The 64,881-nt window shown below is 37.6% G+C and overlaps 4 protein-coding genes and 1 long non-coding RNA gene across 7 annotated transcripts in view; 2 read left to right on the top strand and 3 right to left on the bottom strand.

Annotated features, from left to right (window-relative positions):
- Positions 1 to 6,181: 6,181 nt before the first annotated feature.
- On the bottom strand, positions 6,182 to 19,895 carry LOC106960098 (5-hydroxytryptamine receptor 5A). The gene is made up of 3 exons (XM_015053022.1): positions 19,440 to 19,895; positions 14,200 to 14,980; positions 6,182 to 8,256 (listed from the first exon to the last, which is right to left on the bottom strand). The coding sequence occupies exons 2-3, from the start codon at positions 14,905 to 14,907 to the stop codon at positions 7,924 to 7,926; spliced, it is 1,041 nt and encodes a 346-aa protein (XP_014908508.1). The 5' UTR covers positions 14,908 to 14,980; positions 19,440 to 19,895; the 3' UTR covers positions 6,182 to 7,923.
- Positions 19,896 to 40,252: 20,357 nt separating this feature from the next.
- LOC106960094 (uncharacterized) lies at positions 40,253 to 42,892 on the top strand. The gene is made up of 3 exons (XR_001427497.1): positions 40,253 to 40,342; positions 40,413 to 40,572; positions 42,711 to 42,892. It is a non-coding gene; the product is annotated as an uncharacterized LOC106960094 (long non-coding RNA).
- Positions 40,478 to 42,833, bottom strand: LOC106960093 (uncharacterized). Its single transcript, XM_015053017.1, has 6 exons — positions 42,683 to 42,833; positions 42,366 to 42,510; positions 42,178 to 42,291; positions 41,940 to 42,084; positions 40,657 to 40,805; positions 40,478 to 40,547 (listed from the first exon to the last, which is right to left on the bottom strand). Coding segments are annotated over exons 1-6 (684 nt in total). The 5' UTR covers positions 42,813 to 42,833; the 3' UTR covers positions 40,478 to 40,546.
- Positions 42,893 to 43,481: 589 nt separating the features above from the next.
- On the bottom strand, positions 43,482 to 45,697 carry LOC106960092 (uncharacterized). The gene is made up of 5 exons (XM_015053015.1): positions 45,506 to 45,697; positions 45,273 to 45,417; positions 44,566 to 44,714; positions 44,325 to 44,458; positions 43,482 to 43,866 (listed from the first exon to the last, which is right to left on the bottom strand). The coding sequence occupies exons 1-5, from the start codon at positions 45,658 to 45,660 to the stop codon at positions 43,712 to 43,714; spliced, it is 738 nt and encodes a 245-aa protein (XP_014908501.1). The 5' UTR covers positions 45,661 to 45,697; the 3' UTR covers positions 43,482 to 43,711.
- An 18,217-nt stretch (positions 45,698 to 63,914) lies between these two features.
- LOC106960096 (disks large-associated protein 1) overlaps positions 63,915 to 64,881 on the top strand; it is a 104,766-nt gene continuing 103,799 nt past the window's right edge. For 2 of the 3 annotated variants that reach the window (XM_015053018.1, XM_015053020.1), the window contains exon 1: positions 63,916 to 64,129. The gene's annotated coding sequence lies outside the window, so the exon portion shown is untranslated. Of the gene's footprint in view, positions 64,130 to 64,881 lie in introns of all 3 variants that reach the window. The other variant, XM_015053019.1, reaches the window with a different exon arrangement.

Genomic DNA, 64,881 nt, shown 5'->3' with positions numbered 1-64,881 from the left:
AAAAAAAAAAAAAAAAAAAAAAAAAAAAAAAAATCAGTTTAATCTCAGCAGGAGGTTGTCTTGTATTAAAAGTATATATAAATTAACTTCTATGAAAAGTTTCTTTGCTGCTTGTCTCAGTGAACATCTGTTCATAAGGTATTACTGTGATACCTTCATTTAACCAACACTGACTACAAGTTAATGTCATTATTCAAAACTGTTCAGGTTATAAAAAAGCAATATTTCATAGATTTTGGCAGGATTTGACTTTAAAAACGACACTCTTTTTTAGGAGCTGAAAGTAAACTCTTCCTAAAAAAAAAAAAAAAAAAAAAAAAGAATTTTTTTTTTTTTTTTTTTAAACTTTTAAATCCTTTGAACCTGAAAACATCTCTGACTTGATGTTTTATGCTTAATAAATGTACTGCAGAAACACTGAATATGTGTCGTTTTTATTTATGTCATCTTGTTCTTTAACATTTTATTAGCATTTCCGCTAAGAAAAGACACAACAACTTTGACGCCACTTGTTTGAAGTTATCGACTTGCTAGGTACTTCAATCATTTCCGTCTTCCTATCATAAAAATTGAATACAGTGAGTGTTCATGTTTTGAAGGAAGTGCTCGGGAAAAGCAACGCATTCATTTCAATGACACAAAAATCCCAATCATGATGTGTCACTATTTTTGACAGGTTTTGAAGCATAACAGGCACCTTAGAGTTCTTCCACTTGTCAGAGGCTAATCGTGATTCAACACCGGCACTTCAGAACAGCAGCATCTGCTGAATCTGATTAAGATGCTTACCACATATTCCGTGCATAGCATGAATTACCAATTCATGCTATGGAGGGACAGTTATTAGAGTTGATGAGTCCTGAGAGCAAAAATGGAAAAAAAAAAAAAAAAAAAAAAAAAAAACAAAGCATAATCAGTGTATCCATTTGTAGAGAAATGACAGAGGTGATTTTTGTTTTGTTTACAGTTTAGAAAAAAAAAAGACTGATGATTTGGTACAGAAGAAATATGATGAAATAGCAAACATTTCTTAAGTCAAATTTAAACTTTAGCAATGAGGCATTTCTTGGTATATGTTGATTAAAACATAGATTTTATGTTAGCTCATGATTAATTAATTTTTTCTCTTTTCCTCTTTTATTGAAATTCTTCATAGCCAATCCCCCTGGACTAATTCCATGTGTCTTTCCTGAGTTGCAATCTTTTGCTTTATTCATATCACCATGGTATAATGAAAACATTGAAGAGTTCATTAATATTCATTGAAGTCATTATATTACATAGCATATTTCATTTCTGTGTTGCATTCTATTTCATGTACCCTGAAGTGATGAGATTCTTGGGACTAGTGTGATAAAATATTAGAACCATCTTCATGTTATAAGATCAGCAAATAGTTTGGTGTGGTATTGCAGATCCAAATTACTCAATTAAACTCATATTTTTAGCCATGCTATTCTGTGCTGTTTGCCATACAGTACTAGGCCATTTAACAGGCAAAAAAAAAAAAAAAAAAATATTACTATTTGCTGAGACGTATTTGTGAACAAACTGAGCTCAGGTACAAAGAGTAAGCTCATGGCATTCGATTGTTGCTATGGCAACAGTAATCAATCTTTTAATTTATCTCTGCTAAAACAGTTAAGTTAGCATTCTATTAAATGAATGGAAGAAGATTAATGAGTACATTGCACAGATCTTGTAATGAATATCCTAATTACTCTGCTTTGTTTGTTTGTGTGCTTTATAGGAACCATTCACAAAGGAATTGTAATCTGAGCAAAACTTATTAAACTACAAAAGCCAAGTGAAGTCTATGACAGGATGCCTGCAGCTTTCCACTAAGTATAACCAAGTCTTTAGTTCATTTTGTTCTTTATTTATTTATTTATTTATTTATTTATTTATTTATTTATTTATTTATTTATTTTTTAAATCACCTTGGTTTTGCCCCAAGAACCTGGATGGAAAGAAGCCAGCAAGATGAGAGCACAAGCTTGATAGATGCATTCACACCACACAAACATACACATTCTCAGCGGGATCTCCTTTTCTCCCCAGTTCCAATGGGCTGTTTCTATCTGGATCTGTTTTGATAAAAAAAAAAAAAAAAAAATCAACAACAACAACAACAACAACAACAACAACAACAAAAAAAACAAGCCATCACAGAAGAATAGCAAGTGGCACAGCAACAGATTCGGAGAGTCGATGTCACCTCTAACTGTAAGAGACTGAGCCCTCTTTCTTGTAGAGATACTGTAACAGAGATGAGTCACTGCAAGATACAACAACAAACAGTCTTTACTACACGGATTCAACATATCCAGTTTCTTATTTTTATTTTATTTTTTTTTATATGCGATCAGATCGGATGCAGTTTTAGGAAAGAGGAAAATCAAAATTCAAAAACATCACACTCCTCCCAGTGTTTTTTCTAGTGAAGTCAAGGTTTTTCCACACTTTTCTTTCTCTGCGTTGAGGGAATTTTACTGCATATCTCTGCATTTGTCATGTGAAGGCTGCTTGAATCTGTTTTTTCTGAAATATTCAGCAACTGAAGCACAGGTTTGTGTGCCAGAGGCGCCTGGTTCTAATCCTCAGTCATTTTAGCCAAGCCACGTCCTCATGCATGCTGTCTTCCCCTGAGGACATGAATGGATGTGATCCTTTGAACAGTAGCACACTCACTCCTGGCCCTGAAATGTACCACAGGCACCACAGAGAGATTTAGGAGGCGCCTCCATCGGCTGACTAATCATCATAAAAGTACTCAGAAGAAAAAAAAAAAAATTCTATAAACTTCTGGTTATTTATTTTAAAAAGCTAAACTCATATAGATTCTTTTCATACACGGAAATGGATTTCAAGTGTTTACTTGGTTGGAGATCCTGTTACATCAATGTAGCATGACATGCAGATGATCAACCTGTAGTAAAGCTGAGGAAATATCCAGTTTGTCTACATCATTGAGTCTGGTGTCTTTCATCTGAGGGCATAATTTTTTTTAATTTATTTTTTTTTGGTCTGGATAGTTTTATGGCAAATCCAGTACATCAATATCAGTTATTGATTTTTGTTTTTGAAAAGTGGGCAGGTTATCAAGTCCTGCTGGAAAATGAAATCAGCAGCTCTATGAAGCTCGTATCACTCAACTTTTGATTCATGTACTTGGCTACCATATTCCATAAACAGGAAGTGTTTTCACAAAAGAGCTTTTGTGGACAAATCCCATTGTGGAGACGTCAATGACTGTTTGCTGAATAACTTTTGAGTCAACAGTTTGGCACATAGAGACGCACCACAATAATAGCTGTTCAGCACATTCACCTGCTAGTTAAATGCCATTTCACAGTTCACATCCCGTCACCTAATCCTTCAGCATGAACGACATATTTATTAGAAACTAACCTACTGTTAGTTATCTCTAACAGTAGGCTTACCTACCAGTGTGGTTACAGCACCAATACAATCCCTGTTGAAAATATTTGGCAAGAAATCATCACACTTGGGGTGATGTTTGTCCATCCATTTTTATTTTGTATTATAAACTGAAAAAGTGTGGATTTTACCCAAAAGTAGTTAATTTGGTATGTGGTTTCTTACTAAACACAAAAACAAGATTTAAAATGTTGCAATGCTTAACTGTTTTTGCGGTCGAGCAGCAGGGGAAATATGTGATGATTAAAATGTAAGTGTGATTGGAAAGAAAACTAAACACAAAAGGGCTTAAAATCTGCAAATGCATCAAAAGATGTAAAAAAGAAGAAAAAGATAAGGGAGAAAGAATGTTTTAAAGATATGGACCATAAGAAGCCCCCATTCTCTGAAGTTAATCTGCTAAATTTCTTTTTAAAAAACCCTCCATTTGATCAAGAGTTCTGTCTTTTAATATTTTTTTTATATGAGATGTTAACAAATCCAAAAGAAGTACAACAAAGCTTTAATGTGCTTGACTTTGGTTCATTATTAATAATTCTATTCATTAACTCTTAGCACCTGCATAATTTTTCCTCTGCTCATTCAAAAACAGCCTACAGCTATATTTCAAAAGTTCATCCAACCCATGCAGACTTTCTCCCAAAGAAACATAAAATATTTACAAACAAACAAACAAACAAAATAAAAAAATGTAGCAGTACACAACTGGCAAAGAAATTCATTGTGATATATTCTTTGGGTTGTTTTGTCCTGATCTGACAAAATTAGTTTATGGATTCATGTACAGTATTATATTTTCCTGACCCCGTAAAGCTTTGCTATGCTTGAAACGTTGACTGCATCAGGAACCTTTAAGCCAGTTGCAAATCAGCGAAGCAAATGTTCAAAGTTTGAACATTTGCTTCCAACTTCTCATCCATCAAACTGTGAAGGCACATTGAAAACTTCCAAATGTTTGCACGAAATGTCAAACCTAAAAGTATAGCAAGAGTTTTGGGGTTTTGTAATTAGTATATATGATTTCTGACACAAGACTCTCTTGCTACTGACATGAAAGCACTGTATTAGTATTTACATGTCAGTGTGCTACACATTGCCCTGAAAATGTGACAGATGAAGTACGATGTGATGTAAAATTCAAATTTTCAATGTCATATTTCCATTACTTGTAAGGGGAAAGCCATCATAAATAGCAGAAATAAGGCTTTCAAATATACATCTCTGTGTAATTAATCTATTTAATGCGTTTCACTTTGTGATAAAGTTCCTTAATAAATGGGCTTTTTAGTAATATTCTACTTTATTCAGTGTAGAACACTGAGCCCCAACAATCCCAGAATGATGATCTTTGCACACAGTTTCTGTCAGCAAGACCTCTATTACTTACGATTTGACCCCCCCCCCACCACCACCCACAAACACTCCCAACAAATAAAAGGACAATTTCACAAAAAAAAAGTATTTTATTTATTTATTTATTTATTGAACAAATGAATTTATTTACATCCTGGCAAAAACTGATGCAAGGAGCTTTAATGTTTCTCTCACAACTACAAGTGGTACAACTTTGTCGAGAGTCGTTGAGTCATGCTTAATTCTTCACAGTACATTTCACTACACAAGTGAATAAAGGTCCACTCATTGATTCTACAGTAGTGAATGCTTTCAGTAGAAAGCGGCAATTTGTGCAAGAAAACAGTCATTTTGTACAACATTTGGAAATGAAAAGATTAGATGAAAGAGGAGTATTGTTTTCGGTGAACATCTGAGAGCACATTAGGATGCTATCTGGTGGTGTCCTTTCTTCACATAACTACAAAACTGAATTGCGGCACTTCCTCTTCTCGATACAACGAGAACTCATCGTTACATTGATTTGTTTTCGGTTCAATTCCTTCTGACTTCTTGTCCCTCCGTTATTCTTTTGCCAAGGCTTCTCTGCTTTTCCCGCAAATTAATGTTGCAAGGTTGGAGTCTGAATGCACCGCTGTTTATTTTGTTTTCTAAGAGTGATAAATCCTTGGCATCAATTCATGAAACTAATAAAAGTTAAGCAAAATAGAAACTCATAAAATGCCATTGCAGATATATATATATATATTTTTTTTTTTTATTGCAAGAGTATTAGGATTGGTGGCCATCTTTCAAGTTTTAACATCATCTTGATTTAACAACATGCCTCCTGTGATTTTCTCTGCTCGTAGGAACCAACATTAAATCCAATCATTTCCTCGTTGCAGCAATTTATTTAAAGATGGTGTAAGTAATGACTTGCACTGCTATTTTGTTGCTCTCCTTAAAAGAATGTGGGTGTGTGGATGTACATTGTGTGTGGGAGGTAAAGCGTATAGCTAATGAGCGTCAGAGAATAGAGTGTACCTCCATCTACACACGTTTTAATAAATCGAAAATGAACACAGCTTATCAACACACAGATAAGAGTGCAGCTGAAAAAAAAAATCCATCTTTTTGTCATTTGTTTTTAATTCATTTGAACGTCATCTATGATGGTAAGTTCTGCGTCTATTTCTGCACAAAATGCACAGTTGTTGCTTGGTTTATCATTTATGAGACTAATTTTGTTTACTTCTGACAGATTTTTTTTTCTTTGAGGCATACTCCCTTCTCTGCTTTTAAGCAGACATGATGATGAAACGGTTTAAATGAGTTACCATGCTTTTATTTGTCATTAGCATGAACCAGAAAAAAAAATACTTGAAAAATAAACAGGTATAAAAAATAATATTCACTCTAACAGATTCTTTTTTGTTTTTGTTTTACTTTCTTCACAAAAAGGAAAAAAAATCAAACACAGACAAAAGTAACCTTAATAGAGCCATAATGCAGTTTTCAAATGAGGATTTAAATTATTAAGAGAAAAAAGGCTGTCCAAACAAACCTGGTTCTTTGTGAAAAAGCAATTACCCCTTAGCCAATTTCTTTACCCAGCCTGTTTGAGCCACCTTTGATGGTAAGAACTGCCATCAAGCATTTACTATAAATAACAATGGGTCTTTAAATTGTTCCAGTGACATTGGAAAATTTATGAGCATTAACCACCTGTGGAGGGTCCTCTGTGATCTAGGTTAGAATTTTCTTAGCAATTAATTCAGAGGCATATTTATGCTCTGGATTATTGCGATGTTATCTTGCTGCAAAACCTAAATGTGATTGAGTCTAACTTTTACAAACTGATAATCGGAAATTCTCTTTCAGGATTTTTGAGAGAGCACAATACATGGTTGCAGCAAGTTATTCTGATCTTGAGGCAGCAGTTAACTCTGTAGCTTAAATATTTTTCAGTCAGATCATCCCGTTATTCACACCAGCCTGTTTCTTAGTGTTCCTCTTGTGATGTATTATTTTAGGTCCCCCTGGACTTTTTACATTTCTGTTTTTAAGTAAAACAGTTTATTCACACTTGACTTGATCTTGTCTGCATTTAGATCTCCACACAGTTAGCTGACAAAGCTACGACACCCTCCCCCCCCCCCCCCCAAAAAAATAAAAAATATATATATATATATCTACTTATTCTGATCAAATATTGGAAAAAAAATCATTTAGCTAGAATAACGGATGAGCCTTTGGCAACATGTCGTCAACTAATTCAAACTACAAACTTTTCAGATATTGAACCGTGTGTGGAAAAGTATCCTGGTTTACCGATTATCTTGGAGAGAATCAAACTATGGTTAGAAACTCCAATGCGGTCAGTAATCTACACAATCCCATCTGTGTGGCAGAAGACAATCTTGTTCATCCTGTTCCTGTAACTACCATCTCGCTCAAGGCTGCAAAAAATTGGCACAATATTCTTTGGGTTGGCCAAGAGGTTCGCATCACAAAGTGCCAGCTACAGCTTCCTCTGTCTGACAGGTGTTCCTGGCTGCAGGCTGCATTGGGCTGATGCTATCTGTGAAAAGGAAAACACATTTTCCTCCTTGATGAAAAAAATAAATAAAAATACAGTTTTTTCATCCATTGTGGAATTTCTTTAGACTGATACATTAGTTACTTTTGAGATATTCTAATCTGCTACATGTCAGGTTATGCTGAAGTGATATCTTGGTTCCACAGGTCTGGCAGAATCCAGGCCTGGGCAAAGTTCAGCTCCAATTGATCAGAGTTAATTTATGATTTAACAAGCCGAGTGATCACTTTTCTTCATAGGGCCAGATTAATTCGGATAGCTTCTGTAAATATAAAGAGAGATGATGACTGTAGAGGGGCAGATTCCTTTTCAGAGCATTGCTGAACTAGATGCCAAATCATTTTCCCGCTTTAAAAATGCAGGCAGATGCTTGTCTCAGTCTTAAAACAAAACACATTGACAATGACAAAACCGATGCACACGAAAGTTTTTTTTGTTCTGCTTTTTTTAGACGATTTCTGGTTATCACCTATTTGACGAGATGGTAAAGTGACAGACGGATAAGTCAGGCTGAGTGGGGTAACACTGCGAGTGGCGCACAGATTTACTCAGCGCTGTCGGGAGAAGAGGTTCCTTAGGGCGTTGTTGTAGTTCTTATTAAAGGCGGTGTATATGAGGGGGTTAAAAAAGGAATTCGAGTAACCCAGCCACAAAAAGATACTCTTCCAAATTGGCGGGATGTCACAGGAGCACAGCGGCACGATGAGCTCGGTGATGAAGAACGGGATCCAGCAAAGCACAAACACGCCGATCAAAATGCCAACCATAAGGGCTGCTTTTTTCTCCTTCTGCTCCCGCCATGTGTCCCCGTCTGTCTGGAAGGTCACGGTTGCGTGGCGCACGGTGAACACCATCTGTGGCTGTTGGGCTTCCTCCTTTACCTAGGAGCACAGGATAAGCCAGACACTTCACCACTTTATCATTCAGAGCAATCCTGGTTTGCTTTCAATAATTGAAAATCTTTAACAGCAAAAGGACAAACAGCCAATTACTGCGCTGAGTGCTGTGTGAACAAAAAGATGGATTACAGACTTCTAAGTAGAGTATGAATCAAACCAAAGATTTTCATTCAATACATGGAAGCACACAACATGCAAGGAAATTAAGCTAGAGGGTTTTTTTAAGTTAAATTTGAACTTAGAGTACTACATTTTATGACATTTTATTTTCCTTTTGAGGTAGAGAAAGATAAACAAAACTCAACCTTCATTTGATTTCCTTCTGACTAATTTGTTGCCATGTGTAGCTCGAGACTAATGGATATCCTGTTATTTGGTAAAGTCACCAAGGTCAAAGCTTTTTTGAGAGAAAAACAATTTTCTTAAAAATACCATAATTGGGAGCAATGCGGTCCCGAGTTAGAGGGCCTCTCAACAAAGCTATGACTCTTTGCAATATTGGCTACAATTCAAAAAGAAGAAAAAACAAAAACAAATTAACATCGGATAATAAAATGTAGCCTCTTGAACAGCTGTATTATTAGCTGCTATTATTTGCTTTTGAAACTCCTCCAAATTAATGGAACTCCTGCCACCTTTCCAGCATTCTCATAGAGCATGTTTGGGTACACAGAAGTGAAATCCAAAGGAGGCAGCCTCCTGTGACTGATTACCCTCCCCTCCCACATGGGTAATGCTGTCAAGTGGTGTTTGCATTGAGGCTGCAACACTGCCAACAAGATAACCAACTTATGTGGCAGTTAAGTCTCCCCTGCTTGCCTCCACTTTTACTAGCACACAACATAAAAAAACCACAAACAAACAAAAAGAAAAAACAACATAGGAAAGAGGAAAGAGGTGCGCATGTTTTGATTTGACATTTCTTCATGAGTTACTGTAAGGAAATTCTCCAGTCGTACGCCATCAATATAATCTGTTATATGTACAATAATCCTGAAATTAAACCTCATTTCTGATACTAAATAGCAGCATAAAGAGCACATTAAACATGTAACATTATGCTGATATTTTGTGTGGCAAAAGGATTACATAAGGTTATAGATAGGCAACTATTACAGTGCAGTATAAGAGTGTGAAGGTGCATGCATGATCAGTGTATGGTTCGCTAATATAAAGTATTATTGTTGGCTGGAAAATGGGAATTTGAACACAGACAGAATTTCCAACACGTTCAGCCACAAGCCGTCTTTACCCGCAGTGGTACCCGACAGGAACAACAGGGCTCACTACGGAGAACTTATAAATCTCTCTGCAGGGTGCCAGGTTTTTCTATGTCTCCAGTGTACTGCAGTCAGACAACAGTTCTCCTGACTTCCTCCTCCTAACTGCATAAATCACATTCAACTTTGTGAACTGAAAAACAGGTCAGAAGCCCTGCTTCAGACACTTCTATGTTGGACAGACACTAAACTCTTCTGTACTCCAAGCACAACATCATGACTCTTTAGACTGTACCTTTATCTGCAAGTTTGAGGATCTGAATATGATTTGAAAGTATACCAAGTATTGCACAGTACAACTTGGGCTATGAGAATATATACATTTTGATGAATCACCAACTATAAATATGACTAAATGAAAAAAAAAATAAAATCTTGGAAAACTGATTTGATGGAGACGATTCATAATATTCTGAATAAGAAACGAAGGGGCAAAATGAAACCATTTTCATGAGTAAATATCTTTTGATGGATGAAGTTTAAAATGCCAATTTTGTTTTTGTGAGAGGGCATTTCAAAAACTTTGTGATTTCAATAATATTTTACTTACTATGCCAACATTTCTGTTGAGTTCCTGCCGAGAAGAAAAGGTTTGTGTTTTATGATTAGCATCTGTTGAGAAAACTCAACATGTCGCATTAAGTGAGAGTATTCAAAATTGCAGAGGAAAAACCTGAGCAAATATTAATCAGGGTTTGCTTGAGATGTAGATAGGGTATCAAACAATGTGTTGTATACCTATAGTGGATAGAACATTTAGCTTGCTTGGTATAGCGTTTTAAATTTATGTGGCATTGAGGTGAAAAGCTTCAAAAGTGTCCCTCCTTCCCAGTCACAAAAACCTGCTCCAATCACGAGTAGAAAGAATATCATGATGTGTGGGATCAAAAAAGCCTCTTAAGCCTCCTCCAATGTCCTTACACTATCAAACCAAAATGTAAAAATAGGCCTATCTTCAATATGAAACCCATTGCTGCAAATATATCAAAAAGCAGTTTCACGCCTCTTCATGTAACATTGCATTCACAAACAATAAGAATCAACCCATTCAATAAAATGATCCAACTAAAGTTTTAATTCTGGGTTGTTTCGTTTAGAATTCAAGGAAATGGCTGTAGCTTATTAAACTTCAAAGTCTTCAACTCAGCATGCACTAAAATATAACAAAAACGTTCTCTCGCTGGAAAACTGCTGATAACATTCTGCTCATGATGTAGGGGGGAAAAAAATCAAACACCATAAAGGACACATCTTCATGGGTTGTGTATATGACCGAGTTAATAAAAAAAATGGTTTTCCATATAAAATCTAAAGCCGTTATAACGTCTATTGAAGAGTTTCACAGATTCGTGATCTTTACGCATTTTATGTTGACGAAAAAAAACCCTGCAAAGTGTTTCTTAGCACATTCAGGGTATTTTAAACATAAAACCGTTCAACTGAATAAAAGCAGTTTTATGTTCAGAGTTTTGACAAAGTGAACTTTAAGTACTGAACTTTTCGATGATTTCTTAACTAAAAGGGGGAAGAAAAAAAAGAGTAGTAAATAAGTTGGATGACCTTCAATGTTGCTTCGTTTTACCTTAAAACACAGAGTCCAGCGCAGCTACACATAGTTTTAATATAAATACAAAATTATAGAACCATTTGGAGCCCAGAAAAATTGTTTTCATAGACCAGCTTATTATTTTGACCATTTGGGCAAAACAGCAAACAGTCTCTGGAGATGAGTCAAAATATACAGTGCAGGCAACAACACATAAGTTTAACACTTCCTTGCTTGCATAATATTATACGTTGAAATATACATAAGGGATAGAATTGTCTTAATCCCTAGAGAATAATTAATTTGTGTGCATTTCTTTTGCAAGAAAAATAAGTTTATAAGTTGCGAAGGTTTGGTAAATGTGTGATAAGCTGTAAGGAATGGAAAACAACTGCTGCGGTTTCTGCTTTAAGTCATGCCAAGTCATGCTTCTTAGTTCATTCTATGTGATTATATGAAAGGAACAGCTGTTGAGTTTTGAAGCGCATATGCTACATTGGCAAAGCAACAGCCAGAAACAGTGGGATCTGTGCCATAACCAAGCAATTAGCAGAAAGCGCAATTCACATCAAGTTAATGGAAAAGTATCATCAGAGAAATAGAAAATATTTCAACTTAAATCCTGGAGCTTTATGGAACTGCACCAGGGATGAGAGACAGAGAGAGAAAAGTAGGATTTAAGATTCTTGTGAGGTTCTCAATCTGTTTGGTGTAAGTGAACAAAACAAATCAGCAGCAAAAGGTTGGTTATGATGAATATTATGAGTTCAGAGCTCAATTTTTCCTGCATATTTGCACACTGAAGTATTATTTTAAGAAGCAATCAATTTTATGGCCTCCTTGAGTGTTATTTGTGCATCTAGGTCAGAAATACGTGCATCACACCTATTAATAATCCCATGTTTCTGCTGCAGTGTCTATAAGTGTGGGTACGTCTTAATGTTTGAGTGGGCGTATTGATGTGTGAGCAGGAGGGTTATTTTCTTGGATTCCACTGCTCATGTCGCAGCTCAAATTGTCAGTTTGCAGGTTATGGCTGGAAATGAAGGGAGAAGAATTTTACTGAGATGCCGCTAATCCAACAACCGTCTGTGGGGGAAAAAAAAACAATAAAATCTATTACCTGTTGCCAGGAGATTGATTGCCTGATTGATGAAACCTGACAATCGGAGGGTAGTGAAATATCAGAGTAGGTAATTTATTTAGTGATGAAGCTAATTTATTTAGTTCTCAACCAATAGCTTTCATTTTGGGGTGAACTGATGCCAGAGTTGCACAACAAAAGGGGGGAAATACATTCTGAATAAAAATGGTTGTCAGGGAACATTTAATAATAATAATAAAGAAAATCTCTATAGAAAGATTCAGATTAAAAAAAAAAAAAGAAAATGTAACATTTAGGTTCAAAGACAAAAAAAAAAAAAATGCAATGAATAACTAGCCAATGCCAATGTTAATTTCAGATGGATTTACAAATCCAAAAAAGAAAAATAATAAGTAAGGGGTTGCTCAATTTCCTCAGCTAAAACTTCCCTGATTAAACAGTTGCTAATGTAAAGTGGAACAGATCCAGACTTTTATGTGCGCTAATTAGCTAAACGGCAAAGCTTGGAAGGTGCAGGCCCCTATTAATGATGCTGAGACAGTATTTATAGCCTTCAACTCCCGGCCTACGCACACATCAACAGTCTACGGGTGATGAGCGGAATGACTTCAATTATTTTTCCGTACGCTCACACATCAGATACTTGTGCACTTCTTTGATTACTGCTGAGCTGCTCATCAGAGACGGTAATAAACAATAGGTCTGAAAAGAAGATGTGCATTCTTGATGCAGCTTAAATATGGGAGGCTAAATGTAAACACATGGCACAATACATAAAGTATTTCTTGAACCTGTAGGTTTGTTCGTTTTGCAACTACAAATTTCAATATATTATATGTATTAGTAACTCAAAGTAGTACATAACTGAGTTGTAGAAGGAAATTATTAGATGACCTGGTTTTTTTAAAAGTCTAGTAATAACAGAAGAATAGCAAAATTATATGTTGTAGAAAGCTAACATCACACGTCACCCAAAACACACCTTCCCTGTTGTGGAAGACATGTGGTGATGGTAGCATCATGCTGTGGGGATGATTTTGTGAGCAGGGACAGGAAGGTTGCAATAGGTGGTAGAGTTAAATATAGGATGAGCTTGGAAATGAACCTACTGAGGGTCCAAATGATGTGAGAGTGGGAGACAGGAACTTTCAGCAGGAAAACACTATGCAGCTAGAAATACCATGAAATGCCTCAGATTAAAATAGTTTCGTGAATACCAATACGTATTCAGAAAAGTCAAAATTCACACTTTACTCAGAATAGAAAACTGTGGGAAGACTTGAAAAGCAATGTTCTCACGCTCTGTCCAAATTCAGTTCCTACCTGTACTGATAGAAATAAACCCCCAAAAGTCGAGCAGTTATAATTACAGTAAAATGCGATTTGACTCAGTAGTAGAGATACACCCGTGGAGGCTAAACACAGACATGCCACTTCTCAGATTTGCATTTGTGAAAATGTGCAAGCAATCGTGAATTATTAACTTTTCACTTTGCAAATATGTGCTACTTCAAGGCATTTTCCAGGTTCTCTAGGCCCATTATTATCTTCCAGCTTTTCTTCTGCAATTCCGACGGCGTCTCCTCTCCGTTTTCCCCTGCCGATGCAAGAGACGTCGGACCGCTTCGTCTGGGGAAATCCCTTCAAAATCTTTTACATTTTCACCTTTCGATGGACTTTATTGTGAAGCTATACAAGTTGAAACGTGTAGTGGCTGCGAATGAATAGTCAGTTATACTTCTTAGCTGAAAATGGAAATTCTGGAGGCCCTCGCCCACTCTGTTGCTGATTCTTTGATTGACACTATTGCAGTAGGATGCATGCCTTTTGTGTTGCTCTGTCACATAAAATTTCAATGCAATACAGTGACGTTGGTAACTGTAGTGAGACATGATACAGAAAATGTCCATGTTTGCAAATATTTCTGTAAGGCATTATGTAAGGATGACAAGCTGCTTTAAGAAGATTGTAATAAAATATGAATTTTTAATTACCTCAGGCATAGGGGTGATTGTGTTTGTCTTGCGGGAGCCGATGCGAAACTTAGCAGCTTTGTAGATCTTCCAGTAGACAAACAAAACCACACAAAGTGGGAGATAAAATGCCCCAAAGGTGGAGAAGATGGTGTAAGATGGCTCCTGGCTCACTTGGCACTTCATCCCTTCTGAGTAGGTCTCTCCCCAGCCGAAGAGCGGCGACAAGGAGATTATGGATGATAGCAGCCATGTCAGCGCAATCATCACGTTGGAGATCTTTTTTCGAGTCTTGAGCGTGTACTCCAGGTGCCTGGTGATGGACCAGTAGCGGTCCAGGGCGATGGCCGTCACGTTCCAGATGCTAGCCGTGCAACAGAGCACGTCAAACGAGATCCACACCTGGCAGAGCACGCGTCCGAGCTTCCACAGTCTTCCGTTCAGCTCGTGAACCAGGCTGAGCGGCATAACCAGTGCGGCTACCATCACGTCTGAGATGGCCATGGAGGCCACCAAGTTGTGGGGCACCCGATGGAATGTTCTCACCCTCAGGATGGTCACCAGCACCAGGAGGTTCCACACGAAGGTGGCCGCCACAAGCATTGCCAATAAGGTGAGAGTGAGCACGCTGAAAACGGAAAATGGACGGTAAAGGTTTCCCCCGGAGTCGTAGCCGTCCAGAGCCCCACTGAAGTTGGCTGTCAGCGAGCTGGAGTTGCTGTACGTCATGGTAGCTGCTCACGACCCCACAGCCAAGGGCCGAGAGGATTCAGAGAAAACGTCTGCAGGAAGCCGATGCATTCTGCAGAGAGGAGACAGAAACGGGGACTGTGACTCAATCTGGAACGAGTCTCGCTGACGCAAATGAAGGTTAAAGATGGGAATATCTATTTAATGTGTTGCATTTAGTATCATTTTTACACTCTTAAAATGCGCTGCAGTGCATCATTGTGCTTCTAGAAGAGAGGTAGTTTAGTGATTTGCCTACAATGGTAAAAACACACTCGAGTCTCTCATTTCAGCAGTCAAGCAACCTGCCTACAACTTTTCAAGTGCAATTTCATCTGCTATTAAAAAGGCTCAGAGGCACTCAGGGTAACATCTCTAGCTCAGAAAAAGACCATAAATATTCAGTTTCATCATCGCACTGCTGCGCTTTCATTTGCATTAGAAGCAGACCTGTGTTGCACAATGAAACAAACAGTCTTTGTTGCAGTTTTATTTTTTCTAACAGCGAAATGTCATACACATATATATACACACGCACACAAAAAATTCTCATAAGCTTTAGGAATGCATATGTTTGCTGTGAAGAGGAATTGTTGCTTTTTGAGAAGATTCTATTGCGACATACCATTACTCCAATTTCAAGCCAAGAAAAAAAAAAATTGCCAACTATGTCAACACATTCACAGGAGGACGCACGCCTAGCTCTAAAGTCTGCACAGCGTGATATTCAGCATTGCAGAAACGGTAAATTTCAACCCACCAAGTGCTGCTGTTACTATGTGACATATTATTTTACCCCCTTACTCTGGCATTGATCTTTATTTCTGTGTTTCTTTCCTAAACTACCAGTGTAAAAAAAAAAAAGAAGAAGAAAAAAAAGAAAGAAATCTGAATGGATTGTTAGAATTACTAAAACCTACACACACATTTCAAGAAGCAAAAATAATTTCATGCACTGTGTTTTGGAAAACATATCCATGCATGTTTTAACAATCCCTTAAGATGCTAATTTTAAAGTTAATCAACTTGTTATTTCTACACGTAACGTTAGAATGGTTTCGCATGCTTTAATAATTCTAACGTCTCCCAGGAACTCTGTGAAAACTGAGAACACTTTTGCTTGACCTTTACGCCTACGAGTTATTTAAAAGTTTAACAGAAGCACACATTTTGCATGCTTTGCAAGATGATAACTGGTTTCTCATCTGCTCTGAATCCCAATTGTTCATAACAAGGTAAATTCATTTGTGTAATAAGATTCCATCAGTATAATAAACGTCTAACTAGATTTTCTGATTAAGATCAACTGGATAAAAACAGATCTGTGTAGGAGATGGCAAAGGAATCTTTTGGTCAAAATCTTTATGCATCATAGCTTTATTGGCCCAAAAGGTTTAATCAGATGGATTTTCTCTTTGCGCCTCACAAAAAGACACAGTTCCCCACCAGTTGTTGTAAGAATAATGCCTTGTAAAAGTTTAAGTCTCTTCCTGTACCAAAACTGTTCCACATTCAGTCATGTTACTACCATAAGCACGCGTTGTGCTTGTTCTTGGGGTTCTTTGGGGGGCGGCGGGGCACATTTCAAACCAACAAAGTATTATGAAACTATGAAAATACTAAAAAAAAAAAAAAAAAAAGAATCTGAAAAAGATGGCCTGCATACAGTTAAGACCATTCTGAAGTAGCAACTGTTTCTAAGCAGATCAACTCACGTTAAGCATTGATTTTTTCTTTTCCTTGTGCCATTTACTTTCATTAGGTTTCCAGCCCCATTGGCTAAAAATACATCCAAAGCATTATATTCTTTGTCCGGATGAGCTTTTGCAAAGGCGATGCTCACTTCTGTGGGACTTACTTTGAGAAATGGCTTCTTTCCCCCAGCTTTGTCTTCCTTGTGATGTTGCCACCTGCATGGCTGACGTTGTTCAGAATGGCGATTATCCTTGTATACCTTTTCACCTTGCACACACCATCAGCCTTGCCTGTGCAGGTGTCACTTTTGATTTCCGACCACATCCTCTAAGATTTTCCCGAGTGGAAGGTCTAATGCTGCAGCCTCTGGAACTTAAAGATGCATACAATTTACATAAGGCCTGGCAGGCTGGTTAGCTGAGTTTTGAGCAGCCACATGTTCTCACTGAGCTCTTTAAGCTTTAGCCATGACTTGTCAGCAAATAAATGCAGATGTTCTTCACCTGCTAGGTTGATGCAAAGTGCAAAGCACTTTTCAGAAATAAAATGGGCAATTGGGATGCTTTAAAACAGCCTGTTTGTAATGCCGTGCAGAACCTTTACCTTCCCAATTTGAAATGGGTATGAACACTTCTGGGCATGCTCTTTCACATAAAATTAAAGTCAAACATAGCTAAAATCTTTGATGAATATTATTACTATATTTTGACATCTATATTTTAGCCACTTAGAAGGAGCACATTGGCCAAATTTAAAAACCTTACTTTAAATCTAAGCTCAACTCTGTGTCCTTTTCAGGTAGAATCTCACTGCTGTCAAAAGTCACCAAACTGATGAGTGCAAACGAATTTAAGGACAAATTCTGCTGTTCTGTGAAGGCATCAGAGGTTAAAAACAAAAAGAGAACAGCATACCCATAAACCTACTGGTTGGACTACTCGTAAGTAACCAAGAAGCTGTAGAGATCCACTTGAGACTGAAGTCAAGATTTACCTTTCAACAGGACAACAGCCCTAAACATACTCTCATTAGAATGCATAAATCCAAATTAAATTCTGTGGCAAAGCTAGAAATTTGATGTTTAAGTAAGACTGGGCAACATATTTAGTCACTGCAACTTCAAAACTGGACATACCCCCAAAGACTTGAAGAGAAAGATGATTGCACAGTATTATATTGACTCAGGAGGACTGATTGCCAAGCTTTTGAGGTTTTCATTTGTAAAGAAATTTAAACAACACACATCATTTTCTTTTCACTTCATAATAATGCACTAAAACGTTCCCAAAATTTGTGAATGCGACATAATGTGAAGAAGCCAGCAAGTGAAATGTCACATTACCCCTTGACATCACATTCTGCTTCCTCCGATCAATGACTTCAGCACACCACTAACCCCTGTGCTCCTTCTCCTGCCCTCTCTCATTAACAAGCCCAATAAAAGGTTGTACAAAGGGACAGCTGTTGTGAAGGGAAAAGGTGATGAAGCATGCATGCACTCTGAACAGCAATCTTGCAGTAGCTCTGTTGACATTACAGAAGCAGGGCCAGGTGTCAGGAAGGGCAGTGGACACACGCTCTGCAAAAACTAAAAACCCAAAATGGAAGGATACAGAAAAAAAAAACAACACACACACACACACACACACACACACACAACTGTATACATTTACACAGATGTGAAAGGAATGGAGAAAATGACTCCAAATGGCCTTACAGCCATTTAAGTCAAAGAGCAGCAAATACATTGCTTAGTACTTTGAAAGGACCAGCTGGCTCTTGGGTGAAATACTCCTGGGAATTTTAGCTGACATAAATGGATTGTGATTATAATCTCATTACCTATGCAAAGGTGTCCACGTCTACCATTTAGTATGAGGAAAGAGGCATGAATGGGTTTCAAGCTGAAGAATGCACTTGATTGTTGGTGTAAAATCAGCAATCTATGAGGAGCTTAAACCTTTCCAGAGCTCATCAGACACCGAGTTCAAAAACTTGCAGGGGCATGTTTCCTTTTTAAAATGTCCTCTGAACCCTTTCAGTTGGCAGCCAGTCTCTTCTGGATGCAAACATAATTTTCTGAAAGAAAGAAAGCCACTTTGTCTCCGCGGTGATTACCTCTCTTTTATGTCTGTTTCTTCCATTGTTGTCCCGTCTCTTCTTGCTACAGTTGGCAGATAAAAATGTGACTTTTTTTAAAAATTTTTTTAGAAAGTTTGTCAGCAAAGAAGCCATATTAGGTAAATAGCAAATGTGACATCTCCTTTCCATTTCACATTTTGGGGTCCAAATGCAGTGTCACAGCCAGTCCTGTGATTAAAACTGTACCAGCGCGAATGACATTCTCTCTGTGCAAAAAGCTCTTCATTAGGAAAACTGTTGTCTGCTCAGCTGTTGAACAATTTCCTCTGAGGAGAGTTTCTCTGAGGCTGACATTTGCGGATGAAAGGAAGCGGAGGTATTGAAATGTGTCCTCTGACTTGTGTTAAAACCTCAAAAGGGAAATGCAAAAAGAGGAAAGCGAAGCCTCACTTTTCCCCAATTTGGCACAGCAGAACCCATTTGTCAAGCAATGCAAAGTGTTTTTTTTTTCAGCCAGCTTCTGCTACACATGTATAAATGTCCAAAAAAATAATTTAGATTTTAAACAACAATAAGATGAAAGGATTGCAATTCAGAGTCACCACTTTTACCGTGATAATCTCTGAGGACACTTGTTACACTGCATTCCAGAAACACCCCTTTACCTTTGAAGACACCAGTAGTCAAAAAACACAATTTCCATGTCTTGTTGGTAAAACAAAATTCGGGTCATCATTCTGTAAATAACAACTCACCCCGTTGACAATTAAACACGGAGCAGCCCCGACGATCTCGGTCCTGATCTCTTCATCCATATCCACTTTGCTGGTGTTCCAGTGCCGTGATTGAACCGCCTGGCTCAGTGTGTGGATAACGGCAGAAACGCGCTTCGCTCCGGAGGATACAGAGCGGCTGGAATGAACCACGGCGCGAGCTGAAGGAGGGGAGGGCTCGCGCCAATTAAACGATAAACGCCACGTTTTCTGGCGCGAGTGGGAGACTTGATTGGCTATGATCTGCACCTGAACACAACTTTTATTTTCTCTAACAAGCGGAACGAAGCGCGTACATTTATCTCCGTCAGCAGCGCGTCTTGGAAAGATTCCCTGTTTGTAATTAGTCTGACCATGCGGTGATCAGAGCCTGCTTCAGGAGAACCGCTCGTGCTGCTTTGTGATTGATAATCCTTCTGACCCCCCTCGCCCCCCCATCCCCTGCAGTCTTTCTAGGTTAACACGATGAACCCCTATTTCGCAGAAAGTAACTGAAATCCAATTTATGTTCGGAGAAAGCGTCCTTGTATAACTTCTAATGGAGTTCTTCTTGGTTGGACCATAGGAAGCGGGACACAGGCTGCCCTGCAAAAAATAAGTGGAGAACTTCCCTTTGAGACTCATTAATGTAGCAGCCTTCATACACCCTGAAACGTGCTGAGTTACATAAAATGAACCCAAATGCTGAGCTTTGATCTAACCGCAGAAAGAACATCTCTGCGACTATTTCACCTATAAAGATTGAATTATACAAAGAACATTGGATTAGTCGTGTTTTGGTTTTACTTTAGTTCAGTCTTTCTTAGTGTTTCTAGTTCTGTTTATTTCTTCTAGTTATTCTTAGTTACCACAGTTTAATCATTTCTTGTGACTATTATTCTTAGATTTATTTTCTCGTCCCCTGTACCTCCCTCTCTCTCTCTCTCTCTCTCTCTCTCCTCAGTCTGCCTTTCTACTCTCTCCCCTCACACATGCAATCAGTTTTGCCAACCAGCCCAGTTCTTTGTTTTCCAGTACTTAAGCTCCTCTCTTTCAGTCACTCCTTGCTGGTTCCTTCTGTTACTTCCCGTTCAGCTCTGTTACCCCTTGTGTCTCTGTGCGATTATTTCCTAGATTCTAGAATAATTTTCTGCTTTGGCCTCCTGTGGATATTTATAAGTTCTTGTTTCTCATTTTTCATTAAGCAAATGTTCATTATCTCCACACCTCTGCTATTTTGCAGTTGAGTCCACAATCAACCACAAACAAATCATGACAAAGACCTAATAATAATAACAAAAACAATGCAAGCAAAGAAATGATAGATGAGATTGCCTTAGTAAAATATGATTCTTCTCAGACTTTATAATGCCAGGTTTTTTTTTGGGGGGGGGGGGTAGACTGACATTCAGATGGCTATAAATATAACAATAACAACAAAAAGTCATTTTAGAGTACTAACCTGATGGGCAATTTCATCAAAAAAGAAGCAAGAAACCCGATAATAAATGTACCTCCAGAACAGCTGGTTCCAGCACCACGGTCAGCGCCAAGGGATATTTCCATTTTACTGCACACAATAGCAAGCCAGTTTATTTTTGCACAGGCTGCATGAAGTTACAAGCTTTTCCCCTGGATCTGCAATGGATATGTAAACACACACACACACATGCACACACGCACACACACACACCATCCAACTAATTTGCTCTAGTGTGTGTGGAGTAGGTTTATCCAACTCTCTGACACTTACTTCTTTTCTAATTCAAGGGATTTCTCCGAGACAAAACAGCGTCTGCTAACTTACTATGAAATATGCAGCTGCACACATGCAAAGGCACACTGAGAGTTTATCACATAAGCCCATTCTTGGGGGTTGGGGGAGAGACATTCAGGCAGCTAAAGCATCTTTTCATCTACTTTAAAAATCTCCCTTTATTCCCTTATAAAGGTGCTGCTGCACAAAAAATACTCTTCGTGTCAGTCATCATGTGACACTGCTCCTTCGCATGCAGATGCAATACCATGACTAAAAGTGTTCAGCTGTTAAGGCCTCATGAGGTAAAAATCCACTGCAGTAAAGATAAACAGTGTGCTCATATCTTGCGGGGTATGTAAAGTTTTTCACTGGAAAGTGAAATCTGCAATCATGCCTTTTACTACTTGTGAACCTAGTTGGGGGGAAATGTGTACTTTGCCCTGTTTTGAGCTGCTGGGAATCAACTCTCATGAAAATCCTTCCTCCTCTGCTCTTCCTCCTTGTCCGAAACAGAGTCCTCTCTTCTCTATCTGTGCAGCTTCCCACTCATCACATCTCCAACCTTTCCTGCCACACTTGTCCTTCCCCATAAATTGCCTTCATCATCAATTACTGCTATTGCGACCAGAGCATAAGGCCATCAGCAACTATAACTTCACTCTGCAGATCCTGTGAAATGACCAGAGTGGAAATATGGCACTGCCTTGGGCGAGGGACTTCACCGGTAAACATGTCACATAAATTCTAGCCTGGGTGTGTGCCAGTGTGTGCGTGTGTGTGTGTGTGTGACTTACAGCATCAATGTAAGGTGTGACTGAAAGTAAAGAACAATTAAACATGGATTTTCACTCTAGGGTGTCCTCTGTATGTTCTGTGATCCCAGACCGTCACACTTTGGTAAACTTGTGATCTGCAGAAAAAAAAAAAAAATCTTGATTACTGTGCTAAAGTAGTGTCATGATTTAGTCCTTCACATGTCCTTTGCTCAACTTCAATTTCTGACAACTGAAGTTGGCTATGATTTCACTCAGTTTCACACAAAATCAACATACAGGATGCCTAACAGGTGTGTTCAGTGTTCAGATAACAGGTTCAGACAATGATTGGGTAAGCTTCTGAAATAATTATATACATGTAATTAATTACACCATTGTTTGAAGCTATTATTTTCATTTTGCCAGCATGAAAAACATATTTGACTGAACTCATTTGATTGAGAAATCTATAAAAAATAATAGAAAAATCCAGCATTAAAGTCCAAGGAATGAAATGAAGATCTTAAAAGGAGGTATACTTCATCAGAAAGTCCTTTGGAGCCATTTCTAAGCAGTGACAGATTTCAAGAGCATCAGTTCAAACATTGCTGTGCAAGCACAAGCTATGATATGTCATCAAGGTCTAGAAGCAGACACTGCTGTCATCTGGAGGTTTAGGAACATGGGAAGCACCAAATCCCAAGCTTACCATGAACAGGGGCCTGTTGGAACACCACCAGTGTCACTGTGTCCAGTGAGACACTGTCGCGTCTCAGTGGAAAGAGAGAGCACTGAATTAGAAAAGTCTGCAAAATCTTTAAAAATGTGTAAAATTGTAAAATCTACAGTTGAAATTTGCAGTTACTCTCATGGATAAGTCAAATGGCTTATAGAGAAACATTTCATAGATTAAGCCATGAGGTCACAAAGTTCTATGTCTGGAAGAGTCTGTGAAGACGTAGGACTGAATCCAAATCCTTCAACCGTACCTCAAGAAAAGAACCGGGTTTTAAAAGAAGAAGCAGCCAAGAGCTCAAGCCAGATCCCGGCTGCAACGCCAAGCATAAGAAAAATAAGTATTCCGATTCTGCCAACACTAGTGGTTAAATATCCATCTGAAATTATACATGAATCTTGCTGATGATTATATTATAAGTGAGTGGTTGAAGTGAAGTAAGCTAATGCATATTTAATTAAATCCCAGTGAATGTCTGGATCTGCAACTTTGATGCTTTTGTGAATCACACAAAAATACACAAGGACGTCAAACTTTTCCTTCCACTTTTTAATTTTGAAAATCATAAGTTAAGTTATGTGTTCTTGACTTGTAAGAGGTCCAAGTTCTGTGTCTAAGACACCAACCCAAATCATTACCCCTGCTGGCGTTGTTCCTGTTCTGGTTAACTTGGCTGCTTGAGCCGCCGCTGGTTGCATCTATTATAAGTACCACAGTTTCTAACAATTGCATGTGTTCACTTGTGTACCTGGTTAAATTTATCAGGACTAAATGTTTTTTTTTTTTCCTTTGCACTGCAGACAAAAAGGAAACTATCATGCTGCACTTTCTGCTACCCTTGAAGCTTAATGATATGTATCTCCACTCTACCACCCATGGCTAATTACAGCATCAACGTAAGTCAGTGGCTGTGAAAGCCAGTGGAGGCTCGGAAAGGCAAGGTGTTAGGCTGTGATGTGCTGAGGCAAGCAGCTCCAAACGAAGGAAAAGCAGAGGACGTTCAATAAATTGAGAGGATGGAGAGGAACAGACACTGTTTGCCAAACTGTTGGCAGAGTACACCAAGAGAGCACAAACTCCTGAACAATGCTCTGAACTTGTGGTGTGTTCAGAAATGTTGCTCAAATTTAAGTTAGTGCAAATATTACATTCCCTCAAGCAGAGGATTTAATTTTGAAGACTTTGTATAGATGCCGAAGGCTGCAGCACACCGTTTTGGGTTTATGAACTGTTTACTATTTTTTGTTGTTGTTGTTGTTGTCCTCAGTGCAACAGTGTCAAAATACACTCCAAATATAGGCTGAACATGTATTATTAAACATAGATTTATATTTTTACATAATCTAAAATTATTTAAATATTTTTTTTGGAAGTAACGTTTGGTAAAACTGCTGCTTAGACAAACACTTTTTATTCAGAAGTATTACTGTGAGAGAGCGGATCTGTGCTGTACACATTAAACTGTTAGCCTCCAGTTTTCCTTCATAACATCCACCCAGAGATTTCTACTGTGTTATTTTTAGGGCAGCACATATCAGGCCTTTAGCTTCTGATGACACAGCATAAGGCATCATCAGATCAGTTGCAACCAGGCTACAAACAACAGTCGAAATATATTGACGTCAGTCTCTGAAGAGCCGAACCATGCCGGTTTTATCACAGCGAACGATGTTTAACTTTATAAACAGTGTGTCAGCAGCTACAAGAGACAAAAAAACAACAAGATGTTGGATTCATTCTGTGTTCCACCAACATGCTGCATTATGAAAAGTGGAACATAATTCCATGCCTTTTCAACTACACTTATTGCCACCTGTGGTGATGACGTGGTAAAAGTCCATAGATGAACAGATTTCCTCGGTAGCAGTGTAATGTCACACTGAAAGTAGGTAGAAAAATATAACCTGTAATTTATGTAATTTTCGAAAACAAAAAAACAAGGCAGGAGTTAAAGGGGAGTAAAAAACAACAACAACAACAAAAATTCGGGTCTTGCATCATGTCATAATTTCATTCTCAACTCAAATATACGTAGAGTGTTGTTTTGACTCCTTCATATATGTTTGAGAAATCCTTTTATTTCCTGTGGCAGCCATTCAGGGGTGCCTGTACACGTTGCTCTCTCAAAGCAAGTCCATTTTCACAAAGTCCCCAAGATGAACTTCTATCTCACAGAGATCCCACACCTTCCTCACTCAGCTCTTTTAGACTAGCGGCGGCAGCAATTAGCAAACACTTGTTGGAACTGTAAATCTGCTGAGCTCATCATACAAATTACTTCTTAGTCCAATGCTCCTAAGAATGGTTGTAAAGAGCATAATGAGAAGCATTATGCATTGTGATGATGTGACAGAGGCCAATTTTAAGGGGTTAAATTGCGAAGTCAAATTTCGTTTTTGCTATGTTTGGTACACACAGAATTTTTATAACAACTGAAGTTTACATAGTTATTGATTGTCCTGTAAAATGACACTATGTACCTGAAAAGTACACAATACTGCCTATTAAAGTGCAAATTACACCCGCCCTTACTGATTTCTATGAAACAACCCACACTTTTATGCTAAATGTATCTTAATGAAAGACAAATTTAGATTTTCAGGTGTTTTAAACATCTTGGGGGGACCATGACATTTTAAGGCCTGTGTTTGTCAAGCCCGAAATAAAAGCGGTGGATGATGTTTTGTAACCTCCTGGCTGTAAACTATTGACCCAATTCTTTGACTTCCCAGAAAATGAATGTCCTTGTAAGACTCCTGCTGGCGGACCTAAGGGGCGAAGCAGCCACTTTCCTAAAGCCACTCCAACATTTTAACAACTTGTTAGGGATTGAAGATGCCATCATCTGTCTTCATGCTTCAGAGAGCCTCTTTGAGAATCACATTCTTTCATTTCTCCAGAGCATTGAAACAACGTAGCCCGCCATGTTCTACGCAAAGCTCCAGAAAATCTAACGAGAGGCCTCCACAGCTGCCCGTGGTAGCGACCGACAGGCTGACCACAATGTCTGAGCTGAAGAGGTTGCGTGTCGCACTCTACATCTTAAGCTTTGAGTACAAGTCAGACGTGTGTCACCTGCGGAAACACACAGATTACTCCACCTTTGTGATTGTCAGTGATGGTCACGAGGATGAGAACAGGGAAATAGTGGGCCAATTTGAGGCACAGCGTGGGAACCGATCGACTTGTTTTGAGTGGGAAGAAGACAAAGGCATGACCTTGTACTTAGAGGAGGAATAAGCAGAAATAGACTGTCAGCTTGCACCAGACTGTGAGAAGGTGTGTGGGTGATGAAAAGGCTGTTTACTTGGATAACTGACAGGAATGTAAATGCAATACCAGTGCTGCAGGAGAGTATTCTATAATCACAAAAAGACACTACAAAGAAAACGATGCATGCACGAAGGGGGAACATGCAACGCCATGCAGAAAGACCCCAGTCTAGAATTCAGAGTCAAGAGGACTTTTGAGATGACTTGTTGTGAGCAGGTGCTATTTAAATAAACTGAATTGAACTGAATTGGAATGACAAACACCTCCTTCAGAACTAATTGTTAAAACAGATGAGACTCATTCTTTATATAAATGAACACAAATTAAAATAGCCCATGTAACGTTACATTACATGAAATCATATTTTTGAACTAGAAATGGTTTGCATGTTTTCATAATCTAAAGCTTGTCTTGAATGGTGCCGCTGCAGTTCTTGTCACTGTTTTTTTTTTTTTTGCCTTGTTTTAGCTCATGTCTATTTTAAGGCCCTTCTCCCAATGGGTCTTGTCTGCTCTCGTTCATCAAAACAGCAGAGAGAAAAAAAAAAACAGATGTTCACTCTTTTTTGAAGATGCACCAAACCTGCCACTGGGCAAGCAGCATTATGTAAATGTGTTGTGATATGAACACTTGTTGCCACCCAACGAGAGGGTAAGCTTTTTTCTTTTGTGTTACAGCAATCACTTCTATGCTTGAGTGTACTGTAGTTTTATGTCATTTTGAAAATCATCTGAGAGCTGGGATGTGAAGATTATGATGAAATTATGATGAAATTCAGCCTTGGTGCCACTAAGGGTTTTAGTAACAATGGACACTCCTTTATTCTGGTTTTCATAAATTAGTTAGAACTGAATTGTTAAGACCTTTCATACACATTGGAGAAGCAGCTCTTGTTGGTTAGTTTGCATCTAAACCAACCAACAAAAAAACAAAAAAACAAAAAACAAAACCCTAGAATGTTTGACAGATGGCATCTTGTTAATTGTACACTTCCATTCATGGTGTCACACTGCAGGTTCCAGCCAAGAGTCCAACAAGCCCTCTGACAAGTCTAAGTTCTTAATATGAATTAATGAAAGTTTCCTAAATCTTGCCAAAACAATATTGTTTGGATTTCCTAAAATGTGCTATTCTTCCCAGTTGCAAATTAGATGTCAACTGCTTTAACTGGATGGTGATAGGTCTGTTTTGCAGACAACAGGCTTACATCTATAAAAAAAAATAATAATTATGCTTTACTAAAATTATGCTCCCCAGAGTACAAAGCTATTCTTTGTACTCTTTAGTTTATTGTTTTTGGGGAAATGTTATTTTGTGAAAACATATTTACTGGTGGGTGAATTAACATTATCCAATATACTTTACAAGGCTGTTTCATGTGCTACACCACATCAGATAAATAAATAAATAAACAGATAAAGCTGATGTCAATGTTAATTATTTGACTTCTGTTCAATGTTTTTACTTGTTCATGTATAAGTTAAATGGACAAGGGCATAGCTGTTTGTAGTTTGTGTGCTTCGGTTTCAACATCCTTGCAACATCAATTAACCTGTGGACGTGGAGTGAGCTGCGTTCAGAGTCTTGTTATTAAGAAAGCATTTAACTGACTGTCAAGCCTTTAAAGAGTCCATATGATGAGGGGAGCACAGTTATAATACTCATTAAGAATAAACAGTTCTACTTTAATTTCATTAGGCCACAAGACATGTCATCAAAAATAAAGGTATTTTTCCCTATGTGGATTTTGGAGTGATAGCTTATAATAATGGAGCAATTATTTTGGTAACTAACTGAATTAAAACAAGAGACGGTCAGCCTGATGTGACAGTGAGATGAAGGTACATGTCTTTTTAATTTAGCGTGTAAGCTCTTGGTTTCAACTGCATTTTATTTAACCACTACCTGCAGCAAGGTGTCTAGGAATCTGTGTGTCTTCGAAAGTGGAATTTTCAAAGACACACAATTTTGAAGTGGAATTTGACCTTGTCTAAAATTATGTCTATAGCTGTAGAAATAACTGCCTGCTGCTGGAGTATGAAATGCATTGAAACTTTTCTTGGCAAGAAAAGAGACTGAGGTCATGAGAAAATTGCATTGAATGGTTGACATCAGGCTTGATGTAGACATCCATGGTAAGAAAAAAAAAGGTGAAATACCTTCAAGGCATTTCAGATAAATCAGGCAGAGTTCTTGATGTGGGTAAAGATAACTTTTCTAACAGTCTGTGGTGAACCTTGAGGTCTGCAACTTTGTAGCACAAAAGAAATAAAAAAGACAAGGTAAGAGGAGAATGTGAAATGACCCATTTGCAGCAGGAATAGGCTGGATCATGGCTTTTATGGTACTGTTGATACAAACTACCTAGTTGTTGGGAAGGGGTTGCACCTTTTTCTTTGTGTATTTATCATTACTTACTTGCTCCTGACGCTCCATATCCATTGGCAGTCAGTTCAATGCAGCTCTTATGTTTTATGTTGTCGCAGTCTTTCTGTTATTATATGGATTCCTGTAAATCCTACTGCTTTGTTTTGTTTCCAGGCAAACCTTTACAAGTCCCTGCAGGACCCAGTGCAATACAATGCCACATGGGGATTCACAAGAAAAAGAAAAAAAAAAAAGAGCAAACACATTGTGTCACCTATCATTGTGTTCTGCTTGTGTGTGATTCATTACTACTGGAGTTACATTTTTAATTGACACTCCTGCATTATTCCTCATTCACTATCTGGGCTCTGGACATGCTTGTAACGTGGTACTGCAGAGGTTTCCTCCTTGTGCAACCATCAGATTGATAAATTACCCAGGCCCTCATGTGATGCAGTGTACAAGCCAGGAATAGAAATACTTTACAAAGCTTCCTATGTTTTCAGTTGAATTTGAAGCAGTGGAAAACTGGCAAGTTTGTCTGCTCGTTACCACCTATTTACTTTCCAAAGATTAAAAAAGAAAAAAAAAAAAAGAAGAAGAGTCAGAGTAGTATATAACATTTTTCGATGTACTGCTTATTTATTTATGACTCTTCACACAGGCTAATCTTGAGAATCCCACCCAGAAATGCTACTACAGTTTATATTCACTTAAATGTAGCTGCTGCTCTCAGTTAGAATTTGGATTTTACAGAGGAATCAGGTTTGCTTCTTATTCTGCCCATATTTTACAATCCTGATTTTAAAAATACACCAATTGTTATTTGAATTTATTTTGAATTTATGTTTTAAACTACAAAATGTTAAGCTAAAATGAAAAACAATATTTTGTTTCTTCTGGTCAAAAGCAGATGAGTAAACATTTTGTAACCTTTTTAAGAAACTTTCTGCTCATCAATTTCAGACTTTAGAAAGGGTTATGTGTCTCAGGAGATAGGAGTTCATCTTGGGTTGCCAGATCGATCTCCCACTTTGTCTTTCTAAGTTGTTGTGTCCTTGGGTGAGACCCTTGACCCACTTTCCCAGCTGGTGGCCAAGTGGTCCAGTGGTTCAGGTACATGGCAGCCTCGCTTCTTTCAGACTTACCCCAGGGCAGCTGTGGATAACCTCTAGTAGCTTGCCACCGTCAGTGCATGAATGGGTGAATGCACTGATGGTGGGTGAATATAGTGTGAAATGCTGTGTGTTCCTCTAAACATGATAAAGTACTATACAAGAGCAGGCCGATTACCATTTAGAATAAGAAAAAAATGGGTTTGTGTTTCAATTAAAAGTTTTATTTTAAGCAAAAGCCTGTTGACCAATTTTTTTTATTTTTTATTACTGGTTTGTGATAAGAGAATCCAATTACAAAAACATCCACAGACCAGAGGGAGTCCTTTGAGAACCAATTCCAGTTGTCTTATTTAAATTTCTCCCAAACTAAAACCTTTGCAATGAGTGGATTCAAAGTAGGATTATTGTGCTTGATAATCTTTCACAAATCTCCCTTTATGAAAGTGCTAAGCTTTTAGATTTGGAATGAAATTGAGGATGACGTTTTCTTTCTCCCCCCTCAAATACTCCTGGCATAATTTAATTGAATGGTGGCCAATCTACTCTGAAAACACCTCAAATAATTACTACATTTTGACTAATTGAAATGAAAGAAAAGCTTGAACATAAAGTATTGGGGCTAATTCAGTCACTTTAATTTAATTATTCTTTAACAAAAATCTATAATTGAAATAGTTAATGAACTACTTAAGGTACGTTAACTAGTAATTGTCTAATTTCAAATATAATGTGTCAAGTGATCCCCTGATTACCTTTTTAACGGAATAGCCTGAGGGTTTGCCCTAAAAAACATATGAAAATTAACAAAATTGTCAAGGTCATATGAGATGGAATTAGCAGAGATGCTGTCTGTCTGTGGCTCCTAGAGACTGTCCAATGAAAAACACATGACATTCTTGGTTTTGGGGTTTGAAGTAGTTATGCCTTACCGGCATATTCATTCCTCTTAGAACTTTGCTGCAGTTTGTCAAACTTCTGCTTCAATGTAAACGTCATGCAAATTGATATCATTAAGACCAAAGAATAAAGGACAGAGGACAGAGATGAAATTATGGAGAGGTCTGATGGAGGGTTAGATCATAACGCAACAATCCCAAGTTTTGAACAACTGACAGCGGACCGTCCAGTACATCATCCAAAAATGGAAAGAGCATAGAAACAAGTTCAACACAAACAATACGACACACACTCTCTTCTTTCAGTTGGACTGAGCTTCTGCCATTTTTTTTAAAAAAGAAAACTGGGGAAAATTTGAGGTTAAATGTGCAAAGCAGGTAGATTGATAAACAAAACCCTTTTTATTTCTAACTCCAGTGTAGAAATGTAGTTCTACAAACCACAACCTTTTTGCATTGTTGTTGGTAAACAAACAAACAAAAAAAATTAAATAATGTAGAAAAATCCTATATAATTTTCTTTCTACTGTACGATTTGGTACAACTTTGTATTGTTCTGCTCCATTAAATCCCTCTAAGATGATATAACAAAGCATGGGAAAAAAAAGTAATAATTCCAACAGACCTATAACCCTGTGTATTAGCTTGCAGACCCAGGCTTTGCTCTGGCTGTGTCATTAACCACACACTTTGAGCTTAACATTTAAAATATGATGTCAGGGCCTAATAATTTCCTCGAATATCTTCCATCTGGTACCCGGAAGGACAATCTGGTTCTTCTCCCACCTTGTTCAGTGAAGTAATAAGCCCACTGATTTCCAGGAAAAATGACACACTGGATACACATCCCTCCCCAGCATCACTGTTCACAATTCTTGTCAGACTCACACCAGTGTGTCATGGCCACTTCTGAAACAGTATGAAGGGTCCTTTAATCTGTAATTTGCTGCAATGAGAGACCTCAGACCTTTGGGGTACATCGAGTCAGATACTTGAAATTGATCCCTGTACGAGAACATACAGTAACAGACTGCTTTCTCCTCATGATCTAGGTGTGTTGATGTGTTGGTGAGTTGTCATTGACAGCTCTAATTCTGAAAGGTGCCTTCTTTCCCGCCTTGTTGTTGGTAGTTACTCCTCTGTCCCTAGTATGTATGTATATATATAGTTTTATATGTCATAAATCAATACTTAGCCTATCTGCTCAAAATTTTACTTAAATCACATTTAGCTCAGCCATACACAGAGGAAATTTTAATACATTTCTAATAACGTTTTTCCCATTACCAAAATGATTGTTTAAACTGTTTAAAGAATGTAGTTTATTGCAGACAGAGATCTGATGTGTCTTATTTTTCCTGGAGAAGCAACAAACTTGAGGATAATTTCTTGTCTCTGCTTAATGTTTCCAATCATGCTTTCCAGCATATCAGTAGAGATCCTTATATTTTGCAGGAAGGCAAAACGTTAAGCTTTGCAGTATTATTTTGTTTCTTTTGTAAGACTTCTGTTAGATTAGAAGGGGTTCTTTATCAACATTTCTTCAGGCTTTCTTGCGTTCCAATCAACATGTTGCTGTGGGATTTGGCCCTCTGCCATGATATGCATCACAAATTTTTCAATTTTGAGAAAAAAGAAACCAAATGATGGCAGATGTTATGCGGAATAACAGAAAAAAAAATTCTGAATTTGCTAAACAGGAAATGCAAAACTCCAAGAACACAAAAATGTTACATGTGGAGAAGTTTTATTCACTAAGCACCACTTCTGGAATACACGGAACAAATTGACAAAATAGTGGTAAACAAACAGGTCTGACAAAAAGGAATGAAGTGAGAAGATAAAAATTCAATGATAGGAGGGGAAAACTGAACAGGGAAAAAGTTCACTGATATATGGAAAGTATGTGGGGAGCTGAAAACTAATCAGATCTAATGGCATGACAAAGCAACAGTTTTCCTTTTCTTTTTTTTAGAAAACTTAAAAGTGAATGTCAACACAAAGCTGCAGATAGTACACATAGAAGTGGGGCAGGGAAGACAGGAATGGCAACTGGAAAGTCTGACAAATGACTTGGCAAACAGAGTAAATGTACTGTTTGTGGAGGTAATTGCTGGAGTGGCAACATGTGAGATTGATTAACTTAATGTGAAACAGCTGTAGGGCAGCGTTAACCGAGGAAGTTGGGTGGTGAACAGACAAAACCAGTAAACACAAAAATCATGTAAAACAGCAAGTAAACGAAACAAAACTAAGCTTCAAAGTAACAAGAAAAACTCAGCAGCTGCAAAGCAATTTATGATCAGGAAGAAAATCGGACACAGTTTTATTTGCCAAGTTTGTTCGCCCAAACCAGTAATAACAAGTTTGACATAAGAATAAAAAGAAAACACTTTGTGTGACAATGGTGCAGCACAAAAACCAAAACAAATGCGTCATAGAACATGACACGTCTACTTAAGTACACTGTACAATGTTATGCGATCATATATCGCAATTCTTAACTGTGGTTAAGAATTTTCTTTAATTGGTCATTAGCATGGTTTCTTTGTTGATTTGTTTGTTGCTTTCTTTTTATAAACCAAGCCAAGATGAAGCTGAATAAATGGGGTCAAAACCAAATTTGTTTGTGTGTGTGTTTTAAAAGGTCCAGGCATTTCAATTATTTTCAGTGTTTCAGAATTTACAATAATGCAAATATTTAAATTGTTCCATTTAAATCCTTATAACGTGCAGCTTGATGTTCTCTCAGTCTGTGAATTAGCCCATAGTGTTTGTTAATTGAATACAGTCTTTGAAGGTCCACAAATGAGATAAATCTTAGTCTGCTTTCACATTTTCAAATCAACATTTTGTAAGTTTCTAAAATTCCCACAAATGAGAGCAAAATGCACATTTATAGCAACACTGGTTTTGTAAAAAAAAAAAGCAGTGAGTGCACAAAATGAATATTAATATAAACATGCAGGGAATTTGGTCAAAGATGCAGGCATGTAAGAATTCAAAGCGATACTGTTAAAAAAATCTTCTAAAAGATCCTCAGTTGTCATAATTCTTATAAATGATTTATGTTTCTGTCTCATTTAAGCTACTCATGGATCACCAGAGAACCACGCTCATAATAATTATTGCTTGCCTTAATTACAACTGTAATTTAAAGTGCATATATTTTGATTAACATGAAGCTCGTCCTTGTTGGTTTGCCTTAGTCCTAGAAGATGTCTTAAAATGCACATCTGCAAAAACAGAATTGTATCACCACTAATTAGGCAAATATAGTAAAAAAAAAAAAAAACACATCCGTTTAAAAGAATAATTATTCTTACAGATTTCACACTTTTCTATCTCCTGTCCCCGTATCTGGACTGGGTGGGTTTGTCTTAAATATGGAGCAAAAAAGGAGTCAGGGATTACTGGCTAATTAGTCTTCGTGTGCCATGGGATTAATTAATTCGAAGCATTTACATATATTCTAATTGTCTTGGCAAACTAATTGGCATCTGTGTGCCACAGCTGAAATACTGAGGGCTTCTTAAGTTTGTTTGTTACCAGCAAAGAGTAAATATGTCAGCCTCATGCGTGTTGTTGTTGCTCCATTAGCTTTGTGAAATGCACCAAACCCAGAACACCACTTTGAATGCAATTCATCCAAAGTTTGTTCATTACAACTTCTGTTTTTGTGCGAATCACATCGGCTGCTCTTAGTTTTGGCCCAAACAATGCTGTAATTCAAAATTATTGCTTGCTGACATTTTAGGGTAATGGTTTCTATCTCATCTTGTCATTTTATTCGTGAAGATTTAATGTCTTTTTTGTTCGTCTTTACCTCTGTTTTCATTTTTTGCATATTCTTGTGTTGTTTTTTTTCTTGTAAAAGCGTCCTTGGGAGTTTGGAAAGTCGTTTACAAACAAAATGCATCGTCAACATTAATTAAAAGAATGTTAATTAATTGAGACAGAGTAACAAACTTCTTTCCTCGAGGGCCAGTTTCCTGCACACTTTTGGATGTGTCCCAAGTCCAACACACCTAAATCAAATGATTGAATGACCTCATCTTGAACTCTGGTTCCATGGAGTCCTGATAATTACCCAATTATGTGATCCATGTGTGTGTTGACACAGAGACACGTCTACAAATTGCAAGACACTGACTCTTAAAGACTTCAGCTTGACACCTGTGTGCTAAGTCAACCCATGCTTTCCAGTAAGGATACAGGCTGTGTGCATGCGCGTGAGTGTGGGCGCGTGCGAGTATTGAAAAAGTTTACTTTATTTTCAGCAGCGAGGCTCATTTTTTTTTTGTTGGAAGCTGTCTGGGATCCTTTTCTCCAGGCTGAAAAAACTCTGCATTCTTGCTCTTAGGATTTCAAAATTCAAATGCATATTGCATTGGGTGTCAACGTTTCAGAATTATGATGCAGTTTGGCCATTCTTAGAGTAATTAATGTAAATGCCCACCTGCCTCTGTAAGCAATGTAATCCTCATATTTGGTTGCTTAAATATAATATTGGTTCTATAAATATTAAGTAAATTTGTTAAGAGGAGGAATACATCCCTGTACTTTATGACAAGCTTATAATCATTCATGCATTACTGACCAGGACTCTGGATGTCCAGGGGGTTTAAAATATATATATTTATATATCTTATAATTAAGACCTTAATATTTTTTTTTTCAAAATGTTCATAGTGATCGTACATGTTTATGTGAATGACAATCATTTAAAAAAAAAAAAATCTAAATGGTTGATTGCAAATGATGGATAATTGTAATAAAATGTTTCCCCCCACCCCCAAGAGTTCACAACGACAAACGAGGCCTCCTTTGGTTTAGTTGATGAGGAGACCTTAATGAGGATGGCATTTACCAAAATAATCAGACAGCAAAAATCATGTCACCGTTTGGCATTTTGCAAATGATGTTCTGAAATTGAAAGTCCTATAAGCAATTCTTTGTACTTCTGTTTTCAAATTGTGTGGAAATGTTTTCTCACATGATCGCTGGTGCAGGAAAAAAATATTATCCATAATAATTGTTCAAAGACACATCATAGCCCACACATGATACATTATTAAATCCAAAACAAAGTTTTGCTTTCTCTAAAAACTCCTCGAGGTCATTTCTTAAATACGTAGCAGCCGTGAATGTTTTCTTGTCCCAAACAAAAACTGCTTTCCTCAGTTTAGATCAGCTCCTTTATAAGGAGCATTACGCTGAGCAGCCGTTTGGTTCACGTTAAAGCTCTACTTTAATTTAAGCTTTAAGAACATCTGAAAATGGGGTCATGTTCAGGAACTTAGCCGCTGGATTTAAACCTCTTGCACTGATTTTTGCCAGCAGCACAGTTTGTTGATTTCAGACTCTGAAGACCTCACATTAAAATGTTAGAGATAATTGATGCTCATCTGGGCAGCCAAGCATGCTTCAATATTTTAAGCTAATTTAGCTGTACCCTGTAGAGCGGGAGGGCTCAAGTGGGAGGACAACTTGGCACAAGGTAACACTTCTTTTTCTTCCCCCGACCCAATCTCTTTCCTCTACATAATTATATGAATGAAATTAATTGGGGATACACATTTGCATATCTAGGTTATTTCTCTTATGGAGGGAAAGGTCTTTGGAGAGTACAGAAACAATTACAGGGCTGCCAGACAGTGAAATACCACCAGTTCTCGCAACACGTCTGCCGCCTTCAGCCAGTGTTTCACCCCAGGGAGGATTTGGCCGCAGAGCTCCAGAGAGATGTGATAAAGCTGTGGCGCAATATATGTGCGCGCGAGCGCCGTCCGTGAAGCAATTTATTGGCCTTCACCTGAAATCTTAAAATTACCACTTGGGCATTTATCATTTGTTTTGCAGAGAAGCAAGCACTGAAAATTACGTTTAGAAGAAAATGGGATTATACCTTCTGGAACCCATGGCAGCTAGTACACAGTGCAGGAGAATCTCATTTTTATAGTCACGCTGAGATGTTTTTCTTCCCCCCCCATCCCCAGTCCCCCCCCCGGCATTTTAAGACTATTGTGCCAAAATCCAAAGATATTTTTAATCCTCTGGTCTGGTGCAGTGAATTGTTGGAGGTGAAACAGCCAGAGTGTCCTGTTAAACCGGAAGCTCCCTAGAAAAAAATGTGTGGGTGTTGAAAATGTTCTAGTTAGTCAGGAAACACCAATGCTTCACCACTAGCAGGGATTTTTGTAAAGGTGGAAGTAACAACTATTTTTTTTTTAATATACTTAGCTCTTGTAAGTTAATCAGAGGTTTTACAAATCTGTAATTGTTAATCTATTACTTTCAATTACTTTATAACATAATGTGATATAATAAATCATTTCATCCAGACCATATGAATCTTTATAGTATGCTAATTTGGCCTGCAAGCATGGCAATGACGATGGCAACTGTGGCAATTGGATCAATTACAAAAATATTATTTTATAAAGAAATGTCAAGTTTCTGAAAAAATATGTTCATTTCTATGAACTCCTTACTTGTTTGAGTTTCATTTTGCATTAATTACTGCTTCAGTGTTGCATGGCAAGGATGTATTCAGTCTGTGGTTCTGCTGAGGGGTAATGGAAGCCCAGGTTGCTTTGATAGTGACCTGAGATCATCTGCATTGTTGGGTCTGGGGTCTCTCATCTTCCTCTTGACATTATCCCTTAGGTTTTCTCCTGGGTTCATATCAGCCAAGCTCTCTGACCAATCAACTGAAGTAACACCACAGTGATTGAATCACCTTGGTGCCTTTGGCAGTGTGGACAGGTGCCAATTCTGGCTGGAAAATGAAATCAGCATGTCTGTACAGCTTGTCAAAAGAAAGCATGAGGTTTTCTAATATTTCCCAGGTGACTTCAACTGTGAAAATTCAGAAAACACATTAGACCAGCGCCAGCAGATGGCATGGCACTTCAAGTAACAGGGATTCTGTGGTTCTCTTCCCTTCAATGTCTGGGATTTTGCTTTCCAAATAAAAAAAAATCAAACTTTACTTTAATCTTAAAATAAAACTCCCGGTTCTCTTCAAGGGAAGTGGGATTTTAATTAAGGCAGGGGGTATTTAAAGCACAACTGTACTGTGGGAGCAAAACAAACCATGCAAACCTTTTCTATGTTTCTTAACTTGCGTGAATGTCGGGGTTAATCTAAATTCAGCAAAGAGAACTGCCTTCCACCAGTCTTTGTCTCAGATTTTCATCCATAGGCTCTGTCTGCTGAACAGGAACGGAGTGAATTCAGCTGTAAAAGTCTGCTTTTTGCTCTCCCTCTGTTTAAAAACAGCAGGGGGAACAGGCCAGCGTAGCGCTGAATCTGCTTCGCAATTACAAGGAGCAGCAGGGACCCAGAAAACAGTTAGCAGGGAACAACGGGCATAATCATTTGAATTGGAATGAGCTAGAGAAAACAAAAAGTTTTCCTGCTCTTATATATTTATATATATATCTTTTTTTTTTTTGCAGAATGGTTTAATACTGATAGAATTGTTCTTTCTTTGTGGACATCATTTAAGGACACATGTTTAAGACTCCAAATGAAAGAATGTCACGCTTGTTCCATAAATACATTTGTCTGCATTAATTGGCTACAGAGGAGACATGGGTTTTTTTTTTTTATCTTGGAGGTTTTCAGCCCCACATACTGAGCAAAGACAACAATCTGTAAATTTTTTTGTGCAAAATCCAGAGTGTAATGCTACAGGATGACACAATTCACACATTCACACACAATCACTTCCCCTCAATTATATTGTGAGAATCTGCCTTCTCCGTGTGAACAGGTTTCCCACAGCAAAACACAGAATAATCGTGTTTTTCTTCAACTATTCAGGGAAAACTTTGTGTGATCTCCAAAAATATGAGATCACTCTCTGTTCTCCTTTTTATTACACCTTCATTTATGCAGGTAAAAAGTCTTAAAAAAAAATAATAAAAAATAAAAAATAAATATATATATATATATATATATATATATATATATATATATATATATATATATATATATATATATATATATATATATATATTTTTTTTTTTTATTTTTATATTTCCAAAAGAGTAAATTAAAAAAATTCATCTCTGACTACGATTACACCAATTAGCTAAACTGATCAACTGAAAGCAAAATCTTGACACAATTGTGAATCTTGTCATAAGGTGGCTCCCTCCTCTAGATACACATTAGATGTACACAGAAAAGCACACAAACAACACAAAACATAAAAAATCTAATCCCAAGAGGGCGATCAGTCCTGTGCTCAATCTAGCCAGGTAAGATTTCTTGTTAGACTCTTGTTCTTTTCATTTCTGTCCATATTTAAAAGAAGAAAGGAAAAAAAAACAGCACAGCTTGGAAAATATGCGAGTCACATTGCACAAGACAGCTGATAAGGAAAATGGACATTTATTTATTTTTTGGCCACAATGTCAACAAATGATCAGTGTATATAAATTACTATCTCCTGAATTGAGCTGTTTCTACCATTAAGGTTAAAAGCATGTATCTAGTTTTCTGAGAAAAATAAGTTTATTGTGCCTCTTTTAAAATGTCCAAGGGAAGCAAAGTGCAGTAAGAACAGAGGTGTTCTCTGCACGAGTAATGAGTAATTTACACAGCTAAACAGCTGTTATTTAAGAGAGAGTATTTGCAATATAATAATATTTCATAGTATGAGGTTTAGACTAAACTTTGTTTGAAAAATCCCTTAGTTAGACATAACTAATTTACAGAGTGCAAGTAAGCAGGATCTCTTTGCAGATTTTCTTCTGGTTTCTTTAAAAAATCCTCAAAGCAATTGTATCTGCCTTAAAAAAAAAAAAAAAATCAGAGCTCATAATCTCCTGTAGATAAGAAAAATGTTACTGTTGCACAAATTGCCAATTTAAGCTTATGATGAGGGTCAATGGCATCCGCCCACCACGGAGGCCAGTTTTACAAGTTAATGTCTGTGTTCAAATACTAATGCAGCCTTGTGCTGGCAGACAATAACGAGAAAAACACACATAACAAGCAGATGTGAAATAAAATTAACCGGATGATGCAGAAGGTGGCTGAATTTTGCATTTCCATCTTTCAAACCAGTATCCACTTTGCATAACAGATCTTTATTTGTCGAGCAAATGTCACTGCCACGGTCGCCTTCATTGTATGATCTCTTGTCTTTGTTTCTTCTGCTTTCATTTATTACTTTAATAAGGCTCAGTGTCCTCATCAAAGGTTGAGCTGCTCTTCCCTAAAGCCAAAGGGCATATTTGATATTCCATTCTTTAAGCAGTGATGAGAGAGAGAGAGAGAGCTCTTAAGCTTGAGTGTGATTGTCTTTGGTACAGCGTCACAGACCCCAGAGAGAGAGATGAAAAATACAGATGTTTTCTAATTTATTTAGAAGATTTTACAGTTATGTAAACACAACCAGGCAGACACACACACACACACACACACACACCCACACACACACAGTGTTTTCAAGCTTTATGCAGTTATTTTGATAGTTTAGAATGCAGCACAATTCGAGCCACAAAGGTTAATAAAATTAACATCTTTAGTAGGCCACTGCAGATTCTTCTCATTTTAAAACTGTTTATCTTCATTAGCATTAAATGCAAGGCTTGCGTTATTGCGCCATCTCCTGGTGCAGCTCCAGTTGAACTTTCTCAACATTAATCTAAGCGTTTGCTGCCACCTTTTGATGAATGATGTATACCACACACTTTAAAAAAAATTCAGCGAATGAGGTCGGTACACAGGGTATGTTCAGACACACGATGGAATTAATTATTGTGTTGTTTTAAAATAAATCTGTTGGTCAAATGATGAGTCTCTTTGCTTGCAATTCAACTCAGTTCTCTAGTTTGCGTTTAATGTTCCCTTCCGGTTTGCACACGGTCTCGCAGCCTTCAAGTCTCAGCTCTGCAGCAACAGGCTTGTGGGACTTCTCCAGACACGCAGAGATCAGATGGATGAAGCTCATGACGGTTATCAGAAGCATCAGGACTCCTGAAGGTGCAAAATGCTCAGTGTGAAACTCCGTGATGAAGTGATCTGTCAGGATAATCCTGTCCACTTACCACAGACGGCGGTGTTTATGGAGAAATTCTGGACACGGTAGCTGCTGGTGAACATTGAACCCAGTCCCAGAATGAGGACGGCATAAATGCTGAATGTGTGCCGCATGTACTTGATCAAGAAGAAGTTCTGCAGGGTGAACCTGTATGAGTTTAGCAACAAACATGGTCAGCCGTTTCTTATTTATTTTATTTTATTTTATTTTAATTTTACGTTCCCAAGCAAAATACGTTCTGAATTTCTGCCCTTACTAGGTACAAATGAATACGGAGATGATGAAAAGGACAGTGGCGCTGGCCACTCGGTCCTGCACACCGGCATAATATTTAAGCACTATGCCGAAGCCCACCACAGAATGAAAGAGAGACCACCAGGCAAACACAGCTAATCCATTCTGTGTCTTTAAAAAAAAAGGGATTTGAACATTGATCATTTTTCACTTCCTTCAACACTTCACAAAATAATTCATACCTCACAAACTTTTGAGTGCTTCAAAAATACAAACACAAACTTTATTTAACCAGATTTATACTCTGATAGACCACAATATAGCGCATAATTGGTGACAAAGGAAAACTATCACTGGCTTTATTAGTTTTTGCTTTTTTTCCCTAATAAAAATCTTAAAAGTATGACCTGCATTTATTTTCAACCCCTTTACTCTGATACCTTCAACTAAAGTCCTGTCCCGCCATTCACACTTTGAATGAAAATTATCAAACAGCTGAAAAACTGTGTTCCTTTAAATCTAGACTATGTGTAATGACAGCACTTGGCAAAATATGTTTCGATTGTTGATTTTTGCATTTTTTTATGACGTAAAGCACTTTGAACTGCCTTGTTGATGAAATGTGTTATACAATCGAACTTTGTTGACTGACTTGATTGATTGAATCAATAAAAATGTGTCTTAAGTGAGCAAAAAGGTATCTGAGTCACAGATAGAAAATGTAAAAAGACTGAGACTTTACCACATCAAAAGAAAAGTGTATAGGTGGATATTTTTCTTTCTGTTGTGAGCAATAAGAACAGGATATGCAATACTTCTCCTTTGAAAAGTCTTGCTGTATTTAACTAGTGTGATTTTGAGTAAAAACTGTGTAAAGTTGGGGTGGGAAATTTGAACTATTCATGAACAGTAGTCAGAAGCCATAGAAAACAATCGAAGGGCTGCAAGTGGCACCCAGGCAACACTCCTGGTCTTTATCAAAGAACACATATTTTTGTTAGGGGAAAAAAAAAAGACTCGTGGCTGTAATTGTAGTGAAAGATTCTTCTTCTTAAGTACTGACTCAGAGGCTCTAAGTACACATTCATACCACACTATTCAAATACTTGTAAAGAAAAAGAAAACATTCATGTTTTTCTTCCATTTCACAATTAGGCACTATTTTGTGTTGGTCTACTGCCTAAAAACCCAATAAAATACATACAAATGTTTGCTTGTAACATGACAAAATGTGAAAAAGTGCAATGGTTATTGAGGTTACTGTAAGGCACTGTAACACTGCAGAAGCCATCACAGTCTTATCACCAGATAACGTGTCCATGGAATCACACCGGGGTTGTTGATTGCCAGCCAGGCTTCGTGCTTGTTCAGGTTGGAGTAGGAAAGGAAAAGCATGTAGAAGCTGTGAAGTGGTAAAATCCACCTAGACAACACTGCCGGTAGGATATAGCTGTAGAAAGCAGAAATAGCTTTAATCCACCGGCGTAAATAGTTTACTTATTTAATCTTAGCCACATGATATACAGTGTTGCATACAACTTACTGCCTATCCCACATAGGCATGCTACAGACTCTTGTAATATTTATGATGGCCCACATCAGAAAGAATTTGGGAGGGTGGATTTCAGGATTGCACGACTGGGGGCCGAGTACATTTCTATAGACAGGAGAGGAATGTCAAGATCAGAAATTCTGCCAAAAACAACCTTTATTCTTGCACCACAGATGTACCTTCTGAAGAGGCTCACAGCTGCATAAACAAGCCACATTTTAGACCACAGGTCAATACAGATCCAGAAGGTCTCAGACCACGAGTCCATAGTCAACTCTAGGGAGACAGTCTCTGACACATTCCAGGATGAAGTCTGAAAAACGGCTGAGGAACCAAAAGCTAATAATCACTAATCTGCGTGTATTCACGATCTCGCAAAAAAAAAAAAACACTAATATCAAAAGTTGCGTGAGAAGACACCAGCATTTCTTTGATTCCTACAATCTGTGAGTTTTAACTCCATGACTGAAATATGCGTGCATGATGTATCACTCACTGTTGGGCACTTTGTCTTCCTTCGCCAGGTAAAAAAAGACTTCTGAGATGATTTGAGTGATGATTGCAAGAACGATGCTGCCAGCGTGCATCGCCAAATGGGAACCAGTATTTTCGATCCGGGGAAACATGGTGGAAGTCGTTGTACGCTGTGATATGCTGACCGACTGCAGCGGGGAGATTCTGAAGACAACGTATTAGTACTATTATCTTGTTCGTGGGACTTTGGAACTTGGCTTTTGCTGAGAAATTTTATGAACTTGCTCTGATTACTTTTCCATGACATGTTGCAAACAGCTTGGTTATTGAGTCCAACTATTTGACCCATAAATAGAATTTCTCCAAGGAGAAAAAAAATATAGTTATTTTGAATTAAACATTTATTACAAGACTCATAAAAAAAACACCTCTTACAATTTATGGTTCTCTTAGCCGTACATTTAACTCCCAGCAGGAATAAAGTTTAATAGTGTTAAAATGATTAGCTGCCTCTTTTCACTCATGTACATGTCTTCTATGACCTTATAAAATATGGCTTGCTCTCAGCTGTCAGTGAAGCACATCAGGTTCTGGACTTTAAACCTACATGTCACTCTTTGTTTACAGAAGTTCTGAACCCACATGGAGTGTAATGACAGAGTGCATGCTTCCTCCGGTGATTAAATCATTACAAAACTATATAGTTATCTCGATTTTATCTTCAGAGATTTTTCTAAGCAAGTTCAGTGATTTCCACCTGTGAACTTTATTTTTTTTATTAACAATGTTAATGCAATCTGTTGGCAAAATGAAAAATTCAAGAATATGAATATATTATGTTCCATGAACAAAAAAAAAAAAAATGTCATTGTCCAAATCTGCTTATTCTTTCAGTTTTGCAGGGAGACATGGTGTCTTTCTCCAGCAGTCTGAGGTATGAATGTTGTCTCAAGTTTTCTTAAGAAAGTGGAATGCCATCCTAAGCATTCACGATGTGAAAATCCTTCTTTCTATGTACATGTAATATTTTACCAACATCACAGGAAAGTATTCATAGGAAAAGGTTGTGATTGGGTTGTGACAACGAAATTTCCACCGGAGTCAAACTGAGTTCATTGTCCGTGTAAAGCGGTTGGTTGTGATGCCGCCACGCCACCAGGATGATGCGAACCACAAGCAGGACACAGGCAATCACCAGGATCAAAACTGCAGAGTGAGACCGAAATTAAGTATTCAAATATACATTATCTTGGAACTTGTAGGCCCTTCATAAACAGCAGATATACAGTGAGATGAGACCTTTTTTTTCCCTATTTCATTTAGTTGTATAATAACTTTAATATTTCCCCAATAATTGTCCACACATATTTTTCGGCAAAAATCTAACACCTCACTTGTACTCTCTTGAGTACCCATGTTTGAGGTTCATGAACATTTAGGCACAACTGGAAGCACTTCAGTTGTTCAATAATAAAATTATTTCTTTAAAAAACACACACACACACACACACACACACCCACACACACACACACACACACACACACACACACACACACACACACACACACACACACACAACCTGCCCACAATTAGCCATATATGCAAAATGACAACGTTTTATCTGTTTTATCTTTTCAATATTGATGCACACTTGAAACTTTACCTTCAAGGATGTACAAATTGGTAGCAGGAGATGCATTGTTGTCCAGGATGCCTGTCAGCCACAGGATAACTACAGGGTAGATGGCCACGGTATAGCGCATGTGCTTGTCAAGATAGAAGTTCTCCAACAGAAACCTGAAAGCAGCAGAAGACAAAAAAAAGGCTCGTTTTTGTCCTCTGCTCCTTCGTGTCTTGCAACAGCAGCAGTTAAACTACGTGAGGCAGCTGGGAGTCAGACTCACCACACTAACAGCTCCATCAAGAGCAGCAGCAGTGACACCATTGTGCAGTGATATCGAGATGCTTCCGTCTGATGCTGCAAGTAGATTGTCAGGTTCAGCAAAGTGGAGAGCGTCCCCCAAGTGGCATACACTGCCACTCCATTTTGCACCTGTTTTGACACAACGAGAGACAGCTCGAGTGAACCAAAAACCAGTTAGTAAAATGCTGCAAAGACGTGTGTTTTTGATGAATTTATTTAGACACTCTTCCAGTTACTTGCTTATGAATAGTTGTTTGTGTTTTTGTGGCATCAGATAGAACACATATGTAAATTATGTTGTCTCACTCACTCACAATCTGCTGCTTCTATGTTGTCTAATAATTGTAAAAAGAAAAAAAAAAATCCTCCATTACAACAATTTTCTAAATATAGAAAGTCCGACAAATCGGTGTCAGCCCCACCCATTGACTTGGATGGGTGAGCTCGGCAGATAAAAACAAGATAAAAACAGAAAACAGGGAAGTAAAAAGGAAGAGGAAGTTCCAATTCACCTTAATGATTTTCAGCATAAAAATGAATGTTTTTTTTTTTTTTTTACAATTGCTTATCAAAGCTGGCTGCAGTATGTGATTTTACAAGCTTTTAGTCGTACCTGTCATAGTAAGTATGTTGCAAAGACCAAATAAAAAGTCGCCCACGAATGTTGCCCTCTATTTATAGTTTTACCAATATCCTGAACATCCAGAGATCCACGTTGCGATGTTTGCTCAACCAGGCACCGTAAATCTTTAGCCCATGGCAGGAGAAAAATAGCATCATGTAATCAGTTAGTGTCATTAGAGCTGAGGTTATGAGCACTGGGAGCAGCATTCTGGACACAGAGAAATAAAATGTCCATATGAATCAAAAGAGGTGACAACAGGAGGAGCCTGATGGTTAGTGTGAGTTGGCATACTTACTCTCTGTCATACAGAAAGAGCCAGGTGATGTTCAAGCTAAGGTATGTGATGACGCTGACGTGAAACCCATAAGGCAACACTGCAGGTGTGGCGTACATCCACTCATATGTACTCCTGCGCTGGGCAGAGATAATACAGTTAGATACTAAGCACATGTCGACAAACAGAAAGAGCCTGTGGGGAAATAATGTGTCTTTTCCTACGATGTTTGAGCAATCTGGTAGGTGTAAAGAGAAAACGAGTGTACCCGAGGAGAAATAAATTCACTAGGTACAAGAAAGTGTGATTTCCCACATGTGACAGGACAGAAGGGTGAAGTAAAGCGTTAAAACAGAAAGAAATATTCCTTCTGTGAAAAAGCTGTAGAACCTTTACGTCTGTAACTCGAAAGTGTTGAAAACTGAGCACGTGGTTTTACGCCAATGAGTTTGTGTTGTCCGTACTGAATAAATAAATTGTTTTTAAAAGTGCTTACCTTCTGCAAAGTCCAGTCAAAAAGTACACAAACATGGCAAAAAACCAAAAGTGAACGAAATCCCACACGAAAAACGTCCACTGAGCAGGAGTCACAGATGTCTTGTACTTGGTTGCGACATCTTCTGTACGCTGCCTGAAGACACCTGCATTGAGAGTTACCTATTTATTCTGGAGAATCCTTTTTTAAATCCTTGAGATGACTGGATTCACATAAAACCAAAAAAATATATATATATTCACCTGAATGATCTCCAAAGCCTGAAAGAAAGTTTAAAGTAATTGCAGGAAATAAGGCAAATAATCCGACAAACATCAGAATAATCCTGGGTGGGTTGTGGTTTACCATGGTGACCGTGAGGGGGTTAAAATCCACAGGAGCAAAAGTTTGTATTAAAAATACAAAAAAAAGTTTAATCTATTTGTCTTTATTCATCTGTCCTATGGTTCTCAAATAACAAACGGAGTTAAATCTCAGCCGTATAACAGGGAAGGACGAGACCTATCATAACTGGTGTCACAGTGTGTCCTTTTTATAGCATCCTTTATCTCCCTCTGTCATAAACAGTTTGTTATTTTGTTGTTAAAAGTAGGGTGGAGAGTAAAGATTAACTTGTGTCAAAAGTACTAGAAACAGTTGAATGTGTTCAACACAAACTAGGTTACCCTAAAGGCTGCAGTGGGGAGTTTATAAACTAAAAAAAAAAATAAATAAATACATGAAACAAAGCTTTCAAAAATTAAAAAAGACAAAGGAAGAGTGATGATCTCCCGTGCATGCAAACTTCCTCTTCTGTAAAGACAACAGATGTGCTACAAACTTGTTGGTTTTTAATGTTCATAGTTTAGTAAAAAAATATATATAAAGTTTATTAAATTGTTCATTTCTATATTTCCCTAAATGTTTGCTGTGTTTTTTTACTACAGTACTACTACTTTGGATTTTTAGGGCAGATTACAAATATAGGTTGTTTTTTTAGTAACTGAATGGTTAATATTCAAATTCTGTTTACAAGGAGTGCTGACTCCTTTTAAGTCAAGATAAGCCTCTGCGGGTTTTGTGTGTGTAGCTTTTGTCCACACAGTGGCACCATTGCTTAATACGGTGGTATTGTGAAGCTGTCAAGAGTCGTGTGGACCAGCAGCTTGCAGAAGAATTTGCATGAAAACACATGGTTAGCTAAGAAGACGCGACTTACCACTACTCTGGCTGTTTTATTAATCTAAATAGTGCACAGATTTGAGAAAATGTAGCTGGAGTGGATTTCCATCTGGCAGGAGGAGACAAAACACACAGTGTCATGTATAAGTTTTGAGTCAATTTTAATTTCTTTGTATTTGCTTCCAACAAAGCAGATTTCATCGTGATAATTTACTATGATTATGTGAAGTATTTTAATCTAAGGCTCTAAACGTCGGAAGTTTTTTTGTTTTTATTTCTTTTTATCGACCCACTCAACTTTTAGCGCTTGAGGCACTAAAATGTTCATCGAGTTTTAGGTTGAACTAGTGTTGTGTTCACACTTCTATACAGTGCTGTGAATTGTCCCTGATATCCACTAATTAGTTGTATTACCTTTGGTGGCAACAATCACCATCAAGCTTTGTGAGACTTTTTGAGCCAATTTAAGCTACAATCTCAATCCAATTCAAGTCTGAACTTTGACGAGGCCACTCCAAAACCTCTGTGGTGTTTTTCATCAATTAAGAGGTGGAGTTACTGGTTTGCTTTTAAGTGTAGCCGCAGAATCTATCTTTTGGATAAGAAAATACTCTAATTCTTAATTTGCTTTTAAAAGTAAAACAAATCAAAGCGAATATTAACGCTCCGACTTGTAAAGTCTAATTTAAAAATATAGTGTGGAACTTCGCAATCGGGGTTCCCTAAGGCTCTGTTGTTTTTTGGTCATATTATCCAATATCCATATGCCCACTTTTGTTTACTACAACAGCATCACACCGTACCTATACTCTGATGTGTCTCTAATAATTTATAAAATTTTATTTTTCAGGATAAAGATATTTTTTTAGTTAAAAGCACAGATTCAATCAGTGTTTATGTGGGTATGCTGCAGGGAAACAAATGATCATATTTGATAGTCATCATGGAAGAGTGGATAAAAAGCTCTCTGCTGTTACAGCTCTTCATGACACTTAAGTCAACGAGCTCTTCCCACTTTGTTGAAGCTAAATATACCGAAAGAACACTTGACATTGTTACAGTCGGAGCAATATTTGGTGTCGGCTGAAGTTGTGCTCTAAAGCTTAGAATGGACAACTCTTTCATGTTGACTGACTGATTACTGTGACCCAAGCTGCTGGCAAAGGACAAGGCCCAATTTGTTGACTGTTCATCATCTAATGAGCCAAATCACATCCAATTACACGCCCGCCACTTTTGATCACTTTCATTATGAGGGATATGTGCATGATGGGTATTAATAAAGATCACTGTCACTTTGGGATTATGTTGTGATTCACATTGTGACTCATTTAGATCTTTGCAACAATAAATCCTGTAGTTACACTGAAGCATCGTTTAATGACAGCACAGCTCCTATATATATATATATATTTTTTTTTTTTTTTTTTTTTTTTTTTTTTTGTTTTTTTTTGCAGGAAAAACAACTTTTTTTTGATATTTTTGCAAAAGCTGTAAATCCTTTCAATCAGGGAAGTTGAAAAATCATGCCTATAAGACATTTCTGTGTAGGCTTTACTGGATAATAGGGACCGTCCTGCACACAACGTTTGGTATTTAGAGACCTTGACTAATAGGCTCTGTGAATTTGTCTTTCCCCAGCGCAGACTATGTGACTTTCACGCTGCAAATTTATGAATAACATTTGTGGATCCCCATAGAACCAAGGTGCCTGTTAATGCCACAATTATACTGCCATGACCAATACTGGTGGTTGTGATACGCAGATTACAAATGAGGATGGCAGAGGACAATAAAGGTGAGGAAGTATGGGTGAAGTGTGCAATACCCCTTGAATTTCTTCCCTTGTTGTCCAGTTGAATGCCCCACAAACTTGAATGCCCACTTTATTCAGATTTTATATAAATCAACACAAAGGATCATGGGAACTGGGATAAAACATGATTTTATTTTATTTTCTAAATATTTGACAAATGTGGTATGTATTTGTATTCAGCAATTTTTTTTTTGATACACTGTCTTTAGAAACCAGTAAAATTTGGTGGGAAGATGGACAGAGCTTTGAGCAGGAAGAAAACTAGTTAGAGACTTAAAGCACAACAGGGGTTCATCTTCCTAGAGTGCAGTTACCTTAAAAATACACCCAGAACTGGCTTAGATCAAAGAACATTATGAGCCAATCAAAGTTTTGATCAAAATCCAATTCAAAGTCTCTAAAAATAGCAAATTGGGGATTGAAACCTGGCTGAGTTTTAAGTAAGTCTGAAAAAAATGAATGGGCAATGCTACAAAACCTAAAATGGAAATCTAGGATTCACAAGGTGTAACAAAAAATGTATAAAGTAAATCTACTGAACTTTACCCTGGTCACTTTTGGAATTTGGATTACATTGTCCAAATTCAGATTCACACACTTAACAAATAGGAAAGCAGTACACTTCAAGGTCTCCAAGGCATAAACAAAACACAAAAATATTCCTTTCTGACTGAAAATGAAAACAATCCTAATTAAAAATTAAAGTACAATGCATTACTTATCTGGGTGACCAGAAAACAGGGAAGGACCAAGTAAAAGAAAATGGCAAAGAATCCCTACCATAGTTTCCATCAATAAAAATATATCTTGAATTAAAACAGTTTACCAAACAGAAAAAAAAAAAAATTGGTACACAGGATTATGTTTAACAGTCAAGCAATTTATAGATACCCAAGAGGAATTGATTTGGCACTGAATGACTGAAGGTTTTATGGAGTCAACTGATGAAGAGAAAATGATTTTAGCTGTGCATCAAGGTGTAACAACAAGCTTGCAAACAAAGCAGAATTAAAGAAGCTCTCTTTGACTAAGAGAGCCTCTGGAGGTCAATGGATGTAAGCAGCAAAATGTTCAGTCTAAATATGGAAAGCTGATAGTGCCATAGCCCAAAGGACTTGCAACTCTAATTACAGTGAAAGGTAGTGCTCTAAATTATTAACCCAAAGGGCTGAATCCATTTATGCATGTAACAATTTTTAAGTTTTTTTGTAAGAAAAAAATGAATTAAAAACGTGTAATATTCATAGTTATGCAATAGTTTTTATTGCTCCATAATATTTGTGGTTGAAATGGGCCAAACATTCAAGGGATCTAAAGACTTGTGCAAGGCACTCATGTCTCATGTCTCATATCTCATATCTAAGCCTTTCTTGTTCCTTTAACGGTGACTTAAATCAGAAATCAGGAATACTTTGTTTATCCCTGGGGGAGAAGTTTCGTCACAGCTACCTCGGCCAAAGATTCAAAATAAATAGAAGTGTAAAAGTAGAATATTTGCTAAAAATAGTTTGATAATAAATAATAAAGTGTTAAACAAAAACTCTTCCCTAAGAAACTTTTAGAACCGCCTCTGCCCACAGCAAATGCAGTGACAAGAGACAAGAAATTGTACGGGGGAATAGAGAGAAATGAACAGACTGAAAAACATGTCCCAAAAAGAATATAAATATATCTACACAGCACTAGGAGATAAGAATTTATTTTTTTTTCACTTCTAGACACTCAAACTACAATAATAATAAAAAAAAAAATTAAGGGCCAAAAAAAGTGAATTTTGCATATGTCTGTTAGGACCTTAGGTTGTTTTGTAGTTTGATTTGATTATAGTTTTGTGAGTGTTTTGCTGCAGAAGGGACTGGTGTATTTCAAAAAATACATTTAGTCTTGGGAACAAATGGATCTTCCTAAAGAGCAATGACTGGGTGCACCACCAGTAGATCAAAGTAGATCTTGGGATAACAAAATTAATTACACCAGTTATGCGTGGAAGGGTCCATAATTTCTGCAAAGTATTTGAAGCAGATCGTAGCAAGAATTTCAAAATGTATGACTTGTCCCAAGTCATACAGTTTAAAGGCAATGCTTCCACAAACCAAGGAAATGTAAGTAAATATCTGACTGTGAATATGAAGAAAGTTTAAAAAACGTGTAAAATATTCCTCTTACATTTTTCTGCATCTTAGTTTAAATTAAGATTACAAGAAAGATTTCCATCTACTAAGATTTTCCTCCAATTTAGGATAACACATGAAGAAAATTGTTTTAAGTATTTATGTGCTATTTGGTACCAAGTGTGGTTATGAGCTTACCATTATCTGCAAACTGACCTAAGACAATTTAGACCCATCATTGTAAAGCTTACAGTTTTAACCCTGCAGAACCAATATATATTTCCACCATCTTTATATGATTCTCAGAATTGCTTGAACTCGGTGTTCTTTTGTCTTTTTGTTTTTTTAATCAATACATTATTATGTTTTGGGATCTTGTTTTTATCACCATCCTCTGTTTCCATGTGCACAGAGAAATTTTATGTTAGCAATTAAATTTAGGGGAACATTTGCGCCACAGCAGGTTTTTATTTACATGCCTTCTGGAATAATAGCTGTTTAGAAGTCTCTGGGGGGGATGGTAGATTGTCATCTCTGTTATGCATGTGTATTTTCTGTATTTTTATTATTTCATTACTTTTCCTCACTTTTATTCACCTATTTTTTAAGGTTGATTCTTTAACTTTTAATATTTGCCTCTTTTGTGACATAATCCATTTTTGTTGTCTTTTTTGTTTCATTTTGCCGTTGTGTGTTGTTTCTCATTGTTTCGCACTTCAAGGACACCGACTACTGAATCCACAGAATAGTGAATCGCTGTCCAATATTGTTCATTAGGAATCTTATTGACCTCATATGGGCGGCCTGCGGCAATACATTCTGAATTTTGATGATGGACATTTTTACAGGGATCACAGTTTTCCTCCCTTAAATCTCCCACATTTCTGTCCTCAACAAGCTGTCATATAAAATAAATCCTCACATAAGAAAACACTTTGGTCTGCAAAAGCCTGTCAAAATAATCAGTTCATACTACAAAGAAGACCAATAACTGCGGCAGACTGCTGCAGAGCTTCAAATCAAGTTTAAGCCAACACATATTCTTTCAGATCATAGGACATAGACACTGTTCAGAAATTGCCCTTATGTGGACAGTTTCCTGTCAGTCAAATCATTGGGGCTGCTGGTGAGGGTCAAAGGTGTACAGAAAAAAATATTGAGTTTTTTTTTTTTTTTTTTCACATTTAGAGCCTCATGAAACACTTTTTAGATGTTGTGGCAGGACTCTGTTATAACTTGGACAAAAAATTATAGGCCAGTACCATAGTTTGCTTTAGATGGTGTTTATTGTTCTCATCTTCAGGTGAAAAAAAAGCTGAAGAAGCTGTGCAGCATATTTAAAATGGGTGTCCAGGTAAAGAAAAACTTCAAATAAAATAAAATAAAATAAAATAAAAAGCAGTACCTTATTGCAACTGAGAAGTCCATCACCTCTTGGAAGTCTAAACTCTGACTCCCTGTGATGCAGAGCCCTCTTTTAGTCACAGGCACCGCCTTTAAGAAGACATAAACAAACAAAACTACTAACTTCTAACTCAAGTAAACCCATATAAAAGTAAACCAGATAAATAAAATAGATAAATAAAAATAAGCACAATGCTGAAAAACAAATTGTGACCAAAAATACAACATTTTATTTAATAGAAACCACTCAATTAATACAAAATCTCAATGACGTCATCACGCGAGTCCCTGCTGTAATCCGAAAATTGCTTTGTTTGAATAACTGAACCGGGAAAATCTGTGAGAATGAAAATTACAAGCTAGGATGGATATGACTACTCAGGCAGGAACACCCACGACGAACCGCGCCAGTTTGTGCTGAAACCAAAAAGTAAGTTATGTCGGATGTGCGTTTGTGCTTACATTGCATGTCGGCACAGACTTTACTCTCAGCTCGTGACGGCTCCTCCGTCACACTGTGCAACAGCTTCTTGTTGGTTAATTGTAGCCTGGAAGGAAACATTTTGAGTGTGGCTGCAAATCAGCTGTGACTTATTTATATCACCCATGTAATTGAGTTAAGGGACACTCTCACTATTCGATAGATGAACATCCAATTCATACCCCCATGAAGAAACGTTGCTTGCAATGATACACACTTGACCCTTTTTGGTGCGCCTCAAATTTTAGTGTGTAAATGACTTGGAACGCTTCAAACACAACATATAAACACCATGCTTATAAAGTGACTGAGAAAAATCGTTTTATTAATGTAGACAATGTAGACAAACAAAATGTAGCACTCTCACACCCAATTACAATCAGAGTTATCTCACCAGTCACTTCAAGTTCATTATAAACAACAGTTACAGGACTACAGGACAGAAGTTACAAGTCCTGTAACTGCCGTTTATGTTTGCTGTTTTGTTTATTTATTCAAACCTGTGCATTTTGGATTGATTGATTTATTTTATTTTTTTAACTATGTCTATTAGTTACTCCACAAACCTCCTGGTTATCTCTTTGGAGAGCTGTTTCCTTCGGTCTCTGTCTGCCTTCCAAGTCTGCCACTCCTGACTCCCACGGTTTTCCATCTTTTGAGAGAAACTCAATATTAAAGCAGCAAATTCTGCTCACCTGCTTGGGTCCTTGGGTTCTGTGATGCGCGGTAGTGGGAGTTGTTAAGCCCTGCTGATTCAAGTAAAGCCTGCCTATAAGGCAATGAGATTGGCAAGAAGCTGTTTACTGTTTTATTTAGAATGTTTATTCTTGTTTTTGTTGGGGGGTTTTTATTACCATCTCAGCATATGTACAACATTTACTTCTGCTGAGGATTTCTCTTCCCTGTGTTTTTCTTTAATTGTGTTTAATTACATTAGGCCAAGGGTGTCAAACTTAATTTTACTTTAATCCACATCAAGATCACAAATGTCCTCAAAGGGTTGTAGCAGAACATAACTTCTAATTTACAAACTGGTTAATTATTAAAAGCTGACTACATTTTATGAGTTCTTAAAATTAAATATTGAAATATTGGTATTATAATTTCTCAGTATACAGATAAAAACTGCTTTGATTTGATTTATAAAATAAAATATATTTCTAGCATGTGTCCCGCTAGGGCCACAAAGCGGGGTGGATTTGGCCCCTGAGCCTTGATTTGATAAATGTGCATTGGAACAAGTCAAGGATTGTTTTGACTGTCTTATTATTTGACATCAAACACAACCAGATATGAAAAACCATCTCCTTTTTTTTTTTTTAATCTACATACCTAATTGTTCTGATGCAAGACTATATAACACTATATCCTTTGTATTCATTGGGGTTTGCTTGGCGATGCAGTGTCATGTTGGTAGTCAATAGCGAAGGCCATAAAAGGACTTAAACAGTTTACTGATGCGTGAATTGTTTGTCCGGATTCAGGAAGGCTAGTTCTACACTGTGGAGGAAAAGTAAGTGGTCTTTGAGAAACTATATGACGAGATGGTACAAAATGTGACAATACTGTTTGTGAGATGGCAGAGTTGCCAGGAAAGAAGCAAGTTCACCCACGAAGGTTGAGATCGGCAGTAGGTGGTGTGTGATGCATGTTGGTCATGGCTTTTCTGTTCTTTCTTCCAGAAGGAGATGGAGAGATAGTGGAACGTTGGATGATGGGCAGGTGGGTATGTTAGTTGAGGAGAAGTCCAGACAGCATGAATCACAGGAGCGGTGAGGAAATTCATGAAGAAGATCTTGAGGTGAGTTCGCCAATGCACTCAAAGAATAAAGGAGGCAGAACACTGGAATCCGGGAATGGAGTATGAACAGGAACAGATTTTCCCGGAAGCAGGATAACAAAGAGGGTATGCGCCAAATGCCAAACAATAAACTAGTGGAGGCTTGATTACTACTCGTGCATTAAGAACAATCTGGCGTGTGCCTCAAGGGAATTTACTCCTCCTGACTAAACTTATTTAGCTTCAGTTGTGAAGACACACCTGCCGGTCTCACCCTGCAATCAGAGAAGGAAGCTGCACACAACACACTCACCAACCTCCAAACAGCCTTGTATGACATTCGGAAATTGTCAGAATTTCTAAATTATAAAAATAACATCATCTATATGAAAAGAACACTTTTGCATGAAATGCTAGTAAAAACAAAACGGCCTTCGAGTACAAGAGCATAGCAACATTTTAAAAACACATTAGTCCATCATCTGTAGGATTGTTTGAAGAGGCTGTTGTGTCTAACTTGGAAAGTTCAGCAATAACAAGGTGATGGAAGAGAGCAGTGAAAAGTGTGTGAAATGACAGATCTGAGGTGTTTGTATGCACAAACAAATAAAAGAGGATAATGTAAAGTGTGACTCAACATAGTAGACCCACATGAGTGCTAAAAGTGTGATTGGGCAAAGGCTTCTCATATTTCATACATGGAAGGCCAAAAATACAAGGGAATTGATAAAATAACTCTCCATCTTGATCAACCTTTCCTCTAATTAGCAAATGTCTTTCAGTCTTCTCATCTCTCCTGGAGATTTCCTGAGATTCTTGGTTAAAGGGCATTGGGCCTGTTCTGTCTTCTTCCGGTTCCCATTCTTTGTAGCGAGCAACTTCCTGCTGGCTTGACCTTCAGCACGTCAGATTTCAGCATCCGTAAAGCCGTCAAGGCTTTTGCTCAAATCATCGACCTCTGTTTCTGAATTTATATTTGAAGTCCTGTCAGGTCAAAGTTACTTTTCAGCTTTCAGCTCACAGCAGCATTCATTATCCTTAGGACGGAAAACACAAACTCTTTAATTTAATTACCCCGGCTTTGCACTCCATACGTTGCTAAACTTATTTGGACCAGAAAACAAAATTAAGACAAATTGAATGTTTGTCATGCATGAGAGAAAACAGCAGCTTCACAGATGACAAACAAGCAGGAGGTCTGGTGAGACCGAGAAAGAGGACGAGGTGTGCTTTGCAGTATAGCTCAGCTCCTCTGATCTCTGCAGTGATTTAGTGTACTTTTGTGCAGAAAACATCCCACAAGGATGGTGTGAATGTGATTTCTATTGATGGTGGATATAGAGCCGTGATCCTTCCCTGATGCCCTGACAGCAAAGCTTTCCTTTTTACAAACTAACATTTAACACATGTCTGCCTGCAGCGGCTTGTCTCTCTTTTTCTCCTTCCTTTTGTCCTGTGTGATTTACTTTCGTATCCAGCCACCCCTCGTTCTTTCATCTCTGAATCCAATACTGTCAGAGTCATAAACTCCCAGCGGCAGAATGCGTGGTGGTTTAGTGGCATTGTTAGTGCCTTAAATGTAGAACTGCTTAGTTCTAAGGGAGAATGCCAGCGGTTTGTATTCACAGAAAAACTTTTGTTTTTGAAATGTCCTTTTAAAAAGCCCAATTTTTATTGTCCTTCCATCCGCTAAATGATAAGTTATGGCCATAAGATGTCTTATAAAACAGTGTCTCGTGAAAGTATTCATATATACCTTAAACTATTTTATTGCTTGTCTAGCTACAACCACCACAAATTTGAGCGAATGTAGCATGTTATTCATGATTTGGAGGGGAAGAAAAATGACACGTCTTGCAATACTTTATATGAATAAAAAGTTGAATGAATTGCCTTCAGAAGTCACATTATTAGTAAATAGAGTCCACCTATGTGTGTGATATGATTTCAGCATAAATCCAGCTGTTCTGCACAGAGAACATAAGTGAACAAACGGCATCATTGTTAGTGCAGTGAATGAAACACAGCAGACATGTGATGGACGAAGTTCGACGAGAATGGTAGCACTGACGTTGGTGTAATATGGGGAAGTGAAAAGGTTTGAGGTGTGAGTGCTTGAAAGTCCAATATAATGTGTCATTTGTATTTGGAGTTTTCTTGCAACAGTTCATAACATATTAAAAGAGCAGTCACTATAGGTGGGTATTTTTCTCTCTTTCTCACCTTGGTTTATGCATCTTGCAGCAAGTGGCTACTTATATTGTCAGACTACATGTGGCAAAAAAGGAAAAAAAAAAATGTTTTTTTTTTTTCAAACTATACTTGAATGTGGATTTTAATGATTCACGAACAGGGCACATTCATGCTCTTTTTGACAGATGGAAAGCACACAGAAAAGTCTTAATGAATGTGACGCAGACTCTTTGCCAAGGTCAAAGTCTTTATAGAATGTGAGGGGAGTCCCTCAGACACCTGTCATTTCAGGTTGGAAGAGAGAGATGGAGAGGGCAAAGAGAGGGAGATGGGAAGAGAAAGCAGTGCAGCGAAGCAAAGAGAATGTAGTCCGTTTGGTTCCCTCAGCACCTTCTAGCTGTCAGCAAATAGTTCAAGCAGGAATTGCTCCTGCCTGTCTCAACCCAAAAGGACAAGGCAGCAAAGTGATGACAGAAAGTGAAGACACAGTGCCACCGTAGCAGTATTAGGAACCGGCTCCAGGGAGCAGGAGTTTCTCTAACAAAACTCCCAGGCTCAGCTGTGAGAAATTTGTGAAGCATTCGCTCTCAAAGCTGCATGCTGGTTATTAAAAAGACAGAGGTTTTCTCATAACACAGGGATCAACGCTTCAATTTGTGCACGTGCAATGACTCTACGTGCATTCATGTCCTCCTGTTTCTATACCATTGAAAATATTTCGACTGACTAAAAAAAAAAATGCATCGTCGTTCACTCAGAGTAATTTTTCACCTTTGAGTTTTACAGACATATTAAATTAATTATCTAATAGCCAGGCAGCCACAAAAACAGGGACAAAATGACTTCTAAAAAGCGCTCTGAAAACACTGTTGATTTTGAAAGTAAACCTCGTACATTTCATTTTGTGTCATCAACTTCAATTCACCATTAAAAGCTCCGAATCAATAACATTCATACCCGAGACAAGTGACAATAAACTTGCAGATAAAACTTTATGGTCTCCCGCAGAGATTCCCAAGCCGATTTCCTTCATGTTGTGTGGAAGAATAGTTGACAGTTGTGAGGGACATTATGAGGCCACACATGGAGCTTTTACATGATGACATCAAACGCATTATTTCTGAAATATAATTTTTTTAAGATCTCTTCTTAAAACGTCTTTTACAAACTGTCACTTTCCTTGCAAACGTGCTGTATTATATCCTACATTTTTACATACACCAAAAATAGCTTAAGCTATAATTAAATGTTTAACAGAAAACTGTGCTTGTCAATTTTAACACTTTAGGTATCAAAGTATCAATTTATTTATTAAGCATAAAACTCGCACCCTGTTGGTTTGGAAAAACAACTGTAGCATCAACATAAATGCTTAATGTATGAACGATGACACAATGATTGAGAAATCTGTGTGAAAATGAAGAAATGTTTTGTCTTTTTTTAAACTAATTCAGTTTTTCAGACATTTATTTCCAGTGTTGCACTTTAAAGGGTTAAAAAAAACATCAGGGTAAAGATTTTTTTTTTTTTTTTTAATAACAAAACGGTATATTTTTCTGAGGTCCAAATGTTTTTCACACCAAGCTCTATGAAAAAAAATAAAAACCATTTATTTGATTTTTATCACATTGGTCCTTAATTTGAGGGTTGAATAAAAAGCCATTATTTATAGACTCTCTGTGAATGATATTTCTTCTTTTAAAAGAAAAATAAATATCAATACCTGACATATTAATCCTTTCATCTTACTCTGTCGCCCTATGCAATGTCAAAAGACCTCTATACCATACCCTTATACTGTCTTCAATCTTTAATAGCTCACAATTAATTTCTTTTGTAAAGCTTAGGGAAGAGGAAAAAACGTGTGTCCCTTGGAGAGCACAGAGAGGTTCCCATGATGGATGGAGGCTGGCAGCTGCATGAATGAGAGAAATAGAAAATTCTAAGTACTACCTGTTCTATTCAATAACAGGAAGAGTTAGTGGAGATTTTTTTTAGCATCATAAGTGTTATCATGATTACGTCCATCTTTTCTAGTCCGCCTCCTCCACATGGGTTCACTCAGCTATTTTTGTGTATTTTTCACTAAACCTCGACTCACAATCACAAATCAAGTCGGTGTTAATGAATGAACTTGACACGTTTTGGGTGTCAGTGAATGAATTCAATTCTGTTTTTTATTTAGTTCTGTTAAAGTGCAATCAAACAATCTCCAAAGCTACACGTCCCACCTACAGATACATAGTTCATTGTGAGTAATGGTGATGGATTGCCAACATTTCCAGGGCTTGTTTCGAAACCTCACAATTCATTGTGTATTCCACCCCCTTCATCTGAATAATTCAGCTTCAATGCCAGTTCTTTTCTTAGTACTTTACGAGTGTTTGTATGGCTGCAGAAGAAGCCTCAGCATACGGACTGAACAACATAAACAGTAGATTCCCAGCTCTGATCCTTGCCTTCAAAAACTCTTATTTATGCACGAAAACTTCCGGGTACCCTGGGATCTCTAGAATTTGGTAATAATTTGCTGGGAACTGAAAAATATGCAACAATGAAATTACAGGCTTGAATTTACACACTCATGGTTACACACACACACAGACACACACACACACACACACACACACACACACACCTAGCCTTATATAGACTGGAATTAATAGTGTTTCAAGATAAAGAGGCCTAGATTAAATCATGTTCTGAAGCAATTGAGTCTTCAAGGAAACATCAAAGGTTTGCAGATGTCCCCCTGGGCCTTTTCACCAGCTTCAATCGAAAGCACTGGTGGGAATGTGCTTACAGCTTCCTATTCTGTGTGTGTGTGTGTGTGTGTGTGTGTGTGTGTGTGTGTTTTCTTGTATCTAGCCATGCCTCAGAGCTCAGATCTGCTAATCTCTCAAGTCTTTAAAATTGTTCCTCAAATAGGTATAGAAACAGAAGGAAAAGTGAGATTGAGAAAACTGCAGAAGGTGCTGCAGTCAAGGTTGCATAACCGTTTTTGTGGTGGTGGTGTTGTTATGAGAAAATTATTGCTGGTAATATTAGAACTCTATTCCAAACACAGAGTCTCTCAGAATAAGATTTTTACTTTGGGGAAAGGAACAACACAAAGTAGCATAATGGTGAAGTGGAAGGAAAATAATATAGGGTTTTCACTTTTATTTTGCAAATAAGATCTAAAAAGTGTGGAATACTTATCTAGTCCTTAAATTGATTCCCTTAAATAAAAATTTAATGCATGTGTCTGCCTTTAGAAGTCACCTATTTAATAGAGTTCACACCAGACTTTTATTCATAAAATATTTTTAAAAGCATGCATTATTTTCCTTTATCTTTACTAACTGTTGTCTAATTTATAAAAAATCTAATGAAGTGCATTGAATTATATCATTATAATGTGACAAAATGTGAAAATGTCCAGAGGGTATGAATACTTTGCAAAGCACAAAACATTGCACTTTGCATGCAATGAGCCAAATAGAAAGAAAATATAACACACTTTTTTATGTACAGGTAATTTGTGGTGATATCCAGGCTTCATTATTGCTGCAAGGCTGTATTTGCAATAGTAGCATCAAGAGATTTTCTTTTTTCCTATGAAGTTATTAATAATTCACAACAATATAGCCTGAGCTTCATCTACCACCACTATTGATTTGATCACTCAAATAAAATGCATAGCAATTACTATAGGCCGAGTAATTATACTGAAGATATCATCTAAACTGCTGAGGAAGGTCATTTTTGGGATGCAATTATGGCTTTATTTGTAGTAAACTGAGAGATTCTGAGATTTCTTTGCTTAGGGCCTGATCAGTTTCAGACTGTCTGAATGTGATTTAACTGTTAAACTATTATTACTTAACAGTGATTTAAAGGTAACCTTGCACTTTGTGTCATTTTTCATACATTTTCAAACCTTTTTCTGGTTTGAATTATTGATAAATAGCTGGCTGTTGCATGCTGAGCTTAAGGCCGAGGAAAAACCTGCACTGGATTTCGCTGCTAAGGAGACTCCCCCTGTGTCATATAAAAGCAGATACATTCTGGACACTTGTGTTTTCTGCTTAAATTATTCATTTTCAGCTCCTGTTTTACTATAAAACTAATTTGTAAATGAGCGTGATTAGTAAAATGATTTTGGATATCTTACGCTTTTGTTATTTACAGGGCGACACACAATCCATGTGCAGACTCACTGTAACAATAACTCCCTTACCCCTTCAAAGCCTGATACAGGAAACACTAATCAGAGGATTCTGGATTTTTAAAAAATGAACTGTTTATTGGATTCTTTTAATAGAACAAATACAAGTTTTTCTTTATCTTCAGAATGTCTCATTTTGCGTATCATCGTTGATACTTTAGGAATTTATGGTTATCATATTCTCTCAGTCAAGAAGATATGGATTGTAATCCTTAAAAGTCAATTGCAGAAATCACCTTAACCATCTGTTGCTTGCATTGACAAAAGTATAAGGGACTAATTTATTAATATTGCTCATGCTATTATGGTTATTGCTTCTTAAAAGGACACAAAACTAGAAAAAAAGTATTTCCTCCCCTTTCTTGTGTTTTTGCTTTTTCTATCACTTAAGTTTCAGGCCACTAGACACATTTTTTGAACCAGACAAAGATGATGCAAACTAATATACATATGTATTTTTTAAGTATTTTAATTATTCAGAAAAAGAAAACTGCCAACAATGTGTAGATGCAATTAATGCATTCAGAATTCACTTGCTGACCATATTTTTTTTGTTTAATTTTACCTGCCACGGATTGGCCTGATTGACCGACCAGTAGAATTACTACAAAAAGCAGTTGTCTGACAACACAAAGTAGGCTGAAAGATTTCCGGAAATCATCACATTTTGCCCAGCTCTGAAAAAATCAAACGGTAGAAGAGAGACACCATAATACATAATTAACCTAAGTAAGTGTTACCTAATGAGCATCATCAGGCTCATTAGAGTCATGATCAGGAAAAGAGAGCAGTGGGATCTAATCCTGAGCTATACAGTCATTGATTTTTGGAACAGGGATGAATTTTTCTTAGACAGACCAGTCTACCAGTTACTCCAGAAGTGCACTTGTGAAACATCCACGAAGTCGCAGACGAGGTCCCAGATCGGATGTTCTATAGTGGTTTAATCAAAGTCTGCTGGATGCAAACAGAATTGAAGACAAAACAAAAATTACACACTCCCCTCTTGGTAAAACCGTAGTTATTTACTGCAGTCGTCTTTGGGAACGAGTTTTGTTTCCAAACACAAAATGACTTCTCACACTGGGATAAAGCAGGATTAAATCATTACACTAACAATTAACCTCAAAGGGAGTGAAATGGCGTCAAACTTGATGGCTGATATTAACACAGTATGATATCAGCTGTGCATTGTACAAATTTCTTTCAGCTCAGTTAATTCATAACGCTCCACTAGCAACACAAGTAATCAATGTAATCTGCATACAAAGCAAGTACTGCCTCTCATTATCACTCCAGTTGTTTTTTTCTCTCTCTCTGAAATGTTAGCCGTATCACGGGGGAAATATTGATTCCACCGACACTTCCAGGGAACACCACTATTGACCGGCTGCCACCAATAAATTGTTGAAAGCTAGCTGATGAAAAAGCTTCGAGCTATGGCGAAGAGATCCAATAACGACCGAGTGCAAATGTTTTCTTATGCAGTGTCATGCCCAAGCCCCTGTCATTGCTTGGATTCAACATACATACTGTCATTGATTTCTGATCATTCAAAGGCCACACTAGCAGACCCAGGTAGCCTCCAGCAAGTTCAGGCTTTTAGTGCAGCTGCAGCAGCTGCTGTTGCCAGGGTTATGGTATCAAAGTATGCAACCTTGTTATTAGATCCAGGCTGCCTGGGAGTCAAAAAGGCAGCGGCTTGGTTGCTTTGCTGGTTTTCGTCTTTCCCAGCAGGACAGCCTCCAGTCATTCCACAGCATCAGAAACACAGAGAGGTGAAAGAAGATGGTGCGGTGCGGCGTTTTTCGCAGAACTTCTTCTGATTAGATGGCAAAAGGGGGTTTTATGTAAGAAATGTACAGTATCGCTTGTGCACACAAAACATCTGTAGAGTAAACCTATTGGCCATTTAATGAAGTTCATTAAACAGTGAAAAATTCTATGTGCAATGACAGATAAATCCACTTTTAAAACACGAGAATGACCAAAACAATCTAGTCACAATAGCTGTGATAAAAAGATTTTGAGCTTATATCATAATAATCTTTTCCAGGATGGATTTACTTATTTATCATGGAACTGCCAGTGCAGATTTTTGCATTATTTAGTCCTCCTCTGTTGGTTTTATAACGCGATTAAAACCTTGTTGACCTTAAAGATTACTGTTTAAAAAAAAGAAGAAAAAAACCCCAGTAACATTACAGATTATTGTAAACAATGAAAATATAGATTTATTTACTCGAATTGAGTTTCATTCTTGCAGGAATTACAAGATCCCTGGACTATTTCAGTATTGAAAGGACATGGATGCATACAGCACAGTACTGGACAAATTGAGCTGTTGACCCTGGAGTTCAGAGAATCAAACAAGCAGTTAATGCACCTCACAAATGGGAATTTTGAGCTAAAACATAGCTTCTTTGGATCCTCTCCATATCCCTGCACTAAACAAATGAAAGAATAAAGAAAAAAAACAACAACAACAAAAAAAAAAAACATCTAGTCTTTGTCATTGTCATTAGTTCACCTGTTTGTAGACACAAAAACATAAAACCAATCAACATATCCCACTGTTCTTTTATTAATTATAGGCTTTTAAGGTGCAGAGCTGGAGCTGAAAGATGCATAAAAATCTAGAACTCTTTAGTACTCCAGAATGAACATTTCGAGTGATATTTTACTATTTCCATCATTTTGATTGTGTGGCACAGTGTGCACTGGAGGCTGGAGAATCCACCTTAAACATACTCCACTCCGGCTTTTCCTTCTCTCCCTTCATGTGCAGCGCTGGTTCATACGTTCAGTGATGCCTCTGCAGCCCACAGACTGAGCGGTACAGGAAGATACTACGCTCCGCGGGACCGTACCGTGCAAGTGACGTGCCGTGATCAGTGCTGACTTCAGATCATTTTAAAGGAAACAAGGAGATTTGAGCGGAAATCACAGGATTACTCTTTCAGGGGCTGCCGGACGGACTCCCCTCAGACAAGGTAGGCAGCAAATGTGTGCATGTTGCGCTTCCCCCCTACTCCCGTCCCTACGCTTCATTCATCCTGCAGAGAGAATTTGTTTGTCATCAAGTAAAGTGACCATGTGAAATATGCACTTTTGGACTGGTGGGATTCAGACCGTAATGTCCTGTTGTGTTGTCTGATTTTTTTTATTCTTTTGCACGGAGATGTACAACTTTGTCTTAATTCTGGTAATTTTATAAATACGGTTAACATGCCCGACAAACTTGGTAGACTGCTTTATTTTAATTGGCGCGTTGACAGCTGTCCCTACTATCGCCATCTGTGATAACGAGGCAGTTGAGGAATATCCAATCATCCCCATCCGTGCGCTTTGACGGCAGACCTGCGTCTGCTATTGCGTATTTGGCATTTAAATATGAGGACTAGCTGCAGGATTTCTGTTTTTCTGCAGCGATCGTACTTCTACCTTTTCTCTTTACCATCCATTAACGCTGTTATCACTTGTGGGATGAGGTCGCAGCTTTATTCAGTGTCATCTCACCGCACATTAAGGGCTGTGGGATGTTAAATTGACCAAAGCCTCCAGTCATTCCACAGCATATCTTCATTTTTGAGCAACACTCTCAAACCTTTTCGCCCTCATCCTTAGTAATAGGGACTACATGGATCATTCATGTATCCATGCCAAACTTATTCAGCCTCTTTGGTACCCAGCTATCTTCAAAGATAGTTCAGTTTCTCTGAGTCTGTCCTACTAGCACTTCTCC

The sequence above is a fragment of the Poecilia latipinna genome, unplaced genomic scaffold (assembly GCF_001443285.1).
Source record: "Poecilia latipinna isolate Pla-1442-1.1 unplaced genomic scaffold, P_latipinna-1.0 Scaffold1154, whole genome shotgun sequence".
Classification (NCBI taxonomy): domain Eukaryota; kingdom Metazoa; phylum Chordata; class Actinopteri; order Cyprinodontiformes; family Poeciliidae; genus Poecilia; species Poecilia latipinna.
This window is presented reverse-complemented; position numbering and strand designations above follow the sequence as displayed.

Bases quoted from the DNA above. Each gene is read 5' to 3' on its own strand.
- LOC106960098 (XM_015053022.1), bottom strand. From the start codon at position 14,907: ATGACGTACAGCAACTCCAGCTCGCTGACAGCCAACTTCAGTGGGGCT. The intron at 8,257-14,199 runs GTAATTAAAAAT...CTGTGCTCCTAG, and splicing joins CAATCACCCCTATGCCTGAG to GTAAAGGAGGAAGCCCAACA.
- LOC106960093 (XM_015053017.1), bottom strand. From the start codon at position 42,812: ATGTTTCCCCGGATCGAAAATACTGGTTCCCATTTGGCGATGCACGCT. The intron at 42,085-42,177 runs GTAAGTTGTATG...TGCTTTCTACAG, and splicing joins ATGCCTATGTGGGATAGGCA to CTATATCCTACCGGCAGTGT. The intron at 40,806-41,939 runs GTGATAAGACTG...TTTTTTTTAAAG, and splicing joins TTCCATGGACACGTTATCTG to ACACAGAATGGATTAGCTGT.
- LOC106960092 (XM_015053015.1), bottom strand. From the start codon at position 45,660: ATGTGCTTAGTATCTAACTGTATTATCTCTGCCCAGCGCAGGAGTACA. The intron at 44,715-45,272 runs GTAAAACTATAA...GTGTCAAAACAG, and splicing joins TCTGGATGTTCAGGATATTG to GTGCAAAATGGAGTGGCAGT. The intron at 44,459-44,565 runs GTGAGTCTGACT...TGCTGCTTTCAG, and splicing joins TTGATGGAGCTGTTAGTGTG to GTTTCTGTTGGAGAACTTCT.